The sequence below is a fragment of the Helianthus annuus genome, chromosome 4, assembly GCF_002127325.2.
Source record: "Helianthus annuus cultivar XRQ/B chromosome 4, HanXRQr2.0-SUNRISE, whole genome shotgun sequence".
Lineage (NCBI taxonomy): Eukaryota > Viridiplantae > Streptophyta > Magnoliopsida > Asterales > Asteraceae > Helianthus > Helianthus annuus.
Genome location: NC_035436.2, coordinates 154706359 through 154778447, shown reverse-complemented (window position 1 = coordinate 154778447; position 72089 = coordinate 154706359). Strand labels below are relative to the sequence as shown.

The 72089-nt window shown below is 40.6% G+C and overlaps 1 protein-coding gene and 3 long non-coding RNA genes across 4 annotated transcripts; 1 reads left to right on the top strand and 3 right to left on the bottom strand.

The window, feature by feature from the left end:
• Window positions 1-25727: 25727 nt before the first annotated feature.
• LOC110936976 (probable WRKY transcription factor 21) lies at window positions 25728-28660 on the top strand. The gene is made up of 4 exons (XM_022179383.1): window positions 25728-26113; window positions 26209-27033; window positions 27139-27264; window positions 28069-28660. Exons 2-4 carry the CDS (start codon window positions 26264-26266, stop codon window positions 28211-28213), a joined length of 1041 nt encoding a protein of 346 aa, XP_022035075.1. The 5' UTR covers window positions 25728-26113; window positions 26209-26263; the 3' UTR covers window positions 28214-28660.
• A 799-nt stretch (window positions 28661-29459) lies between these two features.
• LOC110936979 lies at window positions 29460-31060 on the bottom strand. The gene is made up of 3 exons (XR_002590486.2): window positions 30859-31060; window positions 30255-30308; window positions 29460-29733 (listed from the first exon to the last, which is right to left on the bottom strand). It is a non-coding gene; the product is annotated as an uncharacterized LOC110936979 (long non-coding RNA).
• A 5541-nt stretch (window positions 31061-36601) lies between these two features.
• Window positions 36602-38163, bottom strand: LOC110936978. The gene is made up of 3 exons (XR_002590485.2): window positions 37962-38163; window positions 37358-37411; window positions 36602-36836 (listed from the first exon to the last, which is right to left on the bottom strand). It is a non-coding gene; the product is annotated as an uncharacterized LOC110936978 (long non-coding RNA).
• Window positions 38164-43706: 5543 nt separating this feature from the next.
• On the bottom strand, window positions 43707-45218 carry LOC110936977. The gene is made up of 3 exons (XR_002590484.2): window positions 45066-45218; window positions 44463-44516; window positions 43707-43941 (listed from the first exon to the last, which is right to left on the bottom strand). It is a non-coding gene; the product is annotated as an uncharacterized LOC110936977 (long non-coding RNA).
• Window positions 45219-72089: the final 26871 nt, after the last annotated feature.

Below are 72089 nucleotides of genomic sequence, written 5' to 3'. Positions count from 1 at the left end.
AAGAGATTAATCCAAAGCCAGCTGACACTCCAAAGCCCAGCAGCTCAAAGACTACCACCGCTCCCAAAGCTCCTCCAGCATCCAGGACCCGGGCCTCCAGCTCCCGGAAGAGGAAGGAAGCAGATCATCCTACTACTCCCCATGTATTCCCATTTGAGAATCACGGGTTCATGGATTCCAGCAAATTCATGACAGGTTTCCTTAACCAGGTTAGTATTCCGGCCCATATCCTGCATCATATGCTAATTACAAATGTTAGTTTAGGCTGATACCTGTTTACCTACCTTACAGGGCCTTGAACGCCTGGTATTCCTCTACGAGGATGCATGTGGCTTGAATGTCATGTTAGAGAGCAAACTGAAGAAGGCTGAGGCTACCATCGCTGATCAAGCAGCAATCGCCACCGCCAAATCGGAACATTATGAAGCCAAGTACAAGGCCATGACTCAAGACCATCAGTCTACCATCCAGAAGATCACCCAAGAGGCTCAAGCTAAGTCCGTCGCGGCCCAGGTTCAACATGAGCAAGATATGGCTTCGTACCGGGAGAGCCTTAAGAATTCAGTTGTCATCTCCCTCCTCCAGGCCAGGCTAAAAATGGCTTACGAGGCCAGGGCTTTGGGCTTTGAATGTCCTTCATGGAATATCAAAGCCTGGGAGATGAAACTGAAGGATCTTGGTGGCAATCCTGTGGAGCCCCCCTCAAAACATGCTGCAGAGGAACCCGCTAAGGTGACCGAGAAGGTAGAAGATGCTGGTGCTATAAAGGATGCTGGTGGAGATGCTGCTGATGAGGCTGAGATGAATGCTGGAGAGGATACGATGGAAGAGGGAGCTGCCCCCTAAGCGCAGCAATGTGGGCGATGATGGATGTATGTGCCGAGGCCGGAGCCCACTTTTTAATTTCATGGTTGTGGTTGCATAAACAATTTACTTTTCCTGTCTTCGAATAATTTACATTTCCTGCACTAGAACAATGTGATGACCAAAGGTGGATGGGTCCTAGGTTTTAGGACGAAGCCCTTGGTCATCAATTAGTATAACTTGTTTTGAATGTGATAACGGTTGTAGGTGGACAGGTCTTGTTTTGAGATATACCCTGCAACCGTTACACAAGTATGGTAAAAACTAATCGTGCTTTTGGCGGATGGGCCTCGGTTTGAGGTGAAACCAAAAGCACAACTTTTGACTTGTTAATAATATAACTATCTTTTGACTTATTTTCTGTTACCTTGCATTACTTAGTGTAACTCTTAGTTTTGCAAAAAATTTCATACTGTTATCTTATAAAATATCCTGATCAGTATGCTCAGCGATATACTGTAAAAACTTTTTATTAGATAGAACTTCCAAACATCCCTTCAACTTTGTAGAAAGTTTTTGATAAATAATCTATTTTTCGAAAACTAGTTTTCGATAATATTTAAATGATCAAAGTTCCAAACTAACACTAGTTTCAAATACCCTAATCAAATATTCTGAAAAGGACTTTAAGAATATATCAGGATACTTATCCTTTTATAAAGCATAATGTTACTAAAAACTTAGACGATGTTTACAAAGGAAAGATCATACCAGAAATAGGGTATAAACCTATTACCAAACTTCAATCCCTTTGCAATTCTTCCAATGAAGATGTCCCTGTGCAAGGTACTTAGTGCATTAGTTCCAAGCCTCATCCTTTTAGCTTTACACCACCACCTTGGTGGGAATGTCCCCTGTGTACAAATGCCTTCAAATACTTTAGAAATCTTTTGAATGTCAGTTTCCATTGTATAGGCAAATTTTTTCGACCCAAGGGCAAAACCCAAGGATGTACTGGAGATAAATCCCTTGTATCCTGGGGAAAATCCCAAATTTTCATGCGCTACAGGCGGGAGTGTATAAACTCCAAGACTTAGAAAGGTGAAAACCTTTAAACCTTAGAGAGTATGAAAATACCCTTTCGTGAGAGAGGGTGATCAATCCTCATATACCTTTAGGATTCAGGATATAGCCAATAGTAACGAAATTGTCAGCCACTTTTACATGGACTGGTCCCGCCACCTTGAACTATCCCTGAATAACTTGCGCTCCAGGCGGGGTGTTTAAACCCAATTCGGAAGAAAGGTGAATACCTTTAAACCTGTGAAGGGATCAGTATCCCTTAAACGTGAGAGAGGGGGCAATCCTCTAATCTTTAGAGTTATCCTGAGTACATATCCTGGAGCTGTACCCTGAAACATATCTTGCAAAACAATTGTAAACTAAGGTGGGTGTAAGCTTGGCTAACACCCCTCTGATGCTTAAGTCAGTATTGGGTTACAAAGAACAAATTAAACCAAACATATTTAAAAAAGGTAGAATTCATACCATCCTGAGTTAGAAATTAAATTCTAAACTCACGTGAAATAGAGCTTAAGGTGTATAGCATTCCAAGACCTTGGTAGCATATCCCCCTCCATATTCTTGAGTCTGTATGCTCCTTTCCCTGCTTCTGACTCAACTTCGTATGGTCCTTCCCATTTTGGAGCTAACTTGCCATCGGCAGGATTAGTAGTATTCTGAAAAGCCTTTCTTAGCACCCAATCTCCAACCTTAAATCTTCTGGTTCTAATGTTCTTGTTATATGCCCTGGATATTCTCTGTTGATATGCTGCCATCCTTAGCCTTGCCGCATCTCTCTTCTCATCTATAGTGTCGAAATCCTGACTCAAGGCTTCAGGATTCTGCTCAGGATCACTTAGGGTAGATCTTGTAGCGGGTATAGTCATTTCCGTCGGAATCATTGCTTCTGCACCAAATACCAAGGAAAATGGGGTTTGGCCTGTTGCATTCTTTACCGTTGTCCTATCAGCCCATAAAACAAAGGGTAATTCTTCTGCCCATCTTCCTTTTTTGGCTCCAAGCCTTTTCTTTAAGTTATTGACAATTATCTTGTTTGAGGATTCTGCTTGTCCATTCGCTTGAGGATGTACTGGAGTAGATGTTACCATTTTGATTCCCCAACTCTTGCAAAAGTCAGTAGTTCTCTTGCTTATAAACTGAGAACCATTGTCACAGATTATTTCGGCTGGTATTCCGAATCTGGTCAGGATATTCCTCTTCATAAATGGCCAAGGGGAAACAATAGGATATAATGGTTCAGCAGGTTGATGCAGTATGTTACTATGTCTCTGACATGCGTCACATCTTCGAGCATATTCTGCGGCATCTTTCCTCATTGTTGGCCAATAATATCTTGTCCTTAATACTTTTGAGAATAACGACCTGCCCCTAGTATGGTTACCACAATCCCCTTCATGTATATCCTGAAGTACTTCTTTGGCTTCAGGACCCTCCAAGCACCTCAAATACGGTCCTGCAAGAGATTTCTTATATAAAACATTGTTTATAATAGTAAATCGTGATACCTTCATCCTAAATGCCTTAGGATTTTCATCTCTAGGGATATGTCCTTCCTTGAGATATCTCATGATTGGAGTCGTCCAGGATTTAGGATCCTTTTCAGGATACTCCGCTCCAGGATCCTGAATACCTGCTACTTCTTTTCCCTGAGGATTCGTTGCAGGATACAAGATATGTAATATTGGTATTTGGGTCCCTTCAGGTATCCTGATCGATGATCCCAAATTTGCTAAGGCATCCGCTTCAGCATTATCCTCCCTTGGTACCTGTTCAAGTATAAAAACATCGAAATATCCTGCTAATTTTTTGAGAATATCGAGATATTCGATTAATTTCTCACCCTTAACTGCATAGGATCCATTAAAATGGTTAGTAATTAACAAAGAGTCAACATATACTTGCAAATTTTTGATACTCATACTCTTAGCCAATTCTAATCCTGCAATTAAAGCTTCATATTCTGCCTCATTGTTAGTAGCAGGGAATTCACACCTAATAGCCTGGGGTAATATGTCCCCCTGTGGCGATTTTAGTAGTATTCCTAATCCTACTCCTCTTACATTAGATGCACCATCAGTATATAATGTCCAGGATTCTGAGTTTTCTCCTAGTTGTTGCACTTCTAGATCTACTCCATTTTGAATATCACTACTGAAATCAGCCACAAAGTCTGCTAGAGCCTGAGACTTTATTGCATTTCTAGGTTCATATATTAAATCATAGGCACTTAATTTTACTGACCACTTGGCCATCCTGCCCGACATCTCTGGTTTCCTAAGCACATTTTTGACAGGATAATTTGTCTTAACATGTATCCTATGTGTCTCGAAATAATGTCTAAGCTTCGTTGATGCCACGACCAATGCTAGTATTAATTTTTCTAAGTGAGAGTACCTAGTTTCAGCATCTAATAAACTTTTGCTAACATAATAAACAGGATATTGCTGACCTTCAAGGTCTTTTATAAGAACGACACTTACAGCATTCCCCGATACAGCAAGGTATAGGGATAGTGGTTCACCATTTTCAGGCTTCATCAATAGAGGTGCGGTTGAGAGATGTCGTTTCAAATCCTGCAGGGCTGCTTCATGCTTCTCGCCCCATTCAAATTTCTTATTCTTTTTCAGGATATCATAGAATTCTTTACACTTTTCCGAGGATCTTGAAATAAACCTATTCAAGGCTGCCACTCGTCCCGTTAACCGTTGAACATCCTTCATATTCGAGGGTGATTTTATACCCAGGATAGCTTTGATCTGCTCTGGGCTTGCTTCTATCCCCCTTTTTGTCACCATATATCCAAGAAACTTTCCTGCCCCCACTCCGGAATGGCATTTAGCAGGATTTAGCTTCATGTTGTATTGATCCAGGATATCAAATGCTCCCTTGATATCCTGGAGGTGATCCTCAGCCTTTTTAGATTTCACCACCATATCATCGATATATACCTCCATGGTGTCCCCCAGTTTGTCTTTGAACATCATGTTTACCAATCTTTGGTATGTTGCACCTGTATTTTTCAAACCAAAAGGCATAGCCGTATAACAATAAATACCTGTTGGTGTCATGAAGGCAGTATCCTCCTGGTCAGAAGGCTCCATTTGGATCTGTTGAAATCCTGAAGATGCGTCCATGAAAGTTAGCATTTCATGCCCAGCGGTGGCATCTACCATCGAGTCTATATGAGGCAGAGGGAATGGGTCTTTTGGACAAGCTTTGTTCAGGTCCGTGTAGTCTACACAGACTCTCCACTTCCCATTCTTCTTTTGAACCACTACCACATTTGCTAGCCATCTAGGGAATTTGACTTCTCTAATCATTCTGGACTTTAATAATCTTTCAACTTCCTCTTGGATAATTGCATTCCGCTCAGGGGCGAATTTCCTTCTCTTTTGTTGTATAGGCTTGAATGACCTGTCAATTCCAAGCTTGTGTGTAATAATGTCTTTGGATATACCTGTCATGTCCTCATGCTTCCATGCGAATGTTGACATCCTGCATTTCAGAAAGTTAGTTAATTGCTCTTCAATGTCCTGAGGGATATTGGTCCCTACGAGCACCGAGATATCAGGATTATCCTGATCCAGGATAACTCTCTTCACATCCTGCTTCGGATTCTCCACGATATCCTGGGCCCGCATCTTTAATTGCTATGCTGCACTTGGTTTGGTCGAGGATTTCATTGAGGATGAGTAACATTCTTTCGCCTCTTGCTGATCACTGTCGATCTTGACAACTCCCCAAGGGGTAGGGATCTTGATGCATTGGTGATACGTTGATGGTACGGCCTTCATATCGTGAATCCACGGTCTTCCTAGGATGATGTTATAGCAGGATAGAGAATCCATCACACAGAAACGTTGTATCTTGTTGACTCCTTCAACGTATACTGGCAACTTTATCTCTCCCACTGTGTTTCTAGCCTCTCCACTGAACCCAACAAGCACGGTAGACTTTGAAGTGATATCCATTGGAGATACATTCATTCTCTTCAGAGTTTCTAGTTGGATTATGTTGACGGAGCTGCCATTATCAACCAGTATCCTGCGTACAAAATGGTTAGCCACATATAACGTTATTACCAGAGCATCATGGTGAGGATCCTGGACAGTATCCCTGTCATCTGCATCAAAAGTGATCACTTTGTCAGTTGTGAGGGTAGTCATCCTGACAGGTTTGTCTCCCCTCTCAGCCTTAGCTTCTTTTGCATGTCTCTTCGCCGCCGAATACGAAGTCCCACAAATGTCTGATCCTCCCGAAATAAAGTTGATTATCCTGGCATCCGCGGGAGGTGAGGCTGCTCGTTCAGGATCCTTTTCAGTATCCTGTCCTTTATTCTTCTTTCTTCCCAAGAGATCTTTTAGATATCCCTTGCTCAGAAGATAGCTTATTTCCTTCCTCAAGGCAATGCAATCCTCCGTAACATGTCCAAAATCCTCATGGAAGGCACACCATTTGGATTTATCCTTCCAATCAGCTTTTTGTTGATTCTTCCGAGGCCACCTGGCTTTATCTCCCAGACCCTGCATAACATACATTAGTTCAGGTATATTAACAGAAAAACAATATTCGGATAATTCAGGATATTCTTCGGGATCCTCGTCTTCAACAGCATTCACTCTCTTGTTATCATTTCTGCCATATGGCTTGGAGCGGTAGGGTTTGTACGAGGATTTTGACTTCCTGTTAGTTGATTTGTATGTTGAGGATGCATTCATCCTTTCTTGCATTTTCTTGTTGTCCTCCAATCGAATATATCTTAGAGCCCTGTTACGAGCCTCGTCGAGATTCCTGCAGGGATTCATTACAAGATCCTGATAAAACTGAGAGTCCTTTTGCAACCCCATCTTAAAAGCTTGCACAGCCGTTGCAACATCAAGATGTGGGATATCCAAGGATTCTCGACTGAATTTGTTCACATAATCCCTCAAGGATTCCTGAGGTCCTTGAGTTATCCTGTAGAGATCACTGGTTAGTTTTTCAAAACTCCGACTGCAAGAAAATTGACTATTAAATAAATTCACTAAGTGGCAAATGATGTAATCGAATGTGGAGGAACATTTAACAGCCATTTTAAGGCTGATCCTGTCAGAGTAGAACCGAAACCCTTGTACAGGCAAGCTTCCTTGAGATCCGGAGGGATAGGGTTGATCTCCATCCTTTCCCTATACTGAGCAATATGCTCCTCAGGATCCGTGGTTCCGTCGTAAAGCTTCATGTTCGGAGTCTGAAATCTTTTTGGGATTTCAGCATCACATATAGGACGTACGAACCGAGATATCCTGTGGCTATCCTGGGATACTTCAGGAATTGGCTGCACCACCCCAGGTACACTGGATATCATATCCTTTAGCTTCTGAAGCTCCCTGGATAATTCGGACGTTACAGCTGTATCCTGCAAAGATCCAACACTGTTAGTGGCAATAGCATTATTATTATTAGATACGTTACCAGTCGGAGGATTCTGCCCATATCCTGAAGCATATCCTGAGCTCCTCACAGTTGACATCCTAACCGAGGAGGGTATTTCAGGAGTATGATTCTGAGGAAGGCTGGGCACAATATTCCCCCTATTATCCTCAGTATACACAGCTGAACTAAAGTTCAAAGTTCTGGCCTGTAATGGAGTGACGATATCCTCAGCAGGTCTGCTCGAGCCGGATTTCAGGAGCTGTATCTCCCTCAACAGCATCTGGTTTGTTTCCTGTTGCTGCCTCATTTGTTCCTGCACACTCCCAAATAAGGTTAGAATTTCATCATTAGAAGCCAAAATCGGAGCAGGTCCCTGAACATTCCGAGTAGGGATAATGTCCTGAGGTTGCGAAGAAGATTGCATCCTTGGAGGAGGTGGTGGAAGCACCGGACCAGTAGTAGCAGAAGTTGTAGCATACACAGTGGAGGAACTCATGTTTGATCTTGAGGCCATTATGGACAATGTGGCAAAAAGTTTTGAAAATAGAAAACTGATTAGCGATTTGACAAAAATTTTTAGTAAAGAGAGCACCACTTGCCCCACGGTGGGCGCCAAATTGTTTTGGTCAAAAATTACCGAAGCAATTAAGTGATCAAATTAGTTAAGTGAGGTAGTGTGCTAAGAGAATGTGTTCAAAAAAGTGTTAATTGAATTATTTGCAAATACAGTTTCAGGATACGGCTCAGGATATTGGGTCGTATCTGTGATCAAACAATGAGCAGAAAAGTAAAGTAAATGACACGAGATGTACGAGGAAAGCCCTTGATCAATCTAGATCGCCGGCATAAAACCTCGGGAGCTGACAATCGCAGCTGCCTTGTTCTTCTATTGCTTCAAATATCAGGATACAGTGCAGGATGTGGTGCGGATCGACTAAGTGTTACAACGAAATTCGAATACAAGTGTGATGATTGCAATAAGCTAGAGAGCGAAAGTGTACGAGAGTGTTAGTGGAGATTGTATGCCTTAAACTGATCCGCCCCCATCTATTTATAGTAAAGATAAAATAACAAACTATCCTAAACCTCCGGGATCCACCGAATATTCCTTCATCGAACGTTGCAGTCCTGGTCTTTCGGGCTCAACGTCTCTCCTTCAACAAACTCGTCCGAGTCTTGAGGAGAAGAAGTCCTCTTGACCGTTAGCAAGTCTCAGCCTTTAACCTGCACGTGGTTAATTAATAAACCTCAGGATATCGCCCAAGATGTTAGCAATATCCTCTTCCAGCATCCTGGTCACAAATAAACAAACAAAAGCAGGATATTGGTCAGGATATGTATGCTTAGAAAATGAGCCATAACACCGACAACTCAGATTTAAAAAATAATAAAATATTGTTTAAATGCTCCTAAAGACCCGGTCGAACAAGATCTACAGACAACTATGCTCTAAACGCTTGCTCCTGACAAACAACTATTTGTTGGGGGGCTCTAGAGCTTTATTCTAGCCTCGCTTTCCTAGCAAGCAAACATCTTAAACACCTGTCACATACGTTAAAATACAGTCAATACATAAATGTAAAGGTGAGCATACAAGTTTGATAATAGCATACAGAGCTCGAAATAGTTTACGCGTAACCAGCACGTATACAGAGGAAAACGAAGCATGTTAATTATCGACATGGATCTATCGATACCAATGACTGCGGGTTGACTGTCCGAGACAGTTCGCAATACATGATTACCACCGTAATCCATGCAAGTAATTGTCCTTAACAACCCCCGTGTGAACGGATGCTGAGTCCAAACTATAGTACTACGTCGTTAAGGCAGGTAGACAACATTCCACGTGTAAACATAACAACAAGCATTCATTTAGTCACGTAATACATGCGAATCGGTTAGCATTCAAATAGTTTGAGTAGTGTGATCGATTGTGTTTTGATATAAGGAACGTATGTAACACCCAAAAGTGCTAAAAGCAAAAAGGGATCGAATATACTCATAGCGATTGGTTGATGGATTGAAGGGAGCGCTTGAGAGTAGGGTTAGCCTGAATAGTTCGTTATCAAAATGATGAGTAACACGTAGAATGGAAACAAATGATGAAGGGTCGAACAACCTGGTCGATCGAACAGCAGGTTCGATCAGAGGGTTGTTCATTCGGTTAGACAGTCTGTTCGATCGGCCGGTAGGCTCGATCGGCTGGACTGTTCGAGTGGGTTGTTTCCTCCTTTAAGTCGGATGTGTTTGTGTATGATGGTTTGACCTTTTGAAGTTTTCGTTGTAGTATTTGAGAACACTGAAGTGTCCTTACCTTTCAGGTCGATCGATCGAACGGCCTGTTCGATCGGCCGGGTTAACCGATCGGTTAGGAACTTCAAAGTGGTCCTCAGTGGGATGTCACCTGATCGGACAGCATGTTCGATCGGGTGGCACTCCAATACGTTAAACGAGTTGAAAATCGATTAAGGGTTGAAGCATAGTATCTCGTGATCCAAAGAGTAATGTTGACAAACAGCCGTTCGATCGAACAGTACCTCGTTCAATACCATACTTCATGAAATTTGTCAAAGTGTGGGGCCATATGCTAGCCGATCGGCTGACCTGGTCGATCGGCTGACATGTCCGATCGGCTAGGCTGTTCGTTCGAACAGCCTGTCCGATCGGTCAGCATTCTGACCTGGTCGGCCTATTCGTCTAACACTTGGCTGTTCTGATTATTTGACGTTATATTGAGGTAGTTTGACAATGAGCTGAACCACGGAACTTTTGTTCTTACTTGTTCCTCCCATTCGGACAGGAATCACCCAAGTCCGACCGGTGAACTGTTCGGAACGGCAGTTCAACGTTTAACCCGAAATCGGTGAACCTCGTAGATAGGATCCGAATCTTGAACCACTCATCCATTAGACTGATTGGTGAGTTGACTCAAGCTCCGTTCCTACCGGTTTGAAGGCGTTGAGTGTAAAAGAGTTGAAAGAAAGTTGGAAATCCTTCTTTCAATCCTTTACATCATGTAAATGTTTAGATCTGTGATAGATCTTAGCTTATTTATGTGGAAATCGGTTAGATCCAAGTGATTCTTGGTGGAATGAGGCCAAAACATGATGTTCTTGAAGAACACCATGATGACATCATCCTAAAATGCTTAGATCTTGATGATTTCACGGTTAGAAATCAAGATTTGAAAGATAGAAAGGTGTAGGAGTGTGTATTGATCAAGAAAGTACAAGATTTAGGATGAAAACTTACCGGAATCGGAAGAAATCTGAGAAAAGATGAGGAGCACGAGCTTGTCGGTCAGAGAGATTCCAAAAGTGGAAAGAATGACAATGACAACCCTATTTATAGGCTCCAAAAGAGGAAAGGGTTGGCCGATCGGCCAGCGCATTCCGATCGGACAGCCTGCTCGATCGGACAGTCCGTTCGATCAGCTGACAGCCTAATCGATCCACAGCCTGTTTCGAGTGTTCGGTGCGAGGATTTCTGATATTTCGATTTCGATTGAAGACGATATGAGTGCGATAGAGTTTCCTATTCAAATTACTTTTAATCCCAACCCTATATCTATATACAAGCATCTATATCTCGCGTAACCTCTTTTCCACTACTATCATGATTCGATTTCGATTGCATTCGATTGAGTTTCGAGTTTTGATTCGAGTTTCGATTGATTCGATTGAATACCACACAAAACATAAAGTAAGCACACACAGGTAACACATAAGGCACACACACAAGTAATATAACACCAAATTCGCATAATTCGAGTTTCGAGTTTGATGATGGTTCGATCGGTTTGATTACTGATTAGTTAACTTTATCGCATTGTTACTTCCTACTATTCACAGTCGTAAGTCGGTTCGCGTTGATTAAACATTCGATTACTTCGATTTCTTAGATTTAACAACACTTACTACACATAATACAAATAAAACATAAAATAGACTATTTACAGTCAAAGAAGTCAAAGTTGACTCGGACTTTGACTTTGACTTTGACATTCGAAAACACGGGGTCTTACAGCCTCCCCTTGTTTGGAATTTCGTCCCGAAATTAGGCTCGAAGCTGCACATCGCCGTGAATGGTTTTACCAATTTCTCGCTTCAGATCTTCATTCAAACAACTGCGGGTACTTAGCCTTCATGTCGCTTTCGAGTTCCCAAGTGAACTCTGCGCCTCATTTGCCTTCCCATCGGACTTTCACGATAGGGATACGCGAGCGTCTGAGTTGCTTGGTTTGGCGATCCATGATCTCGATAGGCTTTTCCACGAAGTGTAGCGTTTCGTTTACTTGAAGGTCGTCGAGCGGTACAATCAGATCATGATCAGCTAGACACTTTCAGAGGTTCGACACATGGAAAGTTGGGTGGACGTTACAAAGTTCCTCCAGTAGTTCGAGTCTGTAGGCGACTTTTCCGATTCTTTCCAGAATCTTAAAAGGTCCAACATATCGAGGCACTAGTTTACCTTTCTTGCCAAATCTGACCACACCCTTCCAAGGTGAAACCTTTAGGAGTACGTAGTCGCCAACGTCAAATTCAAGGGGCTTGCGTCTTCTATCGGCGTAACTTTTCTGTCTATCCCTGGCTTTCGACAAGTTATCTCGAATCTGGAGGATTTTGTCAGTCGTTTCTTGTAGTAACTCGGGACCGGTTAATTGCGAGTGACCGATCTCGTGCCACACGATAGGCGAACGACATCTTCTTCCATATAAAGCCTCGAATGGTGCCATTTGTATGCTGGCATGATAGCTGTTGTTGTATGAGAATTCGACTAACGGTAGGTATTTGTTCCAACTACCACCGAAGTCTATAACACACGCTCGGAGCATGTCCTCAAGAGTACGGATCGTCCTTTCAGTCTGTCCGTCGGTTTGAGGATGGAATACAGTACTCAGGTTAAGCGACGTACCAAGAGCCGCTTGAAACGTTTCCCACAATCGCGAAGTAAACCGAGCGTCACGGTCCGAAATGATGTCACGAGGCGTACCATGATTACAAATGATCTCGTCGGTGTAGATTCGGGCTAGTCGTTCTACCTTGTAGTCTTCCCGTATTGGTAAAAAGTGGGCTGATTTGGTCAGACGATCAACTATAACCCAAATGCTGTCGTGACCTAATGGCGTAGGCGGAAGTTTGGTTATGAAATCCATAGCTATACTCTCCCACTTCCATATGGGGATTGGAGGTTGTTCGAGTAAGCCAGAAGGTCGTTGATGTTCAGCCTTAACTCTCGCACAAGTCAGGCAACTTCCAACATAGAGGGCGATATCCCGTTTCATACCCGGCCACCAGTACTTGTAACGAAGATCCTGGTACATTTTATCGGCACCGGGATGAATAGAATAGCGGGATTTGTGGGCTTCGTTCATTATAATCTTTCACAAATCGGTCCGCTTAGGAATCCAAATTCGGTTCAGATAATAGAAAATCCCATCTGCTTTTCTTACAAGCTGAGCTCCATCGTGATAGATTCTCTCCTTCTTCAAGGTGCGTTCGTTAAAACAAGCATGCTGGGCTTCGCGGATGAGAGCTTCGAGATTGTGCTGGGCTTGGGTATTGCGAATACTGAACAAATAACTCCGTCTGCTGAGTGCGTCGGCTACAACATTTGCCTTGCCCGGGTGATAACGAATCTCACAGTCGTAATCGTTAAGAAGTTCTACCCATCGGCGTTGACGCATGTTAAGTTCTTTCTGATTAAAGATGTGTTGTAAACTCCTGTGATCGGTGAAGATCGTACAGTTGGTACCATACAGGTAGTGTCACCAAATCTTCAATGCAAAAACAACTGCGCCTAGCTCGAGATCATGGGTTGTATAGTTCTTCTCGTGGATTTTGAGCTGACGAGATACCTAAGGTATAACCTTGTCCCGTTGCATGAGAACACAGCCAAGACTAAGGTTGGAAGCATCATAGTAGACAATGAAATCGTTGTTTCCGTCTGGTAACGCGAGAACAGAAGCATTGTAGAGCTTGCGCTTAAGGGTTTGAAAAGCAGATTCTTGTTCAGTTCCCCCAACAAAAGACCTATCTTTATGAGTAAGAGTGGTAAGCGGCACAACGATCTTAGAGAATCCTTCGATAAATCGTTGATAATAGCCCGCTAATCCAAGAAATGATCGGACTTCAGACGGGTTCTTTGGCGTAATCCAGCTCTTAACTGCTTCAATCTTCGCGGGATCGACATGAATACCCTGACTATTCACGATGTGACCCAGAAACTGAACCTCCTCCAACTAGAATTCGCACTTGGAGAACTTGGCGTAGAGTTGGTTCCCCTGGAGTAACTCGAGAACCAAACGTAGATGTTGCGCGTGTTTGGATTTCGACTTGGAATAAATCAAGACATCGTCGATGAACACGATGACGAAACGGTCAAGATAAGGTTTACACACGCGATTCATCAGATCCATAAAAACCGCGGGCGCGTTGGTTAGACCAAAAGGCATAACAACGAACTCATAGTGGCCGTAGCGAGTGCGAAAGGCGGTTTTGGGTATATCTTCCTCTTGTATGCGTAACTGATGATAGCCTGAACGTAGATCGATCTTCGAGAAACACGATGCACCTTGTAGCTGATCAAACAAATCGTTGATTCGAGGTAGAGGATAGCGGTTCTTGATAGTCAGCTTATTCAATTCGCGATAGTCGATACACATCCTGAACGACCCATCCTTCTTTTTGACAAAGAGGACTGGTGCGCCCCAAGGAGAGGTGCTCGGGCGAATAAAGCTTTTTTCAAGTAACTCCTGGAGTTGGTTTGAGAGTTCCCTCATTTCGGATGGCGCGAGTCAATAAGGGGCTTTGGCAACAGGGTTAGCTCCAGGAATAAGGTCGATACGAAAGTCGATATCACGACTTGGCGGTAATCCGGGAAGATCGTCAGGGAACACCTGAGGAAATTCACGAACCACTGGGACGTCTTTGACTTCGGCCTTCTTTTTCTTTTCCTTCTCCGCTACTACAATGTTGGCCAAGAAAGCGCTGTATTCCTTGCAGAGATACTTGCTAGCTTGGACGCATGACATGAGCTTGAGACCCTTTGAAGCTGTTTCACCATACACACATAATAGGTAACCATTCGCTAGCGAGAATCGAATCATCTTATCAAAACACACAACTTCAGCATGGTTTTCGCGAAGAAAGTCCATGCCTACTATGACGTCGAAACTTCCGAGTTGCATCGGAATGAGGTCGATAGGGAAGATATGATCGTTGAGCTCGAGAGTACAATCACGGAGAACAGAGTTAACGGCAACGGTTCTTCCAGTAGCAACTTCGACTTCGAATGACGAGGGGAGATAAGAGCGCTTACAACTAAGGAGCTTCTCGAACTCAAACAACACAAAGCAGTTATTGGCTCCAGTATCAAACAAACATGATGCACAAATACCATTCACAAGGAACGTACCATTAACCACGTTGTTGTCAGCCTGGGCTTGACGGGCGTTGATGTTAAAGGTTTTGGCACGGCCTGCTTGTTGCTGCTGCTGAGGCTGCTGCTGTTGCTGTTGGGGCTCTTGTTTCACCACCCTGTTTGGGCACATGTTTGCAAAATGGTTAGGGTCACCATATGCAAAGCATACTCGAGCATTGACCGCGGGTGCTTGAGCTGCAGGTTGGCCTTGAGGGGCTGGAAGTAGAGCTTGATGAGCGGCGGCTTGAACTGGGGCTTGACGGGGACCATAGCGACAATTCGCAGTGAAATGCCCATAGAGGTTGCAGTGAGCGCAAAAACGATAGGCGATTCCCACCGGATGATGATATGAGCATGTCGGGCAGAGCGGGTGGGGACCTGTGTAAGCGCGCTTGGCTGGCGGCGCATTGATCACTGGAGCTTGTCGGTGGTGAGACTGCTGTTGAGCCTGTACGGCTTGCAGAGGGGCAGCAGTTGTTGTCACAGCACAGTTCTTGTTGCTGGAGCTGTTGTTGTTGTGCTTCTTCTTTCTTCTTGATGACTTGGAGGGTTGAGCAGTGGTGGTGTCGACGGTCGATGCGGTGGTGGCTTGGTGCAGAGACTTGGTATGCTTATCCCAAAAACCAGACTTCACTCGCTTGTCATTGATCTCAGCGGCAAGCAGGTAAGTCTCCTCAATTGATGATGTCTTGGCAACATGAACAAAAACGGCAACACAGTCGGGTAGAGCTCGAATGTACTTCTTGAAGGCCATGTCTGGCGTCTTGACTTGGTCGGGACAGATGATGCTAAGCTGCTTGAAGCGAGCAGTTAAAGCAGGGTTGTCTCCATCCTTCTGCTTGATGTTCCAAAACTCGTCCTCCAGCTTTTGGTGTTCATGGGGAGGGCAGAATTCGTCCATCATGATAGCTTTCAACTCCTCCCAAGTCAGCTCATAAGCTGCATCATTTTCGCGCTTGTTTCGTTCGGTCGTCCACCAGTCTAGAGCTCGGTACTGGAAGATGCCTGTAGCATTGAGGGTGCGAAGATTCCCAGGACAGCCGCTTTAGCGCAGAGTGACTTCGACCGAATCAAACCATTGAAACATGGCGGTAGGGCCATCTTCTCCAGTGAATTCTTTGGGTCTGCATGCTTTAAACTGTTTAAAGCTGAAACCAGTCTTGTTGGCATCCTTAGGAGCTTCAGTTCGCGACTCCTCGGACGACTTGCTGACGTTCTCATATACCTCGCTTACAGCTTTTGCCACACTCTTGGCAATGATAGCAGCAAGACGCCTGTCTCTCTTCTCTTGGCGAGTAAGATGATGTCGGGATCCAGACGACATTGTCTGCAACAGACATCATCACAGGACTCAACACAACATGATTGAATCTCACCTCACATGTCTACTACTTACTAAGGCTTAGGACCATGTCGAAACATGTATCACATAACACATAAGCATATAACCACAGATTCATGTAATCACAGAAGCACATAAGCACGTAGGCACGTAGAGCACAGAGACACATAAGCACAGAAGCACATACGCATTTAATCACAAAGGCACTAGGTACGTGGTTCCCTATAAGCACATAGAGCATTCTGATTGCCTCAAGATCCTATCATTCAAAGTTCGCGTGTCGTTCGTATATAGTGATCGCGTATAGTATATCGAATAGTATCGCATAATCGTATAGCATGTCGAGTATAGTATAGTGTATATCGTAGCATAGTATTGTCTAATAACGATTTGTTAGCGTATTGAGATAGAAGAGCAATGCGAATCGTGTGTGTCGATCGAAGTGATAGCAGAAATCGAATAAACCTCAAAGTTTTAAACATATAAACAGTTAAACACATATATAACATAAAATCAACGAGTCATCAGAGTCGGCGGCTGCGGGCTCAGAATCGAAAACACATAAAATCGAGAGATAGATTGTCTGCGGCTACTAGACTTGACTACCCAAAGCGATTCGACTATTCACAATAGACATGTCGTCACTTTTAACTTTCGGGCTCGCGTTGCTGCCTCGATTCTTGGGCATTCAACACGTATTCCCTAGGTCATACTCGTGAGTTCAGGTCGTTGGAGTCTGTTGAGGCTTTGGTGAGATGAGTAAAAGTCGGAATAAGTTGCCAAGGTTCGGGTTTCACCCCTGGCTTAGCAATTTCTTCCTTGTTTTAGTAAAATTTGAGGAGATTATTCATCAAAATATGGATTTCACTCCCGATTTGGTATAATTCTCCTCGTTCGTTATCGAAAAAGTAATGAAGAACCCTTCGATAGGTGAATAAAACAGCATTGATCCAGCAATTTAGTCGGGAGTTTACGGTTTTCACACCTGATCCTGACCAAATCGCCTTCTCATCATTGGAAATTCGAGTGTAGCGATAGCGAAGAGTAATAGGATATAGCACATACGCTTGGTCTGTTGGTTCCTAACTATAGTCTAGGTCTCTAAGACAGCGACCCGGACTAGGTCGTGTCTTGCCTAATTCCCTATAGTTATGGCTCTGATACCAATCTGTCACACCCCAACTGATGGCGGAATCATCGGGGCATGGCACTGAGCGAAACAGATTGTCCAGAAGTTTCCATAACAACTATCATCACTATTTAGTTTAAATAACACGTCCCATACCGTGTCCCAAATAATAAAACAAATTATTACAGATAACGACTAGCCAAATATTCTGTTCCGACAACTCAGATTTAAATAATAATCAAATATTGTTCAAATGCTCCTAAAGACCCGGTCGGACAAGATCTACAGACAACTATGCTCTAGACGCTTGCTCCTGACAGAAAACTATTTGTTGGGGGGCTCTAGAGCTTTATTCTAGCCTCGCTTTCCTAGCAAGCAAACATCTTAAACACCTGTCACATACGTTAAAATACAGTCAATACATAAATGTAAAGGTGAGCATACAAGTTTGATAATAGCATATAGAGTTCGAAATAGTTTACGCGTAACCAGCACGTACACAGAGGAAAATGAAGCATGTTAATTATCGACATGGATCTATCGATACCAATGACTGCGGGTTGACTGTCCGAGACAGTTCGCAATACATGATTACCACCGTAATCCATGCAAGTAATTGTCCTTAACAACCCCCGTGTGAACGGGTGCTGAGTCCAAACTATAGTACTACGTCGTTAAGGCAGGTAGACAACATTCCACGTGTAAACATAACAACAAGCATTCATTTAGTCACGTAATACATGCGAATCGATTAGCGTTCAAATAGTTTGAGTAGTGTGATCGATTGTGTTTTGATATAAGTAACGTATGTAACACCCAAAAGTGCTAAAAGCAAAAAGGGATCGAGTATACTCACAGCAATTGGTTGATGGATTGAAGGGAGCGCTTGAGAGTAGGGTTAGCCTGAATAGTTCGTTATCAAAACGATGAGTAACACGTAGAATGGAAACAAATGATGAAGGGTCGAACAGCCTGGTCGATCGAACAACAGGTTCGATCGGACGGGTTGTTCATTCGGTTAGACAGTCTGTTCGGACAGTCTGTTCGATCGGCCGGTAGGCTCGTTCGGCTGGACTGTTCGAGTGGGTTGTATCTTCCTTTGAGTAGGATGTGTTTGTGTATGATGGTTTGAGCTTTTGAAGTTTTCGTTGTAGTATTTGAGAACACTGAAGTGTCCTTACCTTTCAGGTCGATCGATCGAACGACCTGTTCGATCGGCCGGCTTAACCGATCGGTTAGGAACTTCAAAGTGGGTCCTCAGTGGGATGTCACCTGATTGGACAGCATGTTCGATCGGGTGGCACTCCAATACGTTAATCGAGTTGAAAATCGATTAAGGGTTGAAGCATAATATCTCATGATCCAAAGAGTAATGTTGACAATCAGCCGTTCGATCGAACAGTACCTCGTTCAATACAATACTTCATGAAATTTGTCAAAGTGTGGGGCCATATGCTAGCCGATCGGCTGACCTGGTCGATCAGCTGACATGTCCGATCGGCTAGGCTGTTCGTTCGAACAGCCTGTCCGATCGGTCAGCATTCTGACCTGGTCGGCCTGTTCGTCTAACACTTGGCTGTTCTGATTATTTGACGTTATATTGAGGTAGTTTGACAACGAGCTGAACCACGGAACTTTCGTTCTTACTTGTTCCTCCCATTCGGACAGGAATCACCCAAGTCCGGCCGGTGAACTGTTCGGAACGGCAGTTCAACGTTTAACCCGAAATCGGTGAACCTCGTAGATAGGATCCGAATCTTGAACCACTCATCCATTAGAATGATTGGTGAGTTGACTCAAGCTCCGTTCCTACCGGTTTGAAGGCGTTGAGTGTAAAAGAGTTGAAAGAAAGTTGGAAATCCTTCTTTCAATCCTTTACATCATGTAAATGTTTAGATCTGTGATAGATCTTAGCTTATTTATGTGGAAATCGGTTAGATCCAAGTGATTCTTGGTGGAATGAGGCCAAAACATGATGTTCTTGAAGAACACCATGATGACATCATCCTAGAATGCTTAGATCTTGATGATTTCACGGTTAGAAATCAAGATTTGAAAGATAGAAAGGTGTAGGAGTGTGTATTGATCAAGAAAGTACAAGATTTAGGATGAAAACTTACCGGAATCGGAAGAAATCTGAGAAAAGATGAGGAGCACGAGCTGGTCGGTCAGAGAGTTTCCAAAAGTGGAAATAATGACAATGACAACCCTATTTATAGGCTCCAAAAGAGGAAAGGGCTGGCCGATCAGCCAGGCATTCCGATCGGATAGCCTGCTCAATCGGACAGTCCGTTCGATCGGCTGGGCTGTTCGATCGGCTGACAGCCTGATCGATCCACAGCCTGTTTCGAGTGTTCGGTGCGACGATTTCTGATATTTCGATTTCGATTGAAGACGACACGAGTGCGATAGAGTTTCCTATTCAAATTACTTTTAATCCCAACCACTATATCTATATACAAGCATCTATATCTCGCGTAACCTCTTTTCCACTACTATCATGATTCGATTTCGATTGCATTCGATTGAGTTTCGAGTTTCGATTCGAGTTTCGATTGATTCGATTGAATACCACACAAAACATAAAGTAAGCACGCACAGGTAACACATATGGCACAGACACAAGTAATATAACACCAAATTCGCATAATTCGAGTTTCAAGTTCGATGATGGTTCGATCAGTTTGATTACTGATTAGTTAACTTTATCGCATTGTTACTTCCTACTATTCACAGTCGTAAGTCGGTTCGCGTCGATTAAACATTCAATTACTTCGGTTTCTTAGATTTAACAACACTTACTACACATAATACAAATAAAACATAAAATAGACTATTTACAGTCAAAGAAGTCAAAGTTGACTCGGACTTTGACTTTGACATTCGAAAACACGGGGTGTTACATGAACCATTTGAAGCTGGGTTTAGTACAAATGAGAGTAGGAAAATGAAGGAGGTGAGAAAGTTGCGGACGAAGTATGCCACTCATATTCTGTTGTCGCCCTATAACACTTTGAAAGGCAAGATAGATGCCGCCTCATTTAGGGGGACGCGCTGAGTGGGGTAGTGTGGTCTTTTGCTACGATTTTTATGGTGAACATCTATGGTGGTTTTTGTAGTTATATTGGGTACTACAACTTTTGTTTATAAGGAGTCAACTGGCTGGTGATATATGCGTGGTGGTTTTTGTAACTATCCTAGTCCCCACGAATTTTCCTTATTTTAAATTATGGCCATAACCCAAAATACAATATGACCATTCTTGTCTTGTTTGTAATATGTTGGTTGTAACACCCCGTGTTTTCGAATGTCAAAGTCAAAGTCAAAGTCAAAGTCAAAGTCTAAGTCAACTTTGACTTCTTTGGCTGTTAATGTTTCTTTTTGCTTTTTGTATTATGTGGAGTAAGTGTTGTCTAAATGAAATGACCGAATGTTTAATCAATGCGATCGATTTACGACTGTGAATAGTAGGAAGTAACAATGCGATAAAGTTAATCAATCGATAATCAAGTTAATCAAATCAATAATCAAACTCGAACCTCGAATTATGCGAATTTTGGTATTGCTATATGTGTGTGTGTGTGCCTTATGTGTTACTTGTGCATGTTTACTTTATGTTTTGTGTGGTATTCAATCGAATCAATCGAAACTCGAATCGAAACTCGAAAAGCAATCAAACTCAATCGAAAACGACATCGAAACGCGACTTACAGATGATTGTATGTTAGATATAGTGGTTGGGACTGAAAGTAATTTGGCTAGGAACTCTATCGTACTCGTATCATCGTCCATCGAAATCGAAATATCGAAAATCATCGCGAAACACTCGAAAAGGGGTTCCTAATCGAATAGGAATCACTGATCGAATAGGCTAGCCGATCGAACAGGCTGTTCGATCGAGCAGGCCATTCGAACGAAGGTCCTGGCTGATCGGTTGACACTTTCCTCTTTTGGAGCCTATAAATAGCCCTGTCATTGTCACTCTCTCTACTTTTGGAAAGCTCTGACCGAACCAGCCCTTGTTCTTCACCTTTTCTTAGATTTCCCTCAACTCCGGTAAGTTTTCACTCTAATTCTTGTACGTTTTTTTATCATTACACGATTCTACACCTTTCTATCTTTCAAAACTTGATTTCTAACCGTGAAATCACCAAGATCTAAGTGTTCTTGGATGATGTCATCATGGTGTTCTTGAAGAACATCATACTTTGGCCTCATTCAACTGTGAATAGCTTAGATCTGACCGATTTCCACATAAACAAACTAGGATTTGTAAGAATCTTAACATTTTCATGGAAGGATTTCCAACTTTCTTTCAACTCTTTTACACTCAAAACCTTAAAACCGATAGAAACGGAGCTCGAACCAACTAACTAATCATTCTAATAGTCAAGAGGTTCAAGATTCGGATTCTATCTACGAGGTTCACCGATTTCGGGTTAACCGTTAAACTACCGTTCCGAACAATTCACCGGCCGAACTTGGGTGATTCCTGTCCGAACCGGTGAAACAAGTAAGAGCCCACGTTCTATGGTTTAACTCGCCGTCAAAATACCTCAAAATCATATCAAAACAATCCAAAACAGCCAAGTGTTAGACGAAAGGCCGACCAGGTCAGAAATGCTGGCCGAACGGCTAGGCTGTTCGAACAAACAGCCCAGCCGATCGAACATACCAGCCGATCGGCCGGGCCAGCCGATCGGCTAGCACATGGTTCTACACTTTTAAAATTTCATGAAGTATGCTATTGACGAAGTGATGTTCGATCGAATATGCTACTCGATTGGTAAACATTACTCTTCGGATCATAAGATACTATGCTTCAGCACTTAATCGATTTTGCAACTCGTTCGTAGTATGGAGTGCCAGCCGATCGAACAGGCTGTTCGATCGAGTGACATCCTGCTGAGAATTACTTCTGAAGTTCCTAACCGATCGGTTAAGCCGGCCGATCGAACAGGCCGTTCGATCGATCGACCTGAAAGGTAAGAACACTGCAAATACTACAACGAAAACTTCAAAAGTTCAAACCCTCATACACAAACACATCAGAGGAAGAAACAATCCACTCGAATGGCCCAGCCGATCGAGCCTACCGGCCGATCGAACAGGACTGTTAGTCGAACGAACAACCCGTTCGATCGAACCTGCTGTTCGATCGACCAGGCTATTCGATCCATTCACACTTGTTAGCATTCCCGCGTTACTCATTATTGTGCTATCGAACTATTCAGGCTAACCCTACTCTCAGCGCTCCCTTCAATCCGTAACCAATCACTGTGAGTATACTCGAACCCTTTTTGCTTTAGCACTTTTGGGTGTTACATACGTTACTTATCAAAATCACAATCGAACACACTATTCAAACTATTTGAACGCTAACCGATTGCATGTATTACGTGACTAAATGTATGCTTGTTGTTATGTTTACACGTGGAATGTTGTCTACCTGCCTTAGCAACGTAGTACTATAGTTTGGACTCAGCACCCGTTCACACGGGGGTTGTTAAGGACAATTACTTGCATGGATTACGGTGGTAATCATGTATTGCGAACTGTCTCGGACAGCAACCCGCAGTCGTTGGTATCGATAGGTCCATGTCGATAATTAACATGCATCATTTCCCTCTGTGTACGTGCTGGTTATGCGTAAACTATTCGAACTCTATATGCTATTATTAAACTTGTATGCTCACCTTTACATTTTATGTATTGACTTTATTTTAACGTATGTGACAGGTGTTTAAGATATTTGCTTGCTAGGGAAGTGAAGCTAGAATAAAACTTTAGAGGCCCCCAACAAATAGTTGTCTGTCAGGAACAAGCAACTAGGGCATAGTTGTCTGTAGATCTTGTCAGGCTGGGTCTTAGAAGCATTGAACAATATTTATTTACGTTAAATATGAGTTGTCGGAACAGAATTTCTTGTTTGGATGTTATCTGTAATAATATATTTGTTTATTCGGGATACGGTATGGGACGTATCTTTAACTGAATTATATAGATAGTTGTTATGGAAACTTCTGGACAATCTGTTTTGCTCAGTGCCATGCCCCGATGATTCCGCCATCGGTTGGGGTGTGACATTGGTGTCTGGATGTTAAACAATTATGGTGGAAAATGTATTTGGTTACCAATTATCAGTTATCAAATTGGCCAACACAATGTTAACACATGTGTTATTAGTTAACATGTTTTATTCATTACCAATTGTAAGCAAGTAGTATATGAGCATTGGGTGGTCAACATATTGTTTCAATTGTAACTTGTGATACTCATTAACAAGTGTAACGTGTGTTACACAGGATGAAGTAGAAAACAAGGTACATACCTTTACTGTTACTTCAAAACAATAAGCAACTGTAACATGTGTTACACATCTTACGTAAGTATATGCAGTTCATGGTTGAACATGTAAGTAACATGTGTTACATACGATGTAGTAAATAAAAACAAGGCACATATATACAAACCTTAACATGTTATTTCAATTGGAACATGTGATACTCATTAAAACATGTTAAATAAGTGTATGCAAAACATGTCAACATGTCATTTCAATTGTAACATGTGACACTCATTACACATGTTATGTAAGTGTATGCTGTTTGTCAACATGTTATGTGATAGTTATTAACACATGTTACTTACGTGTGTAAACAAGGCGCATCTATACGTGTCCTAGTATTATATGAGCTACAAATGTTACATGAGTATAGAGTGCGTAACATGTATACGTATGTAATAACATACGTATACATGTAACATGAGTATATGCACCACAAGGCATATGCATGTTACATGTGTGTATGAAACACACTTGGTATATATAAAACACTTAGGATATGTAACGTGCATACATCCAAACATGCTAGTACATGTGATTTGTAACACAAGTTACAAAAGTATATGCAACACATGGGAATCATTGTCATGTAATATAATCGAAGTAACCGCATAAAAGCAGTGTTTAACACAAGTAGTACATGATGATTTCATTGGTTACCAAATTGGTTACGGGGGTGCACCCTTTTCAAAAAACAAAATTTGGTCCTTAAACATAAAAAGTGGTAAAGGTAGCATATAAAAGTGGTACCATATACAGGAATATACGCATCTAGTAAAACAAGTTAAGGGCAACCATACCATTGTCAAATTACAACCAAAATACATGTTAAAACACGAGTGGGATATTGTTTATGTTTCACATGAAACGTACATACTTTAAACTAAATAACGAATAACATACTGAGCATCACCAAATCAACTTGCAAAAAGTAGCTTACCTAAACAAAAACAAGTATTGGATAATGCGTGTTACACACGTAACAGTTTTGCTGCTGCATCGAGGTGCAAAGTCCAAAATACTGTTACACGTACATAACACGTGTCAAAAATTTGGTGGCTGGTCAGCGATTGTCGTCAGCTAGCAAATGCAGTACAAAAAAAATATAGAACAACATCGCTGCTAGTGTCGATACCGGTGTTCATTTTTTATCGTTTTCGGCAATATAAAACACGTGCTGATTTGAGTGCATGTATCGTACCAGTACTGTAACGAACCGAACCGAAACTGTTCGAACGCCACGATAACGTATCGCCAGAATGCACATGAATGTAACCTAGCTTTTTTTATATATATTAGTCACCTTACAACTTGTGATGAATAGTAATTTAAGTTATATATATTATTTTTTAAAGATTTTGTTTATTATTTAATTTGATTATTTCTCGTTTCATAATGGATACAATATCGTTATCATAATGGATCGAATCAAAACCGACCATACAATATCAATTCACTACCGGTTTTGATAAATGAACATTGGTACCGGTACCATGACGATTTAGACCGATCACTACCGTTCGAACAACGGTGCCTCTGGCAATCTCGGTGTTCGTTTTTATCTTTCGGTCGATATAAAACATCTTGTTGATTTCTATACCTAGTCCATATATTACACTGGTATCGTAACGAATCGAACCAGTACTGATCGAATGTCCACGATAACGTAGCGTAGCAACTCACGGAAAGTAAGTGTATATAAAAACTATAAATGATAAAGCTGAACATGTATTCAAAATTATTATAATCTTACATAATTAATCGCAATTAATTTAAGCTACAAATATAAATCAACCATTAAAATATTCCAACACTTATGTAAATGCTATTTTACTTCAATTCTTTATTTATTCTTTTTTTTAACGGCAAGGAACGATGTATCAATTATCGTGACATCGAACGTTATAGCCAAAATCGACTATTCGACCGCCGCCAACTTCATCTGCCCAAAGACACGACAGTAGAGAGAGTGAAAGTCAAATTTAAGTCGTAATAAGAAACATCAAGTTTTTCCCCATAAATCCCACCGATACCTCATTTCATTGGCAATTCTTTATTTATTCTAATCTAATACTAATATTAATACATTACATTATTCTCTCCAATCCCCTGGTGGGACCCACTTTTGAAATATGTGACACAGACGGCAGTTTTCTCCCCTGACCTCCTCTTCTTGCTCTACTTGTTCTTTATTTACTCTCTCTCTCATCCGGATTTTATTACAGCAGTTCCTCTCTCTCTCTAGAAAACTGAGGAATTTTAAATATAATAACATGCCATTTTTCTTTCTTTTGGGTGTGTGAATTCTCTCTACGTGAAGCAACAAAAGTCTTCTCTTTCACACCTCTTTCTCTCAATCCCACTACCCCATATGGTGATTTAAAGAATCTTGTTCTAGGGTTTTTACAACCCTCTTCTAAAAGCTCCCAACTTTCCCCAAATTATAACGTTTTTCATCTTGATTTCTTCAGTTAACTTGTTTTTTACCCTTGTTTCCATCTGGGTTTTCTTCCTTTTCATAATCTTTCTAACAGTTTCCCCTTAATTTACTCATAATCACACCAAAAACAAGGTAACCATTTTCAAGATTTTGTTCAATAACATATTCTTTCTGTTCAAGTTTTAGTTTTTATTTATGGGTTTTTTTTGTTTAATGTTGTGATATAGGTTTCTTGGATTTTTGGAGGTGGGTTTTTGTTAATTTTTAGTTTTGAGTGAAGATATGGAGGAAGTTGAAGCTGCTAATAGAGCTGCCGTTGAAAGTTGCCATAAAATTCTTACTCTTTTGGGTAAACCACAAGATCAAACTCAGTACAAAAACTTAATGGTTCAAACAGGGGATGCAGTAGTTAAGTTCAAGAAAGTTGTAACTTTACTTGATAATGGTGTAGGTCATGCTAGGGTTAAAATGGTCAAAAAAATTTCACCCCCTATTTCACAAAGCATGCTTCAAGACAACTCCACCACATTCATCCACCACCAGCCACCAAAACCTTTACAGCTTTTGTTAGATTCTCATCCAGTTAAAGAAACTGGATCAAATGTTGTTAATGTTAAGAACACTTTATCTTTAGGGAACAACAGTAACAACCTTAACCTTCAGCCTTCACTAGAACTAAGCTCAAATGGGAAGCATAATCTTCACATTCCCCAAAATACCCCTCACCCTAACTCTAATTACCATTTCCTTCAACAGCAGAAACTCAAACAGCAAGCTGAGATGATGTATAGGCGTAGTAGTAGTAGTGGGATTAGTTTGAATTTTGATAGCTCAACTTGCACCCCTACAATTTCTTCAAATAGGTCTTTTATGTCTTCTTTAAGTATTGAAGGGAGTGTGGCTAGTTTGGATGGGGGTTCGTTTCGGTTAATCGGTTCGTCTCATTCCGCTGATCAAGGTGCGTACCAGCACAAAAGGCGGTGTTCGGTTAGGGGTGATGATGGGAGTGTGAAATGTGGGAGTTCTGGTAGATGCCATTGCTCCAAAAAGAGGTTAATAACTTAATATCATCATACATTTCATAACTATGAAATTATATACTTTTTTTTTATAATAACTAAGATACTAATTTGTTTATATTTATTTTGTTTGATCAGAAAACATAGGATTAAGAGGTCAATCAAAGTGCCTGCAATTAGTAACAAGCTTGCGGATATCCCTCCGGATGAGTATTCTTGGAGGAAATACGGTCAGAAGCCTATCAAGGGTTCGCCACATCCGAGGTACCTTTGTTTTGCTTCATATGTAGTAAAGTATTGTGAATTAGGAACCTTAATATAATGTTTTATTTTATGGCATGTGATGATCATTGATCAACATGTTTTTGTTTACATTTCGTGTTTGGGATGTAATAAGTGTGGAAACTTTCGTTTTCGGACAACGGGATTAAAGTGGTAGCACGCGTTGACCGCATAGCAACTAATTTTCAATATATGTGTTCCTCTTAAATTAGTTTTAAGATGGTAGATCCATGGGTTCTTTATGTGGTGGAGCTTGAAAAGTTCTTTAAATTAGGGGTGAGCAAAAGGAAAAACCCGACCCTACCCGACCCGACCCGACCCGAGAACCGATCAAACATAAAATACAGAACGGGTTCACTACCCTAAATATGGGGTCGGTTCCGGTCCAGAGGTCCAAGTCGGGTTTCACCATGAAAAGAACCGAGAGCCGACCCGACCCGATTTTATATGAAAAATCGGAACCGATCTAAATACCTAGGTACTTGGGTTCGGGCCGGGTTGGGTATATTTTCGGTTCGGTTCTCTGTTATTTTCGGTCTGGACCTAAACTTGCTCACCCCTACTTTAAATTAATGATTTATACTGTAAATTTAGAACCTTTATTAACTATAAATACTGAAGGGGGTCCGTGACTTGGTAAGCCCCACAACGATCTTTATGTCTAAAACCGTAAACTATGAGCTTCTTACGATTCTTACTATTATTGAAATGGGATTTTGTGTTGTCTTATGAGGCCATATGTAATTTTCAGTTCGTTAATTTAAAAGAAAATGTGTTTGTGTGCAGGGGGTATTATAAGTGTAGCAGCATGAGGGGTTGTCCAGCAAGAAAACATGTGGAGAGATGTTTGGAAGATTCGACAATGCTCATAGTCACCTATGAAGGTGAACATAACCACCCAAGGTTACCTTCGCAATCCGCAAACACTTAAAATACCTTAACTAGAAGTTTAGTCCCTTGTTACCTGTTCTGTTGTCTGTTTCTTTGATCGGGCCGGGCCGGGTCGGGTCGGATTGGGTTGGGTTGGTTGCTCTCGTATATATTTTTAACGGGGTTTTCGGGTATATTTGGAGCTAAAACTATGGCTAAGTTTGATCAGAACGTTCTGCGGTCGTGGGGTTCGTTTAATCTTTATGAATGTTTTTTTATTTATTTTTATTTTGTTTCATTTTGTTTCAAGTTTAGTGTAGGGTTTCTTTTATGGTAATTGGGTATGTAATTGGTTGAAGAAAGTCACTCACCATTGTTAAAATGTTGGATTAATTTGAAGGATGATGCAAGTTGGTGTATTTGAATTGTTAGTCCAGTTGACTATATTAATTTGTGGTGACAATAGTGTATGATTCTGCCATATATAGCAAGTTTTGTTGGGGGGCAATTGAAGTTATTGAATTGTTGGTTATCATTTATTGTTGAATGAGAAATCAATTATGGGTGCTCCATTTAGTCAACAAAAATGTTCTTTCCATAATGACATCAAAGTGTTGATTTTGACTTTTATGTCACGTTCTTGGAATCTTGACTTTTATGTCACATCATTGGTGTCTACTTATTGGATACTAGTAATGGGGATCACGAATTGGTACGGGTACCGAAAAATCTTGATACCGAAGATCGAATATCGGTATCCATTTTTGGCGTTTTTTGAGATTGGTATTTTTGGTTCAATGGTACAGGATCGGTACAGTGTGGTATTTACCCACTCTTTACCTTGGAATACGCTACTACCATATCAAGCAATTTTGGTATTGCTATTGGTACCTTTTTTGCGATTTTTGGGATTGCTACTTTCGGCACCGGTAGGGTATCCAGCTTAGTTAGTAGGGAACTTGTGGAGTGACTAGAGCTCGGCTCGCTTGATCTATGAGTGAGAGTTCGACTTAGTACTATTTTTTTTTTTAATTCGGCTCATTTATTATTTATTAATTATTTTATACACATATAGTTATTTTTATATATTTAGAATTGTAGTTTTTTTTATATTATAGAATATATATCATTTAGTAATTTTTGTATATATAATAAGTATTATATGTTCAAGAGAATGATTCGGAGTTCTTGCAGAGGACATAATTTTTGTAACGCCCACTTTTTCACATTCGAAAATAATAGTAACCACATACTAATTTTTAACAAAAAATGGGCATGACCCGTTCGTACTATATGCAATTCCCTGCTTTTAACAATCACCATTCAAACTAAAATTCTATGACACGTTTCAAAAGACATATAAGTTGTAACCATACAAGATTCCATCAAAAGTGTTTTGTCCGAACTACCAAAAATAAGATTTAAAATCCTAATTTACTTACGAAACATCTTAGACATAAACTTAACATTTACATTATGAAAGTGTTTTGACCCATTTACAAAGACGACTAAACCGGAAGCGCATAAAGGGCGATGTGGTGTGTTCGATCCAAGCTCGCCATTATCAAGAGTGAGATTCACCTACATCCATAACACAAACTTACAAGTTAGTTCGGTTAAAAACATATTACTAATACAATTTGCTTTTCTTCATTATTTGACCCGTTACGGGGTCATTATATTTTTACATCTTTTCATTCAAATTTCTCATATGACAATTCCGTTTAATGGATATAGCACCATCTTAGTTTCCATCATCATAAATCATTTTATTTTGTCCGACCCGTTCTCACGGATCATACTTATTCTTACTTTTCAATTTTCCTTGCTTCACTAGTTCGACTTACAAAAAGTCATCGCTAGTTGTCTTAACTTCATAACATATTCATCTTACTTGACCCGTAGTTACATCACCATGAACACCTCATTCTCATATTTTAGACCCATTTATGCGGGTCGTCAATAGACTTTTCCCTTTTTCTACTAACAATTCGCATTAAGACATTTTACTATAAATTTCCACATAAAACATCGAACAATTATTTACAAGAGAACTAACACAAAATCTACATTCTTCATGAGCGAAGTTCATATGAACTTACCTTTGTTTTGCGTTGCTTGCGAACCGGTTAGGCTTGTACCTTCCTCCTTCACGCCTACAATTTCGCATTCAACTTTCTTTCAATTTCATATCTTTAATTCATATTTACATTAGCATAGTAAGCTAACAACTCATCATTTCACATATTCATATCAATTACCATCATATGTGCACAAATCATCTTTACCACATAAACAAACAATACTTAGGCATTTCATCAAACACGTGGTGTGCGTAACACTAGCACTACATAAAGTACAACTTATCTCATGCATAATCTTCAACTAATTCATATCAAGTTCATCAATTTCTAACTAATTTCATATGACATTCATTCATCATCAAACCTTATTTAACAATCACTTGTTGTAAGTAATTTCATACATAATTATCACCTTAATTTGCACATGATTCATCACTACATTTCATAATGTTCCTATTTCAAGTGAGTTTTCACTTTTAACCATCAATTAGGCCAAATTCAAACATATTATAACATCTACACATTCATATCAACTAATGTTCATGTTTAATTTTACAATACATTCACGGATTACACATAACCCACTTAATCAAACATCACCAAAACACAAATTTCAACTTACTTGATGTCAAGAACACTTAGGTGATCTTAGTTCTTAACTCATGCATAAGATTTCAGCCCTATTGCCCTTCAATTTGATGATTTCTTGCTAGGTTTTGAGGAGAAGGGTTTCTCCCTGGTCTCTCTCTCGATCGTACCCCCACACACATACACTGACCTCTTTTTTTTATCAAATGGTTTTAATATATATGTTTTCATTTTCTGCCCTCTATCTTTTATAGCATGTCCAACCTCTCATTTCTCATACTAACTTGGTTATCTTTCTTTCGGTTAACTTTAATTATATAGATACGTCTTAAACTTGGTATTTATATCTTTAGGATTAGGTGTAAACGTGAACAAAATCCCAAGAGTGAACTGCGTGAACTGATCTGGGCCCTTGATTTTTATGATCTTGAGATTAAAGTGAGTGGCATGATGGTAATTATTTGGTTAATTTTTTCCATTTAATTATACAAAAAGGGTATATGTGTAATTTCAATCTTAAATTGATTGCATAAATCTCTCATAAATCAAGTAATCAATTATCCTTTTAAATTGATTGCATAAATCTCTCACAAATCAAATCAAGGATTAGGAAAGATGTAACTTAATTCAATTATTAAAATAATTATTTGTTTAAATGCGATGTACACATGTGTATTCTAATTTTGCTCTCTTTTTAATGCGATGTACACATGTGTATATCGTCTGTTTTTTTGTGATATCTCAGAATTTTTTTGGTATTGAATGTTGATGTACACCTGTGAATTACTGTACACATATGTACGATGCTGAGTATACATGTGTACTGTTCTATTTATATCCAAGTACACATGTCTATACCGTTGAAACATGAAGGTTACGTGGATCTTAAAAATCAAAATTTGAATTCTTGTGATGAAATCTGAAATAAAAATTAAAATTGAAATCTGATGATTTGTTGTTTGTTTTGATAATTATCTTATTAATAAATAAACATAATGTGGATAATGAATTTAAATTAGGAAAGATGTAACTTAATTCAATTATTAAAATAATGATTTAAATCTAATTTTTTATATAAGTACAATCCTACCCTTAACAACTAAAAAGGAAATCAAGGGTCTATATCTGTTCACGCAGTTCACTCTTGGGAGGTTGTTCACGCTGGAACCCTACCCTATATCTTTAACCTTGCTTATGGTATAAATCTTTATTTACCATTTTTTTAATCATCAAAGCATCAAAAATTATAATGTTATGTTATGACATACGAAATTTGGGGTTTTACAAGTCTACCCTCCTTAAAGAAGGTTTCGTCCCCGAAACCTAAATACATACTTTCTGACAGGTCTACACGTATCCCTTTATAATTACATACCTCGAACTTCGACAACATGTTTTCATTCGATCATCCATCATGTTGAATCGGTCATTACTACTTTAAAACTTGTCTAATACACATAATAAATCAATCTTTCATGATTCAATGCTATCCTATTACGTTATTCCATGATCATCGTTTATTTATTCAAGCTGATTCCTTAAAACTTATCTGTCAAGTTAATCATTCTCGCGTACCTCTAACATTTACTTAGGGAAATGATTTTCATAATATACGTACTTGTTCATTCCTAGACATTTACATAAAATCATAAGTCATACATCATTTTGATAGTTGCCAACTATTTAGCTTCAACATACCTCCCATTCTTCTTGGGCCGATATCGAGCAAAATTTCTTTCATGGTGTTTGCTTGATAATTCTTTTCATACTTTTCTTGCGAGACCTACGTGTGATCTCTACCCGAGACCAATATTTCTTTCATTGATGATTTATCATATCTACATGGTTAACTGTAATTTAATGCATACATTTATACTTGTCGGGTGTATACCAACTTGCTCTAACTTCTCTACCGACTACCCCTTGATTACAAGGGCCAACATAAGGCTTTAATCACGCTATCAATATGAGCGAGTAATCAATACTTACATTTGTGTATCTCATATTACACTCGAAGTGTCATACGCAACTATACTTGTCATCACATTCCATAGCTGTCGTACATACGTCATTCCTTCTAGCAATTGTAATGCTAAGGCAATTACCTAACAAGCTCTTACATACACTTAAATCGTTCCAAAAGATTTGCTAATGCATCCTAATTATAATCTCCATATAAGACACGTATGTACAGACTTATGTACATACTCACTCCTACTCATGATTACTTACAAGTTTCAGCTATTGAAATGTAATTAAAACTATACATGCTGGCCCACATACTTAATTCATTTCCCCGCATACTCACTTAAACACCCCATTCTTACTCACGCTTCATAAACGTTTTTTTTTTGTAACTTTCGGGTACGTTTCGAATCTTAAAAAAAATGAGTTCCATACTCGCCCGTAACTTATCAAGCCATTTGGTAGGGCTGAAGTACATTATAGATGCTTATCGGGGCTTGGGATGGGTTCACGAGGTCCGAAATCAAAGAAAAATGCAGGAATGCATAACTTTACATTTTGTACTTGACCTCCACCGTAAGCTACAGTGGCTGCCGTAGCCTACGGTGGCCCTTAAAGTGGCTACGGTGAGAAGGGACTGGCCTACGGTGAAAGAAAAGTTTCAGCGCCCACTGTAGCCTACGGTGGGAACCGTAAGCTACGGTGGTGCCCATATCAGCTTTCCATTTTAATACCAAAACTCTCATAACTTGTTCGTTTTGCATCCGTTTCACTTGAAACTTGTTTCTAATTGTCCGTAAAACATTTCTCTACATAAGTGACTAAAGATCCTTAACCTGGGTCTTTATTCTTTACGAATTTCATTATTGTTACATTACCTTTGCGCATTTATTCGACCCGTTTTATTTCAATAACTCACCTTCGTCTTAGAATTCTACCTTCGTCTAACAAGGTCAATACTTATCTTAATACTCTCATTCATTACACAACCTTACATGATTTCTCCACATTCATAAACATGAAAATTCTATATACATACTAAGAAGTGAATCGAAATCACTTACCTTTAGCGTCCATGTTCATTTTTCTTCCTCGTTGTTACCTCTTGACCCGTTAGCCATCCGTGTTTGAGTAAATCGCCAAGATTTCCATCCTTACATATCATTACACTCATTACACGGTTAGCATGTGTGGGCATACACACAAACAATCATTTTTCTTTTTCATGCATACATTACTTGACTTTAGTTAGTCAATTGCAACATATATAAAACATATACTAATAACCGCTTCATTCCAAATCTACATAACCTAATGATCATCATTCACAACACATCAATCATCTAATACATAGCACATTAACTTTGTATCTCAACATATGTGTCTAAGAGTCAATGCATGATGATCACACATTGTTGACTTTAAAAGTCAACTGCCCTATCCATGTACTTTCGAATTATGTACATAAATCCATCTTAAAACGGTAGACCATATTAATAACATTGTATGCATTTCATACTCATACTACATGACATACACATCTACAAGGCCACCTAGTTATATCTACATATCCACACACGATCCGTTCCGTCTACACTAGCATTCTCCTACTTAAGACCAATATCATTTGAGTTTACTCTCTGTTTTTTTTTAAATTTTCATACGTTCCATATCTACTCTTAAGTCGAAGTTGATACGATCAACAATCCATACATATTTATTACATCACTCAAGCGTATAGCACGAATTTCTAAAACTTAATTCTACCCAATCACACATTAACCACATTCATACATGGATTTTACCAAGAGTATGTTCCTCATGATATTTTTCTATCAAACATCTTACTCCTACATTCTTTACATACTCCGCTATTATTTGAAGACAAATTCGCATATTATTGTCGTTTGTATTTCCTTCGTCCGTCATCTACATTAAGCATTTTCTACATTCATTACTTCATATACTTTCCATGTCATCTCAAGTTACATTCATGCATTCATACTCACATTTCAATAACTTTCATTTCAATTGTACATCATCATCAACATCGGTCACGATAGGCCATATCATGCATGCCTTTCGTTCATAAGGGAATAGAATCACTCATCCTTCTTACTTACTTTCTCGCACTATCCGCTACTCGGAACATATTTTGTTAACAATTTCTTCGTTTTCATTAGCCATCTACTATATCATTCGAGATCATTATTAAAATTTATTCTTTGGTCATGTTCACTTCATTCTAGCATTTTAAATTTTTATACTTTCCTTTCTTTTCTTTCATGCTAGGTGTTAATGGTCCTTTATAACCACACCACCTCTCATCATAGGGTTGATAAACTCAACTAGAACTTCATTCACAACTTTCCAATCATATATGTTCTTACTTCGAAACATTTCGATATGACCCGGTTGACATTTAGAGGATCTCAATTATCATAGGTTGCATTTTCGGAAGCTTAACGAAACTATTGGATTTGCCTTAAGAAATATTCTACAACATGGTTTAGGAAATATGTTAATATGCTTAACATATTTCAATGACTTTCATTCTCTTACTTATTACACATTCGTTAATTTCACACACTTTTCACTTCGTTACATGTTACTTCATGTCATCATGCTTACATCTTATTGACCTTTGTCCTTTTAATTATGGTTATTATGCTTTTATTTCATAATTCGGGTGTTAATGGCCACTTCATGGTCACACCGCATACCTTTCATCATCCTCGGTGTTAATGACCACTTCGTGACCACACCGCATACCATTCATCATCCTCGGTGTTAACGGCCACTTCATGACCACGCCGCATACCATTCATCATTCTCGGTGTTAACGGCCATTTCGTGACCACACCGCATACCATTCATTATTCTCGGTGTTAACGGTCACATAGTGACCACACCACATACCTTTCGTCATCATAGGGCATCATCTTTACCATCATCATTGGTATTATCATTAGTTGTTAAGATATGCATGCTTTCCTATTATGAGAATTTAAAATTTCTTAAGGTTCCCTTTTACATTCGTGTACCATACTTTTCATTGATTCGTAATCATGCACCAAATTTAGTCCAAATGATCCCTTTCTATATTATACTACTTCCTAGAAGTTTATTGAGACCTTTAGACGCGCTTTATGGCATTCAGAGCTCGGAATACATCAAACAAGACAAACAAAATAAATCAGGAAAATAAGTCCAGGGAGTGGCGTCGGCGACGGCCCTCCCTGGCGTCGGCGACGCATGCTCAAAGTGGCGTCGGGCCACAAGACGCGTAGACAGCGTATTTGGGCGTCGAGTTTTTCTGAATCACCCATGGGGCGTCGGCGACGGCCCAACTGGGCCTCGGCGACGCTAAGCCGTCAGCCAAAACGCTGCTGTGCTTGATTTTTTTTACCCATTCCGACCCGTTCCCGAGTACCGTAACACCCGAACTTTCCCCGGGGCTTCCACAATTACCATTTCCAGGCATACCCATACCAAAACTCCACATCCCTTCCCTTAACCATTTCTGATAAAATGAAACTTAGAAATCATAATACTAAATTCGTACCTTAACCACGTCTTGGAGCGAACACACACCATATCTTGAGCTTTCGGTTTGAGTCTGAGCACCCTATCCCGTGCCCGAATCCCTCAAACCTCGGCTCTGATACCAACTTGTAACGCCCACTTTTTCACATTCGAAAATAATAGTAACCACATACTAATTTTTAACAAAAAATGGGCATGACCCGTTCGTACTATATGCAATTCCCTGCTTTTAACAATCACCATTCAAACTAAAATTCTATGACACGTTTCAAAAGACATATAAGTTGTAACCATACAAGATTCCATCAAAAGTGTTTTGTCCGAACTACCAAAAATAAGATTTAAAATCCTAATTTACTTACGAAACATCTTAGACATAAACTTAACATTTACATTATGAAAGTGTTTTGACCCATTTACAAAGACGACTAAACCGGAAGCGCATAAAGGGCGATGTGGTGTGTTCGATCCAAGCTCGCCATTATCAAGAGTGAGATTCACCTACATCCATAACACAAACTTACAAGTTAGTTCGGTTAAAAACATATTACTAATACAATTTGCTTTTCTTCATTATTTGACCCGTTACGGGGTCATTATATTTTTACATCTTTTCATTCAAATTTCTCATATGACAATTCCGTTTAATGGATATAGCACCATCTTAGTTTCCATCATCATAAATCATTTTATTTTGTCCGACCCGTTCTCACGGATCATACTTATTCTTACTTTTCAATTTTCCTTGCTTCACTAGTTCGACTTACAAAAAGTCATCGCTAGTTGTCTTAACTTCATAACATATTCATCTTACTTGACCCGTAGTTACATCACCATGAACACCTCATTCTCATATTTTAGACCCATTTATGCGGGTCGTCAATAGACTTTTCCCTTTTTCTACTAACAATTCGCATTAAGACATTTTACTATAAATTTCCGCATAAAACATCGAACAATTATTTACAAGAGAACTAACACAAAATCTACATTCTTCATGAGCGAAGTTCATATGAACTTACCTTTGTTTTGCGTTGCTTGCGAACCGGTTAGGCTTGTACCTTCCTCCTTCACGCCTACAATTTCGCATTCAACTTTCTTTCAATTTCATATCTTTAATTCATATTTACATTAGCATAGTAAGCTAACAACTCATCATTTCACATATTCATATCAATTACCATCATATGTGCACAAATCATCTTTACCACATAAACAAACAATACTTAGGCATTTCATCAAACACGTGGTGTGCGTAACACTAGCACTACATAAAGTACAACTTATCTCATGCATAATCTTCAACTAATTCATATCAAGTTCATCAATTTCTAACTAATTTCATATGACATTCATTCATCATCAAACCTTATTTAACAATCACTTGTTGTAAGTAATTTCATACATAATTATCACCTTAATTTGCACATGATTCATCACTACATTTCATAATGTTCCTATTTCAAGTGAGTTTTCACTTTTAACCATCAATTAGGCCAAATTCAAACATATTATAACATCTACACATTCATATCAACTAATGTTCATGTTTAATTTTACAATACATTCACGGATTACACATAACCCACTTAATCAAACATCACCAAAACACAAATTTCAACTTACTTGATGTCAAGAACACTTAGGTGATCTTAGTTCTTAACTCATGCATAAGATTTCAGCCCTATTGCCCTTCAATTTGATGATTTCTTGCTAGGTTTTGAGGAGAAGGGTTTCTCCCTGGTCTCTCTCTCGATCGTACCCCCACACACATACACTGACCTCTTTTTTTTATCAAATGGTTTTAATATATATGTTTTCATTTTCTGCCCTCTATCTTTTATAGCATGTCCAACCTCTCATTTCTCATACTAACTTGGTTATCTTTCTTTCGGTTAACTTTAATTATATAGATACGTCTTAAACTTGGTATTTATATCTTTAGGATTAGGTGTAAACGTGAACAAAATCCCAAGAGTGAACTGCGTGAACTGATCTGGGCCCTTGATTTTTATGATCTTGAGATTAAAGTGAGTGGCATGATGGTAATTATTTGGTTAATTTTTTCCATTTAATTATACAAAAAGGGTATATGTGTAATTTCAATCTTAAATTGATTGCATAAATCTCTCATAAATCAAGTAATCAATTATCCTTTTAAATTGATTGCATAAATCTCTCACAAATCAAATCAAGGATTAGGAAAGATGTAACTTAATTCAATTATTAAAATAATTATTTGTTTAAATGCGATGTACACATGTGTATTCTAATTTTGCTCTCTTTTTAATGCGATGTACACATGTGTATATCGTCTGTTTTTTTGTGATATCTCAGAATTTTTTTGGTATTGAATGTTGATGTACACCTGTGAATTACTGTACACATATGTACGATGCTGAGTATACATGTGTACTGTTCTATTTATATCCAAGTACACATGTCTATACCGTTGAAACATGAAGGTTACGTGGATCTTAAAAATCAAAATTTGAATTCTTGTGATGAAATCTGAAATAAAAATTAAAATTGAAATCTGATGATTTGTTGTTTGTTTTGATAATTATCTTATTAATAAATAAACATAATGTGGATAATGAATTTAAATTAGGAAAGATGTAACTTAATTCAATTATTAAAATAATGATTTAAATCTAATTTTTTATATAAGTACAATCCTACCCTTAACAACTAAAAAGGAAATCAAGGGTCTATATCTGTTCACGCAGTTCACTCTTGGGAGGTTGTTCACGCTGGAACCCTACCCTATATCTTTAACCTTGCTTATGGTATAAATCTTTATTTACCATTTTTTTAATCATCAAAGCATCAAAAATTATAATGTTATGTTATGACATACGAAATTTGGGGTTTTACAAGTCTACCCTCCTTAAAGAAGGTTTCGTCCCCGAAACCTAAATACATACTTTCTGACAGGTCTACGCGTATCCCTTTATAATTACATACCTCGAACTTCGACAACATGTTTTCATTCGATCATCCATCATGTTGAATCGGTCATTACTACTTTAAAACTTGTCTAATACACATAATAAATCAATCTTTCATGATTCAATGCTATCCTATTACGTTATTCCATGATCATCGTTTATTTATTCAAGCTGATTCCTTAAAACTTATCTGTCAAGTTAATCATTCTCGCGTACCTCTAACATTTACTTAGGGAAATGATTTTCATAATATACGTACTTGTTCATTCCTAGACATTTACATAAAATCATAAGTCATACATCATTTTGATAGTTGCCAACTATTTAGCTTCAACATACCTCCCATTCTTCTTGGGCCGATATCGAGCAAAATTTCTTTCATGGTGTTTGCTTGATAATTCTTTTCATACTTTTCTTGCGACACCTACGTGTGATCTCTACCCGAGACCAATATTTCTTTCATTGATGATTTATCATATCTACATGGTTAACTGTAATTTAATGCATACATTTATACTTGTCGGGTGTATACCAACTTGCTCTAACTTCTCTACCGACTACCCCTTGATTACAAGGGCCAACATAAGGCTTTAATCACGCTATCAATATGAGCGAGTAATCAATACTTACATTTGTGTATCTCATATTACACTCGAAGTGTCATACGCAACTATACTTGTCATCACATTCCATAGCTGTCGTACATACGTCATTCCTTCTAGCAATTGTAATGCTAAGGCAATTACCTAACAAGCTCTTACATACACTTAAATCGTTCCAAAAGATTTGCTAATGCATCCTAATTATAATCTCCATATAAGACACGTATGTACAGACTTATGTACATACTCACTCCTACTCATGATTACTTACAAGTTTCAGCTATTGAAATGTAATTAAAACTATACATGCTGGCCCACATACTTAATTCATTTCCCCGCATACTCACTTAAACACCCCATTCTTACTCACGCTTCATAAACGTTTTTTTTTTGTAACTTTCGGGTACGTTTCGAATCTTAAAAAAAATGAGTTCCATACTCGCCCGTAACTTATCAAGCCATTTGGTAGGGCTGAAGTACATTATAGATGCTTATCGGGGCTTGGGATGGGTTCACGAGGTCCGAAATCAAAGAAAAATGCAGGAATGCATAACTTTACATTTTGTACTTGACCTCCACCGTAAGCTACAGTGGCTGCCGTAGCCTACGGTGGCCCTTAAAGTGGCTACGGTGAGAAGGGACTGGCCTACGGTGAAAGAAAAGTTTCAGCGCCCACTGTAGCCTACGGTGGGAACCGTAAGCTACGGTGGTGCCCATATCAGCTTTCCATTTTAATACCAAAACTCTCATAACTTGTTCGTTTTGCATCCGTTTCACTTGAAACTTGTTTCTAATTGTCCGTAAAACATTTCTCTACATAAGTGACTAAAGATCCTTAACCTGGGTCTTTATTCTTTACGAATTTCATTATTGTTACATTACCTTTGCGCATTTATTCGACCCGTTTTATTTCAATAACTCACCTTCGTCTTAGAATTCTACCTTCGTCTAACAAGGTCAATACTTATCTTAATACTCTCATTCATTACACAACCTTACATGATTTCTCCACATTCATAAACATGAAAATTCTATATACATACTAAGAAGTGAATCGAAATCACTTACCTTTAGCGTCCATGTTCATTTTTCTTCCTCGTTGTTACCTCTTGACCCGTTAGCCATCCGTGTTTGAGTAAATCGCCAAGATTTCCATCCTTACATATCATTACACTCATTACACGGTTAGCATGTGTGGGCATACACACAAACAATCATTTTTCTTTTTCATGCATACATTACTTGACTTTAGTTAGTCAATTGCAACATATATAAAACATATACTAATAACCGCTTCATTCCAAATCTACATAACCTAATGATCATCATTCACAACACATCAATCATCTAATACATAGCACATTAACTTTGTATCTCAACATATGTGTCTAAGAGTCAATGCATGATGATCACACATTGTTGACTTTAAAAGTCAACTGCCCTATCCATGTACTTTCGAATTATGTACATAAATCCATCTTAAAACGGTAGACCATATTAATAACATTGTATGCATTTCATACTCATACTACATGACATACACATCTACAAGGCCACCTAGTTATATCTACATATCCACACACGATCCGTTCCGTCTACACTAGCATTCTCCTACTTAAGACCAATATCATTTGAGTTTACTCTCTGTTTTTTTTTTTAAATTTTCATACGTTCCATATCTACTCTTAAGTCGAAGTTGATACGATCAACAATCCATACATATTTATTACATCACTCAAGCGTATAGCACGGATTTCTAAAACTTAATTCTACCCAATCACACATTAACCACATTCATACATGGATTTTACCAAGAGTATGTTCCTCATGATATTTTTCTATCAAACATCTTACTCCTACATTCTTTACATACTCCGCTATTATTTGAAGACAAATTCGCATATTATTGTCGTTTGTATTTCCTTCGTCCGTCATCTACATTAAGCATTTTCTACATTCATTACTTCATATACTTTCCATGTCATCTCAAGTTACATTCATGCATTCATACTCACATTTCAATAACTTTCATTTCAATTGTACATCATCATCAACATCGGTCACGATAGGCCATATCATGCATGCCTTTCGTTCATAAGGGAATAGAATCACTCATCCTTCTTACTTACTTTCTCGCACTATCCGCTACTCGGAACATATTTTGTTAACAATTTCTTCGTTTTCATTAGCCATCTACTATATCATTCGAGATCATTATTAAAATTTATTCTTTGGTCATGTTCACTTCATTCTAGCATTTTAAATTTTTATACTTTCCTTTCTTTTCTTTCATGCTAGGTGTTAATGGTCCTTTATAACCACACCACCTCTCATCATAGGGTTGATAAACTCAACTAGAACTTCATTCACAACTTTCCAATCATATATGTTCTTACTTCGAAACATTTCGATATGACCCGGTTGACATTTAGAGGATCTCAATTATCATAGGTTGCATTTTCGGAAGCTTAACGAAACTATTGGATTTGCCTTAAGAAATATTCTACAACATGGTTTAGGAAATATGTTAATATGCTTAACATATTTCAATGACTTTCATTCTCTTACTTATTACACATTCGTTAATTTCACACACTTTTCACTTCGTTACATGTTACTTCATGTCATCATGCTTACATCTTATTGACCTTTGTCCTTTTAATTATGGTTATTATGCTTTTATTTCATAATTCGGGTGTTAATGGCCACTTCATGGTCACACCGCATACCTTTCATCATCCTCGGTGTTAACGACCACTTCGTGACCACACCGCATACCATTCATCATCCTCGGTGTTAACGGCCACTTCATGACCACGCCGCATACCATTCATCATTCTCGGTGTTAACGGCCATTTCGTGACCACACCGCATACCATTCATTATTCTCGGTGTTAACGGTCACATAGTGACCACACCACATACCTTTCGTCATCATAGGGCATCATCTTTACCATCATCATTGGTATTATCATTAGTTGTTAAGATATGCATGCTTTCCTATTATGAGAATTTAAAATTTCTTAAGGTTCCCTTTTACATTCGTGTACCATACTTTTCATTGATTCGTAATCATGCACCAAATTTAGTCCAAATGATCCCTTTCTATATTATACTACTTCCTAGAAGTTTATTGAGACCTTTAGACGCGCTTTATGGCATTCAGAGCTCGGAATACATCAAACAAGACAAACAAAATAAATCAGGAAAATAAGTCCAGGGAGTGGCGTCGGCGACGGCCCTCCCTGGCGTCGGCGACGCATGCTCAAAGTGGCGTCGGGCCACAAGACGCGTAGACAGCGTATTTGGGCGTCGAGTTTTTCTGAATCACCCATGGGGCGTCGGCGACGGCCCAACTGGGCCTCGGCGACGCTAAGCCGTCAGCCAAAACGCTGCTGTGCTTGATTTTTTTTACCCATTCCGACCCGTTCCCGAGTACCGTAACACCCGAACTTTCCCCGGGGCTTCCACAATTACCATTTCCAGGCATACCCATACCAAAACTCCACATCCCTTCCCTTAACCATTTCTGATAAAATGAAACTTAGAAATCATAATACTAAATTCGTACCTTAACCACGTCTTGGAGCGAACACACACCATATCTTGAGCTTTCGGTTTGAGTCTGAGCACCCTATCCCGTGCCCGAATCCCTCAAACCTCGGCTCTGATACCAACTTGTAACGCCCACTTTTTCACATTCGAAAATAATAGTAACCACATACTAATTTTTAACAAAAAATGGGCATGACCCGTTCGTACTATATGCAATTCCCTGCTTTTAACAATCACCATTCAAACTAAAATTCTATGACACGTTTCAAAAGACATATAAGTTGTAACCATACAAGATTCCATCAAAAGTGTTTTGTCCGAACTACCAAAAATAAGATTTAAAATCCTAATTTACTTACGAAACATCTTAGACATAAACTTAACATTTACATTATGAAAGTGTTTTGACCCATTTACAAAGACGACTAAACCGGAAGCGCATAAAGGGCGATGTGGTGTGTTCGATCCAAGCTCGCCATTATCAAGAGTGAGATTCACCTACATCCATAACACAAACTTACAAGTTAGTTCGGTTAAAAACATATTACTAATACAATTTGCTTTTCTTCATTATTTGACCCGTTACGGGGTCATTATATTTTTACATCTTTTCATTCAAATTTCTCATATGACAATTCCGTTTAATGGATATAGCACCATCTTAGTTTCCATCATCATAAATCATTTTATTTTGTCCGACCCGTTCTCACGGATCATACTTATTCTTACTTTTCAATTTTCCTTGCTTCACTAGTTCGACTTACAAAAAGTCATCGCTAGTTGTCTTAACTTCATAACATATTCATCTTACTTGACCCGTAGTTACATCACCATGAACACCTCATTCTCATATTTTAGACCCATTTATGCGGGTCGTCAATAGACTTTTCCCTTTTTCTACTAACAATTCGCATTAAGACATTTTACTATAAATTTCCGCATAAAACATCGAACAATTATTTACAAGAGAACTAACACAAAATCTACATTCTTCATGAGCGAAGTTCATATGAACTTACCTTTGTTTTGCGTTGCTTGCGAACCGGTTAGGCTTGTACCTTCCTCCTTCACGCCTACAATTTCGCATTCAACTTTCTTTCAATTTCATATCTTTAATTCATATTTACATTAGCATAGTAAGCTAACAACTCATCATTTCACATATTCATATCAATTACCATCATATGTGCACAAATCATCTTTACCACATAAACAAACAATACTTAGGCATTTCATCAAACACGTGGTGTGCGTAACACTAGCACTACATAAAGTACAACTATCTCATGCATAATCTTCAACTAATTCATATCAAGTTCATCAATTTCTAACTAATTTCATATGACATTCATTCATCATCAAACCTTATTTAACAATCACTTGTTGTAAGTAATTTCATACATAATTATCACCTTAATTTGCACATGATTCATCACTAAATTTCATAATGTTCCTATTTCAAGTGAGTTTTCACTTTTAACCATCAATTAGGCCAAATTCAAACATATTATAACATCTACACATTCATATCAACTAATGTTCATGTTTAATTTTACAATACATTCACGGATTACACATAACCCACTTAATCAAACATCACCAAAACACAAATTTCAACTTACTTGATGTCAAGAACACTTAGGTGATCTTAGTTCTTAACTCATGCATAAGATTTCAGCCCTATTGCCCTTCAATTTGATGATTTCTTGCTAGGTTTTGAGGAGAAGGGTTTCTCCCTGGTCTCTCTCTCGATCGCACCTCCACACACATACACTGACCTCTTTTTTTTTATCAAATGGTTTTAATATATATATTTTCATTTTTAGCCCTCTATCTTTTATAGCATGTCCAACCTCTCATTTCTCATACTAACTTGGTTATCTTTCTTTCGGTTAACTTTAATTATATAGATACGTCTTAAACTTAGTATTTATATCTTTAACCTTGCTTATGGTATAAATCTTTATTTACCATTTTTTTTTATCATCAAAGCATCAAAAATTATAATGTTATGTTATGACATACGAAATTTGGGGTTTTATAATTTTAGTAACTCCAATCGATTAGGCGTATTGTGCCGGTTCTTTTGAGTAATATATCTGGAAATGCCCCTAGAACCATATAAGAAGTTTTCTCCTCGTACGGCTCGATAGGCACTTGAACCCGCTTGGATCACATCTAGACAAATAGAAGCAGGTCGACGAGCAATGACACGAAATGCACGTCGGAAGGTAATCAAAAAAGAAAGAAGAGGCGTTCTATTTTATTTCAAATAAATATTACAATAATAGCTCATTTAGACTCCAGTCGGCGACTGGTTTAAGCGAGCCAATCTCGAGTAGTTTACGAGTGTCTTGACTTGTTTACACTCAAACGTGTTATATATTAATTGCTTTTGTTTCATGTAAACTTTATTGACAATAAAGTAAAATTTGTTTCATAATCATACACGTAACACGTTCAATACAAAATGAATTAAAGTACAGAATCACATAGTTAGTGTAACTTGTGATTTATAGATATGGTTGAGAGACGTTGTGACTTGTGAGGCAAGCATGTGTTTAGGTAACCACGTATTACACTTAAAATAACATATATAAATATAAATTATCATAATTTTGTGTTTACAATTTGGGATATTGGATTTAAATGACCTTAACTTTCATCAATTAAGCTGATAACACTTTCAATTCTCGATTTGTATCACAACACTCCCAACTTTCAACTTATTTGTCGATAACACTCCAAAACTAACCCAACACTAACTCAGTTTGATGACATCAGCTACCACATCACCAAACTAGTGTCACATCAGCTGCCACGTCATCGAAAAAGTCACTTCAGCTCCCACGTCATTAATAAAGCCAAGTCAGATGACACCTCGGCTGCCACATTCTTAAAAAAATCCACGTCAGATGCCATGTCAACACACAAGTGCCACATCAGCAAAAGAACTTAGGCTAGGGTTCATTTAGTTTCGGAGTGCTATCGGACAATAAGTTGAAAGTTGTAAGTGGTGTGGTACAAATCGAAAGTTGAGAGTGCTATCAGTCAATTGATGAAAGAAATGGTTATTTAAATCTGATATCCCTTACAATTTTGATATCAAACTGATCTATTTAAAATTTCATATCATACTAATTTACGCTGCGAATGAATTGAAATTTTTTTTTATATACTACATCTCTTTGGACTAGTAATTTTTTTTTTTTAAATTTATTATCATATCAAGTTGTATAATTTCATATCGTACTGATTTTTGCTGCGAATGAATTGTACTTTTTTATTTACTACATCTCTTTGGACGAGTAATTTTTTTTTCAAAAATATTATCATATCAAGTTGTATTAAGGTATATAAATAAGTTATACTGGTTTGCATTGTTAATTAAACTGCCCATCAGAGCCATCGTTAGCCATTGGTCGTTAAGGCGTATTCTCAAAATACCTATATCTACTGCTGTGGCAATAGGAGCGTGATTTGGTAATACGCCAAATATGATTTTGTTTCTATGGTTTCTTTAGGCTCTAAGAAAGAGTAAACAGTGAAATAATTTTGGGTCAAAACAAGTTTAGCTGGTGACGTGTGCTATATCGTTTCTAAAAAAAAGGGCTAACTCATACACCCACTTTATCATACTCCTGAATCTACATGTTTTGTCTACCGTGGAACTGGAACCCTCATACCTTTGAAAGAGACGCTTTTCGAACAAATTGGCGGCCCTTTGATGCATTCTCATATTGGTATGTCACAAGTGAAATTCACTTAAGCTTATGAAACATTATCATACAACTAAAAATAGTGGAAAGTAGTAACATTTATCGTTAAAAAAAAGTGTATTTTTTACCTGCACCAACATCGAGTCTAACAAAACAGGGCTCAATCGGGTCAACCTGCACTAACATCAAGTCTACCAAAACAAGGATCAATCGGGTCACGTTTTATTAAATTATTAATTTGGTTAAAGTAAAATAGTTGTGGGCTGAAAAATAATATTTTTAGAAAAATAAGTATCAGGTTGTTAGAACTCTAACCACTAAGCCAAAGTTTCCATTTTCTTATTTTCAGCCACAAGTTTGAAATGCTATAAAAAAAGTACTTGAATCTTACTTATCTTTGATTTTAAACACATTCGGTATTATGAATTTAGGGGTGAGTATGGGTTGACTATGGCAAAAACCAAACTTATAAGACCATGAGTAGTGGATGGTGGGTGTGGGTGTGGACTGGCCGCCATGCCATATCGAAAGAAACCTGCCACATTGATCCACGCCCTCCCCTTCCCCCTTTCAATTCTGGTTACAACCACGCCTTCCCCTTCACGCCCACCAGCACAGTGTTCTCGCACCCTATTACGTAAGCTAGCTATCATATCAGATTTCCACTTGTATTTCAAACACACTTGTTTTCTCTCGAACGTTACGTCCAAAAAGATCTTACAGATTTTGTTGCTTCAGAAGTCTTGTATCGCAGCAACAGCAACAAAATAAATCCAACCATGGTTCTTTGAATCGATACCAACAACAAATTAAATGATGAATTCCAGCATTAGTTGCAGTGACCAGTGGTTGTCGATAACGCTTGTCGGATCGATGGCGAAACAGTCACTATGTGACGTCGATCTAATAAAAATCCCTTTCTTGTTACTACCATTTGTTGGTATCATCGTCATCGGAAACCCAGGACCATTCGGAACGGACGGTGTTGTGACCGCACACACAATTGTTTTCAAACAACCCACAATAATCACAGTGCATCATCATGAATCGAACAAAACTAACTTGTGAATGATAATGAAAACTAACCGAATACAAACTTGTAACGAACTTGCACTTGAATAACAATAACTTGTAATTACACTGTTGAAACAATGGTTAACACAAAGGATAACCAAGAGGGTCGTTTCACTTATGGGGTTCAACCTCTTCTCTTGCTCGTATCAAAGGCCTGAGATCTGCAAAACAGTAAACACCGTTAGTCTCGTTAAGAGGGGAAAAGGGGGTTTTCCCTCTTAACCAGACTCCGGCGTGAGAATAAGTACTGCTCTGAGATGAATAAAACAGTGTGTGTATAGAGTGAGTAAAGAGAGCCAAGATCCTTAACCTGAATGATGAAGGGTCCTATTTATAGCCGGATGGTGAAGAAGGAGGAAGCAGCTGTGCCAGCTGTGGGTGTGCGCCAGTCGTCCGACCAAGGGGAATATCCTCTTGGTCTGCTCTGTCGCGAAGGGTGTAGTGGTACACGTGGCGTCCTTCTATTTGCTTACGCTGGATACCTCGTACTGGTTGCGTCAGACTTGCTCCCTGGATCGTCGCAGGCTTATGTGGCCTTCTCTTAATGGTGACACGTGTTGTCCTTTATGTTGGGCAAAGCATCTTTGATGCCAGCTATGAACCGCCTAGATGTCTTCTGGAAGCTTCTAGAAGGTCCTGGTGACATGGGTGCCTTGTGTGCACAAAAAGTGGTGTGGTCCCTGCCATGTAGGCAGGGAATTGGGACCATACCTCTTCAAGTCCCCCCAGTCCAGTGTGCCTTCTAGTTGAGTTGATCGTCTAGGAGGGATTCTGGACTTATGAGAGTTGTGGCTTCTATGCATCGCGTTGAAGTTGGTGAATATAAAGTGAGCCAAGTGGACGCGTGCCGTCTGGTTATTGGCTCTCTGCAAAAGTGAGCCAAATGGACGCATGCCGCATGGGTTTTGGCCCTTTGAAAAAAGTGAGCCAAATGGACGCATGGGTTTTGGCCCTTTGAAAAAAGTGAGCCAAATGGACGCATGCCGCATGGGTTTTGGCCCTTTGAAAAAAGTGAGCCAAATGGACGCATGCCGCATGGGTTTTGGCCCTTTGAAAAAAGTGAGCCAAATGGACGCATGCCGCATGGGTTTTGGCCTTTTGAAAAAAGTGAGCCAAATGGACGCATGCCGCATGGGTTTTGGCCCTTTGAAAAAAGTGAGCCAAATGGACGCATGCCGCATGGGTTTTGGCCCTTTGAAAAAAGTGAGCCAAATGGACGCATGCCGCATGGGTTTTGGCCCTTTGAAAAAAGTGAGCCAAATGGACGCATGCCGCATGGGTTTTGGCCCTTTGAAAAAAGTGAGCCAAATGGACGCATGCCGCATGGGTTTTGGCCTTTTGAAAAAAGTGAGCCAAATGGACGCATGCCGCATGGGTTTTGGCCCTTTGAAAAAAGTGAGCCAAATGGACGCATGCCGCATGGGTTTTGGCCCTTTGAAAAAAGTGAGCCAAATGGACGCATGCCGCATGGGTTTTGGCTCTCTTGTGCTTTATTCTGTTGGAAGTTTGGTGGTTATGGGGAAGCGTTTGGTGTGACCGTCTGACGTCCCTGTCTTTTCGGAGGCGAACAGTTGCTTTTGCAGTGACTTTCTGTCACGTCAGCAGACCCTGTCGCCCATGCTTCCCGAAAAATGAGCCGACGTCTTCTCTCTCCTGTGACGTGTCAGTCATCTATTGGGCGCTTTTTCTGTTCCCTGACGGTCCACTACCCATCGCATTAAATGCGATGGGTATAAATATGGGGCGGTTATCTCTTTCTTCCTTCACTTTCAAATTCTAAGTGTAATTTCTCTCTACCTTCTTCCCCTTTGTTCTATCTTTCACCTTTTTTCAAGTCGTCTTCTTCTTGATTTTTATCATGGCTGATAAGAATTCTACTCAAAAGAAAAGGAAACATAAGAGTAGAGCGCCTCCTGGTCCTGACCAGGCCCTGATTAACTGGAAAGAGGATGAATTCCAGAACCTCGTTAGAGGACATAACTTTCGACCTGAGTGGGGGGCTCGATATCCTCCGTCTGGATCTACTGCACTGGATGCCCCCCCGGTTTTATCACTTTATACGCTGCTTTTTTCCGGGAAGGCAATTTTAGGTTGCCCATTACTAAGTTTGTTGCCGACGTTCTGAGAGGTTATGGTCTTCATATTTCTCAAATAAATGCTATTGGGCTCCCCCGGATTACTCACTTCGAGTTTGTTTGCCGGTCTTATCGAGTTGAACCGACGTTTCCAATGTTCAACACTTTTTATAGCGTGACATATTCTAGTGGTTTTTATTCCTTTCAAGCTAGGACGGGGGTTGTCCCGGTGTGTTCTGCTCCAATAAAGGGTATTCATGACTGGAAGCAGAAGTTTTTCTACATTCGTCGCGGCGTGATTCCGTCGGAGATGACGTACAGGCAGGTGGCTCAAGGGATCCCGAGGGTGGATCCATTGGAGGATTTTGCTGCCCAAGAATGGTACGGGAGGATAACCGCCAAGGCAACTGCCATTTCTCAGCTGGATGAAATGGCCTTGGTTGGTGCTGGGATGAGCATGTTATGGGTGCCTAAGCATCCTTTGGGTCAGCCTGTGTACAGTCATCGGGGCAAATGTATGATTCCTCTCTTATGTTGTTGGTTGTTTATTTCCTTTTAGGCTTTGTCATGTATCTTTAGTTTTGTCGTCTTTCTGCAGTTGGTTACAGCTTGTTGAATGCTTTGGATCCCAAGGCAGCGGGTGCTATGGTTGAAGCCATCCAGGCTGATGGTAACCCAACATGGCTAGATCAAATACGAGATCGCTTCTTACACCCTACCGATCAAAGTTTGAGTCGATATGCTGCTGAAGTTCTTGGTGAGGATGTTTGGGATGACTTTGTTAACTCTGATCAAGAGGATGTCATCGTTGTTTCCAGTGGGAGTTCTGGTTGGGGTGGCGAAGATCTAACGTCTCGTTCCGCGCGTGCAGGTACCGTGCCTGGTGGCGATGCTGAACCGGTACATGAGGTTGTTGGAGACGATGATGATGCGGAAGCGTCTATTGATCCGTCTGCTCAGTTGGAGACGAGGAAGAAAGCTCGGACTGATAGGTCTGGAAGGAGCGGAGAGGGAGTTGAGGGTGGAGCTGCCGGATCTTCTCGTAAGCGACCCTCCATTCTTTCTTATCTCGATTATGTAGTAGTGTCTGATACGTTGTCTGGCTTAGGCCCTGGGGAGGTGCGCCAAGAGTCGGATCCTGATGATAGGGCTACTTTAACCGAGCATATGAAGAAGAAATCTTTGGATGATCATAAACGTCATCTTGATGAGCAAGCTGCTGCCCTTCTCGCGGCCAAGAGGGCTAAGCTTCAGAAAGAGGCCCCTCCGGCACCTTCAGAGTCTGAGGTTGACTTGGGTGTATTCAGTGGTGGTCGAGGAAACTTGTTGGAGGAGATATATGCTGCTTCTGCTCCTCGCCCTGGTGAGTTATTATTGACAGTATTTTTGTCTTGTTTCTTCTTTTGCGTTTGTTGATTGTTGCTTTGTTGCAGTGCTTAAAACGAGTAAGAAACTTCGACCAGTGGATATCTCTCAAATTACTCCACCTACTTCTCCTCCGTCGAGGACTGTTGGTTTGACTCCTCCACGAGACGATGTTGAGGTGAATGTGGAGGGTGGTGAAACTGGAGGTGGAGGTGGTGCTGAAGGTGGTGGTGATGTTGGGGGTAATGAGACTGCGGGTAATGTTGCGGCGGGTGACAAGGGTAAGGGAATTGAACTTGATGTGGAGTCTAGTGAGACTACTCCGCCGCAGAACATTTATACCAAGCGTCCACCTGGTGATGGAGCCGCGTCTGGCACTGTGCGATCTTCGCACTTTGAACGTGTGCCTGAGGATTCGTGGGATAACCCGGCATGTGATGATATGCCTCATGCTCCCCGTTGGAATCTTGTGCAGGGTTCTCGCATGGATGATGTAGACAACTGTCATCAGTTTTTCTCTTTGGCTCTACCGCCCGCTGAGAGGATGTTTCAGAAAACCCGTAACCGCTTTGCTCTTATGGATGATCATGTTAGGGCTGGGGTCAACTTTTTTGCCACTTCTCAAGAAATCCTTCGTGAATGGCGGTTTATGGGGGAGGAGACTCTTGAGTTTGAAGCGTCTAAGAAGGCTTTCTCTGAGGAAAGAGAAAAGTTTAACGCGGAGAAGAAAGGGCTGCAATGGAGGGTTGCGGAAGCTGAGCGAAAGCTCGAAGAACAGAAAAAGTTGAATGAGCAGAAACAAAAAGATTGGGAATCTGCCTGCGCGCGCACGAACTCAGAGATGCAATCTCAGCGCGATGCTATTGTTCGTTTATCCAGTGAGAAGACGGCCTTGGCTGATGAGGCTAATCAGGTGCGGCTTGCTGCAGAGAAAAAGGAGAAAGAGTATATTGCTCGGATTGACAAGCTAGAACTACTTGCGCAAGAAAAAGCGTCTGAATGTGAGACTGTTCAGCGTCTTCTTGATGAGAAGACGGCGGAGTGTCGTGCCTCTGAACTCCTTGCTGAGGAAACTGCAGCTGATACTAGGTGGTTGTTATCTCGTGGTGTTCCCCTGGTAACTTTTCTTCTCTTTTGTTTTTCGTTTTTGTTTTTTGCGTGTTCTTCCTTGTCATTTTATTTACTCCCTGTGTTTCGTGTAGCTTGCTGATCGTATCGTACATTCGTCGGAACTTGCCAACTATATGTTTGAGTTGGGCGTGGCCGGTTATAACAGCGGACGCAAGTTTGGGTATGCTGAGGGTAGATTAGCTGCTGCCAACAACGATAAGGATTACAAGTTTGAGTTGTATAAGGCTGATTGTGATGGTGCGTATGCTGAGAAGCGTCGAGCATTTGCGATGCTTGACTTTGCTGTTGTGAAGGCTGCTGGCAAATTGGCCCTCAAAGCTGATGGAGTTGCTTTGTTGAAGAAAGCATTGGGAGATGACGGCGCTGGAGGTGCAGGTGGTGCTGGTCCCAGCCGTCCTTAAGTGGAAGTTTCCGGCCTGTGTGCCGCGTATAGCCTTGTATGGGCTTGTAATGGTGTTTTAAGACAGTTTTATTTTTCGCACATGCGGTGCTATGTATGTTGACGAATGTTGCTACTTTAATTATGTTTATGCAAATTTTGAAATCGTCATAATATGTGCATGTTTTAATTACTTTGATTAGGTGTCACGAATGAATGATGGCGCTGACAGGTGATGTTGTGTTACTACAACGTTTTTATTCTGTCGTTTAAGTATGCGTGCTTGCATGTGACATACGAAGTGATCGAGTTGCAGGTTATTGTGTGAGCTCAGCCGGGATTCCAGCCTTGGGAGCGTTACAATGTTTAGTTGCCTTGCTATCGATATTTTCGTGTTTATGTGGGCACGAAGTTATGTTTTTTGGCGTTTTTGTAGGCTTTGATTGTGTTTTTTGACCCGGCTGTGCACTTGGCTGTGACGAGCCTTGGAGGTCTACAACGTTTCCTATGGTCGAGCCATTGATGTTTTCGTGTACGCCCGAAGTGATAAATGCAGTTGTGACAAAAAATTTGCATGAAGTAAATATAGCCAAACACTTCTTGTATTAGGTAAATGTGTCGGCGATTCGCCCTATACGATTACATGTTTATATGTAGCATTTTCGTAACTGTTGGGCATTCCAGGTTCGTGGAACCTCTTTGTCGTTCATGGTGCGTAGCTTGTATGCTCCCTTGCCGAGGACCGCATCGATGATGTACGGGCCTTCCCATTTGGGAGCCAGTTTTCCCGGTTTTTCTGCGTTGGACGCTTCATTGTCCCTTAAGACATAATCGCCTGGGTTGAAGGTGCAGATCCGGACTCGGGAGTTGTAATATTTTTCAAGCTTTGTCTTGTATTTGGCTTCGTTGATTGCTGCCATCTCTCTCCGTTCTTCTAGGAGGTCCAGGTCGATCCTCCTTTCTTCTTCGTTATTGATCAGATTCATGGAGAGCATTCTCGGAGATGGAAGCCCGATTTCTGCTGGAATCACTGCCTCGGACCCATAGACCAAGCTGAACGGTGTTTCTCCATTGCTTGTCTTGGGCATTGTTCTATGGGCCCATAATATGCTTGGTAGCTCGTCGACCCATCCTCGTCTTTTTTCACCGAGTCTTGCTTTGATGCCATCAACGATGCTCTTATTGACTGCTTCAACTTGACCATTCCCTTGCGGGTGTGCGACCGACGAGAAGGTGTGTTCAATGTTTAGTTCCTTGAACCATCGTTCGAGGTCATCTGCTGCAAAATTTGTACCATTGTCGGTGATGATTCGGAGTGGCAGGCCGAAACGGCATATGATTTGTTCCCAGATAAATCGTTTAACGACTGCCGATGTGGTTGACGCAAGTGCTTTTGCTTCTACCCACTTGGTGAAGTAATCGACCGCGACGATGATGAACTTGACTGCCCCCGGAGCTTCTGGGAAGGGGCCCACCATGTCTATGCCCCATTGCTGAAAGGGCCATGCGGTTGTTACTGGCACTAACTCGTTTTTTGGACGCATGGTTTTTGGTGCATGCCGTTGGCAGCCGCTGCATTTCCTTAATTCTTTCACGGCATCGAGGTGCATTCCGGGCCAGTAGTAACCGGCGTTCATTACTTTAGCCACTACCATGCGCGGCCCGGCGTGGATGCCGCAGATGCCCTCATGTACTTCCCGGATCAGATAATTTGCGTCGTCGGCGTCAACACATCTCAGCAGAGGGCCGAGATATGACTTTCGGTACAATATCCCGTCCGTCATTTGATAATGTTCTGATTTATACTGGATTTTCCGCGCCTCGGCTTTATTTTCTGGGAGTATCCCGGACTGTAAGTACATGATGATGGGTGTCATCCATGACGTGGTTCCTGTTTGGATGACGCTGACTTCTCGGAGTGGAACAGACGGGTTGCTTAAAACTTCTATGCGTACGTCTTTGGCTAGGTGCTGAAAACTTGTTGACGCAAGCTTGCTTAAGGCGTCTGCCGGCTTGTTTTCGCTGCGGTTTATGTGGTGCACCTTGTAAGAATAGAAAGTTTGCAGCAACGTCTTTGCTTGGTTGAGATAGAGTGCCATTATGTCGCCCTTGGCTTCGTATTGACCGTTGATTTGGCCCGCCACTAGCATGGAGTCCACATGTGCCTCAATATGTCGGACTCCCATTTTGATTGCTAAGCGCAATCCGGCCAGAAAGGCTTCATACTCTGCTTCGTTATTTGTGCTCTTGAAGTCTAGACGTATGGCGTAAGTGAACTCGTTTTTGTCGGGGCTCACTAGCCGTAGCCCCGCGCCTGCCCCATCTTCGTTGGACGCGCCGTCAGTATACATCATCCATGGTTCTTCGGTTTGTTTTTTCTCCGCTTTCTCCATCGCCTTACACTCTCTGTCTTTGTCATCGGGGACTTCCGTCATGAAGTCTGCCAAAACTTGGCCTTTTATCGACGGTCGTGGTCTGAAGACTACGTTGTGTCCGCCTAGCTCTATCGCCCATTTGGCCAACCTTCCTGATATTTCCGGCCTTGCTAGGATATTCCCAATATTGTAATTTGTTAACACGTGGATGACGTGATTGGCGAAATATCGGCGCAGCCTTCTTGACGCGTGAATCAGTGCAAGGACAAGCTTTTCCATGATTGCGTATCTTGTTTCTGGGTCGGTTAAGGTTCTGGACACATAATACACAGGTGTTTGGACACCTTGTCGATCGACCAGCAATACGGCACCGACGGCCCTGTCGGAAGCTGAGAGGTACAAAACCAAAGGTTCTCCTTTGTTTGGTGCGGTTAGAGTTGGCAGCTTGATGAGACAGTCTTTCATCTCGCGGAACGCAGTTTCTGCTTCCGGAGTCCATTGGAATTGGGTTTTCTTCATGCAGTTTCGCAAGGTCTTGATGAATGGGAAAGATTTTGCCGCGTGGTTAGCTAGGAATCGATTGAGGGCTGCCAATCGTCCTGCGAGCTTTTGCATATCTTTGATGCTTGCTGGTGAAGGCATCTTCTCTATGGCCTGGACCTTTTCTGGGTTCACCTTAAAACCATCTTTGGTGACTATGAAGCCCAGAAACTTTCCTTCCTCCATTCCAAATGAGCACTTTGCTGGATTCAGTTTGATGCTCACGCTGCGCAGCGTGTTGAAGGTTTTCTGAATGTTTACCAGCATCGCGCTCTCCTCCCTGCTCATGATTACCAGATCGTCCATGTATACCTCGATGTATTTACCGATGGCGTCACTAAATGTTTCGTTCATCAACCGTTGATACGTAGCACCTGCATTCTTTAAGCTGAACGGCATCTTGGTGTAGCAGTATAGCCCCGTTGGCGTGCGGAATGCGGTTTTATCCTCGTCTTGAACAGCCATGTGGACCTGGTGGTATCCCTTGTAGCAATCCAGAAAACATTTCCACCGGAACGTTGCCAAAGAATCTATTTTCTCGTCTATGTCTGGCAACGCATAGCAGTCACGGGGGCATGCTTTGTTCAGATCCTTGTAGTCGACGCACATTCGCCAACTACCATTCGGTTTCTTTACCATAACTGGGCTTGCCACCCACGTTTGGTACCGGACTTCCCTGATGATTCCTGCGTTTAGCAGTTCTAACACTTGTTCTTTCATTGCATCATGTTTGATGTCCCCCAGGTGTCGTTTGGCATGCACTACTGGCTTCGCATCTTCTGAGACGTTTAGCCGGTGTTCCGCTATATGCCGTGGAACACCAACCATATCGGCCGGTGTCCAGGCGAACACGTCCATGTTGTCATGCAGTAATTTCTTTAGCGCCGCACGCGTTAGGTCAGACATTGCGGGTCCCAGAGTGACCGTTTGTTCTGGGTATGCGCTATTCAATACCCATTTTTCTGCCTCTCTGCGCGGTGCGGGCTTGCTTGCTTTTGCCGGCCTGATTTCGTCTGTTGCTAACACTTCTTTGCTTGCGTATATCAACGCAACGCCTGTTTCGGTTGGAAAGCCTATGGCAGAATGTGGTGCGGAACAGATCATACTGAAATCTCCTTGGGATTCTCGTCCTAAGAGGATGTCGTGCCTTGAATGTGCCGGTAGCACCATGAATGTGACTTCTTCAGTTCTTGAATTTCTCCCATCAGAAAGTAATACTGGAAAAGATATTTGTCCTAGGGGAAAGACGGCCTCGTTGCAGAATCCAGTTAATGGGTAGTCAACTGGTTCCAGGCGCGCCTTATCCTCTTGGTCGAATTGATTGAAACACTGTTCATATATGATGTCTGCGGTGCTTCCGGGATCAATAAAGATGTAATCTGTTTGGTAGTGGCCGATCACCCCTGGAATGACTATTGGCCGCTTTTCTCTTGGACCTCCCCTGACAATTGGGAACACTACTTGCTTCTCGCGCCACGAATCATCCTGTGCGCGTTTGTTGTAGTTTTTTCTTGGTCGCCGTGGCCCTCCTTGCACCATATGAGTTTCTAGCTTTCTGAGCTTTTTGTTGTCTGGACCTTCATCTCTTCGTTGTATCTGGCGGTAATCGCGCTTTCCTCCTTTGACTAAGTGACCGAGCTTTCCGTCTCTTAGAGCTCTTTCGATTTCTTGTTTTAAGCTGAAGCAATCATCGGTCAAGTGGCCCGTGTCTTTGTGGAATTCACAGAAGAGATTTGGGTCCTGACCCCTTTTGTTGCGCATCTGCAAGGGTGGTTTGAATTGATGGTTCTCTGTAGCTAAGACTTCAGAAGGTGTTTTGGTTAGTGGAGTCCACTGATTTTCTCTATTTTCGCGCTTTACTTCTTTTCGATGGGCTATCTGATTGATCGTATGGCGTGCGTCGTCCCGTGGGGGGCTTCTTTCTCTGTTCCCAGAGGCCCTCCAGGGTTGATTTCTGCCCCTTCTGTTGTTTCGATCATGATGGTTGTGTGCGCGCTGACGGTGATCGTCACCGGTCAGTTGCCTATCCGTCTGCGCAATGGTCTTGGCCGCTTCAATGAAGGTTTCCCAGTCTTTGGGTCCTCCATCTCGCCCTTTGATTCTTTTAACCAGATCATCGCACTTGACTGCTCGCATGAAGTGTGCACGCATCATTTTTTCTGGTATGTCTCCGATCTCTAGACATTCTTTGTTATACCTTGTAATGAAATCTTCTACGCTTTCATAATCTTTTCTCCATATGTTCAGACAATCGCCTGGATCTCTTGCTTGTCTTCGTTGCTGAGAGAAGTGTGCCAAGAACTTCTCTCGGAAGTCGACCCATGATTTGATTTTGCCAGCCGGTAAGTTGTCGAACCAAATGCGCGCCGCGCCAACGAATGTCTGAGCGAACAGGTGGCACCATGTTGGTAGGTTCCATCCGCCTGTTGCTCCCGCACCTTTAAACACCTGGAGGTGATCGTCTGGGTCCGTCAACCCATTGTATTTACCTACGTTGTGTGGTAACTTTGTTTTGTCGATGGCTGCGCATGCGATTTCTGGAATGAATTTTGAATTTTCAGCCATGTCCTCAGGACGATAGCTCAAGGTGAAGTCATGCTCTGCTTTGGGGTTGTACCCCGCGCGCTTGGTTGGTTTGTAAGCCTCGTGTTCTGGAGGAAGTCTGCTAAACACTGTGGATTCTGCCTTGTACGTTGGGTCGTCTTCCTCCTCCTCCCATTCTGTATTCATGTTGCGTGCGCCCAAACGGGTTTGGATCGGCCTTCGTTGTTGATTGGAAGTTTGGACGAAGTTGCTCTCTGTTTCTGCATGGGTATCGCGCGTGTCTTGTATGCTGGGTTTTCTGACCTGTTGCACTGGTTCTCTTTCTGGTCGTAGGTTCCACGTGTTTGTCTGCTGAGCCGTGTGTGTGCTCAGAGACCTTGGTTGTGGAGTTACGAACGCTGATTGGTTAGCCTGTGCTTGGAGCAAGGCTTGTTGTGCGCTGAGCTGCGTATAAACGAGGTTTATAGACGCCATCTGTTCGGCATACCAGGAAGCCAGAGTTTTTCCTTCGGGTAGCCCTAAAAGTGCAGAATAGTTGAGTTGTGCTTGTTCCGATGGCACCGAAGGGCCTGGCCCATGGTTTACAGTCTGCATCGGCGGTGGGGTTTGATGTAACATCCCCGTTGGAGGTTGGAGAGCAGCCCCGTTTGTGGTTTGAGTAATGATTCTTGTTGGTGTTTGGAAAATGGGTCCAGTTGTGGTCTGGCTAGCAGCCCTGGACGCACTTCCAAAAATGGCCGGAAACTCGTTGTTCAGCTGACCTTCTTGGATGGTCTCGTTCCTTTGACCGCGTTGGACGTGTGCCGTGTCCGAAACGAGTTCAAAAGAAGAGATTTCTCCGTCAGCTGGGTGTGAATGATTTTGGTCTGCCATTTTCACGAGTGTTTTCTAAAAGAGAAAAAGAGGTGAGAGTGGTCTTGCAAAAAAGCGGATGGCGCCAATGTTGAAACAATGGTTAACACAAAGGATAACCAAGAGGGTCATTTCACTTATGGGGTTCAACCTCTTCTCTTGCTCGTATCAAAGGCCTGAGATCTGCAAAACAGTAAACACCGTTAGTCTCGTTAAGAGGGGAAAAGGGGGTTTTCCCTCTTAACCAGGCTCCGGCGTGAGAATAAGTACTGCTCTGAGATGAATAAAACAGTGTGTGTATAGAGTGAGTAAAGAGAGCCAAGATCCTTAACCTGAATGATGAAGGGTCCTATTTATAGCCGGATGGTGAAGAAGGAGGAAGCAGCTGTGCCAGCTGTGGGTGTGCGCCAGCCGTCCGACCAAGGGGAATATCCTCTTGGTCTGCTCTGTCGCGAAGGGTGTAGTGGTACACGTGGCGTCCTTCTATTTGCTTACGCTGGATACCTCGTACTGGTTGCGTCAGACTTGCTCCCTGGATCGTCGCAGGCTTATGTGGCCTTCTCTTAATGGTGACACGTGTTGTCCTTTATGTTGGGCAAAGCATCTTTGATGCCAGCTATGAACCGCCTAGATGTCTTCTGGAAGCTTCTAGAAGGTCCTGGTGACATGGGTGCCTTGTGTGCACAAAAAGTGGTGTGGTCCCTGCCATGTAGGCAGGGAATTGGGACCATACCTCTTCATACACAAACTTGAACAACTAATCGAACCGTGGAACAATGGGGATTTGCAGCCGGTTTTTTATACGTGTGAACAGGCACGTCTTCCACAGTCGCGACGTTTCAAACTAAGGGATATGTCGATCCCTTGATAACCGCTTCAGCAGTTAGTAAATGTGGACGTGCCGGTTCAAAAAACATCGGCCCATACCCGCATGTTCTAATCGATACATAACCTACTGGACTTAATGTTTTGTTCGACCCATTACACATGGCCTACGGCCCAAACACATAAAAACATAAACACTATTGTTTTGACCCATAATAAACTAAAACAATAAATAAACGTTACCGGCCCGAAAGCCGTTTCTTGTACTCGGATGGACTTGATTAACATCGTTCTTCATTCACCGCCCTAAGCAAGAACATCCGAGTCTCCGGCCGCGATTACTCCTTGCGATTGTTGGTGACCTCGATCGTGACCACCACGTCGTCGTCGCTTGATTCGTCGAGCCAACCGCAATTGTTACTTGAATTTCCAGCCATGCCATCTTCCTTTCTTTCACGCTCCTTCTTCATGTAGTCGAAATACCACTCGACTAATTCCAAATAATAGATGTAGGCGCCTTTTACCTCGTAAGCATCATCCGGTTCGTAACCGTACTTGGCCGCAATCACGTCCCACATATTTTTCTCCATCACTTCTTTGAACCCACCGTTGTGCTTCACTATGCGGTGTAACAGTATGAGACTAAGGTCTCGGCCATCGATTAATTCTGGCGGCATTGCTTTCTCACATACAATCCCGAGAAAATCCGTAATGAACCAAACCAAGACTTCTTCGAACGGTGCATCGAAGAACCATTGGTGTTTCTTTATTTCCTCGTGCAATGTAATAAGATCCCCCGGTTCCACACAACTTTCCATAATCATGTTTCTTTCAATGACGTCCTCCTCGAGTTGAGAGAGAATTAACGCCCGTTCCCGAAGCGTTTCTCTTGATTGACGCGGGTTATCTTTCTCGCCTTCAATGTAAATCAACAGTGCCTTTTTCGCTTTCTTGGAATACACAACTTCTTTCTTTCTAGCCTTTGAGTGTTCACCGTACACTTTCTTCTTGTTTTTCGCTTTCTCGAAATCCCTTTCATAATAATCACCCAAACACTCTTGGAATTCTTTCTTTTCCTTCTTGTAGCCATTATCAACGCCGTAGAACGCATTAAGATAATCTTGTTCCAAGTCGACTTCCGACTTGTCTTCGTAGATGTCGAACCCTTTCGACCGACAACCAAACATTTTCTTTAAAACACACGTTTCTCCCATGGTGACCGTTTCTATCCCTTGAAACAAGAGTTGTTCTAGACTTAGAACATTCTTGTCTAGACTTGGTGCATAACTTACGCATGGGATCGTCTTGTCTTTGCCGTCCACCGACACTCTCACTTCTCCTATTCCATGCACAAACGAAAAGTCTTTCCTACTTTCGTTTTTCACAACCCCGAAGTGTCTCTTGAAACACTTACACATATTCCGGTTTCCCGTCATATGTGTTTTGAACATGGGATCAACAACCCATATTGAATCCCATTTGCCCCCGCAAGTATCTTTCACAATATAATCACTTTCAATTGGTAACGGTGATAACTTGATGTACTTACTTGGGCAAATCGATGCGATATGGCCGAATTCCTTTTTGAAACACCGAACCCCCGGTTTCCTCGGCCTACCCACTGGTGCATTTGATTTCTTACCGGACTTCTTCACGAAACCCTTTTGAAACACTTTCTTTGGAAACTTCTTCGTTGGTGATTTCCCGGTTCGCATGGTTGGCTTCCCCTGCGCGTACTCATCCTCTTCTGCCGCCCGGCCGCACTTTCCACTACGAACAATATCATCCTCACCATAATCGGTTTCCACCGATTTTCCTTTGTTTCCACAAACCCGGTTCCCATCTTGATCACAACTCCTTCCGCTTCCTGTTAAACCTTTGGCTCTGATACCAATGTTGGTATCATCGTCATCGGAAACCCAGGACCATTCGGAACGGACGGTGTTGTGACCGCACACACAATTGTTTTCAAACAACCCACAATAATCACAGTGCATCATCATGAATCGAACAAAACTAACTTGTGAATGATAATGAAAACTAACCGAATACAAACTTGTAACGAACTTGAACTTGAATAACAATAACTTGTAATTACACAAACTTGAAGAACTAATCGAACCGTGGAACAATGGGGATTTGCAGCCGGTTTTTTATACGTGTGAACAGGCACGTCTTCCACAGTCGCGACGTTTCAAACTAAGGGATATGTCGATCCCTTGATAACCGCTTCGGCAGTTAGTAAATGTGGACGTGCCGGTTCAAAAAACATCGGCCCATACCCGCATGTTCTAATCGATACATAACCTACTGGACTTAATGTTTTGTTCGACCCATTACACATGGCCTACGGCCCAAACACATAAAAACATAAACACTATTGTTTTGACCCATAATAAACTAAAACAATAAATAAACGTTACCGGCCCGAAAGCCGTTTCTTGTACTCGGATGGACTTGATTAACATCGTTCTTCACCATTCAAAGATTATCAACCTTATTTCTTGTTGACATTATACTTTTGTTCAGAGGTCACAACATAATGGCTACCTTAAAAATTAAACAGGTTTTATCTTACATGTGTATGATGATTGATACTCCGACACCACAACTTACATGGTCTCGGTCCTGGCATGATTCATGATGTGACATTTGTATAATTGTATCATGTTTCATCTCTTTGTTTTTCTCCGAAATCTTTAAACATGACTTGTAAATTTCTAATTCTGCTTGGTTACCTTTTCATTCATCTTTGTCTCATAGAACTTCTTCACATTTACATATCATTCATTGTGACATCTGCAGACCTACTCCTACCATTTATAGCACTATTTCATAACATTTCTTGATGATTTTAGTCGGTTCACCTCAATGCTTCCTTTACATCACCATTTCGAAGCTATTGACCCTTTTGTTCGAGAATTTGTTATCTTGTACCATAAATGTGATGGTGCTCCTAAGCTAACCCGAGGCCCTATGGACCAGTTGCATTCTAATATGAGTTTTACGTATTCATTGTCTGTTCATACAGACCCACAACTAAATGAGATGGCTGAGTGAAAAACCGTCATCTCATCAATATCTAACATGCAATCAGATACATCACAAGTTTATGATAACAAACTATAGGATGTCGCACATTCATGAGCAAATCAATGACAACAAACCAATTAATAAACACAAGTTTATAAAAACAAACTATAAGATGTTGCACATTCATGAGCAAATCATTGAAAACAAACCAATGAACAAAGATTCATTGTGTAAAACCGGCCATACGCATATTCAAAGTAGCAAAACAAAATATAAACATGGTCAAAGGTTAAAAAAACGAAGAACTAGAATAGTCAACCCCGATTAGCAATGCTTACACGCCAAATGAACGTTAGATCTTCGATCTCCTAGCTTCATTGCCTTCATTCTTGTTAAACTTGTTCGAAACAACCTCCAAAAGTCACCACATTCGCTCCCCGTGTGAGATTAAATATATAAATGTAATATTTAATCTTGTAGCCTATATAATCATTTATATTATATTAGATCAAAATATATTTATTAACCTATTAATAATTAGTTGGTAATTGTTGATGGACCATATTACCCTTATTAACTAATTGGGTTTCCTCTTGGGTGTATAAATAAGGGGCTTATTAGAGAGTTAAAGGGTTACACACATTACACAATCAAACCCTCATAACATCATCAAATTCGTGACTCTCTCCCCATAACCGAAACCTCCCTATTTCGGTTTCATCACCATCATAACTTACACCCTAAGGAGGAACCAGATCATCCTGACAATCATGTCGAACTCAATGGCTGCATCTCTGACTGGATTCTCTGCTGGCCTGTCTGCTGTAACAGGTATTATTCATGTTTTCCATTACATTTAAACAGAACTGATCCAACATGTGGTATCAGAGCATATGTTGATAAACCAGTTCTGTTTTCGTATCCATTATTCTTGGATCAAAATCTGGAAAACGGAAGTTTTTTTAAGCCTTAAAATCAAAAACTGTTTTCGGGTTGTTTGTGACCGAAATCCCTGTTTTCGGAAACTGTTAATTGATAAACCGACTCGAAATTATAAAGATTAAACTTATTATCACGAAATCCCTTACAAAACCATTAAAATCAGGTTTCGGATTTCCAGATTATGTTCTTATTTTGTTAGGGTTCATCATAATGTTCTAAGAAAACTCGAAAATTCCCTAAGATTTGGAATATAATTTAGATTAGTGGGTGTTTTTCCTGTTTTTGATCTTATTTTTTATCTAATAAAATTCCGAAAACTGTTAAAGAGATATCAGTTATTATTTTCGAAATATTTTGATAAGTTTAGATCAGCATTAAAACAGGAAACATTATCCCACAATCCCTTAAATTTCGAGTTTTCAGTTATTATCACAAAACAGCTGTTAACGAGGTTGCTACTCGCAACCATGAGGTTACTACTCGAGACCATGGGGTTGCGACTCGCAACCATAACGTGATTTATCGCAACCATGAGGTTGCTACTCGCAACCATAAGGTTGCGACTCGCAACCATAACGTGATTTATCGCAACCATGAGGTTGCTACTCGCAACCATGAGATTGCGACTCGCAACCATAACGTGATTAGTCGAAACTAAGGTTGCGACTCGCAACCATAACGTGATTAGTCGAGACTAAGGTTGCGACTCGAAACCATAACAGCACAACTCGAGACTAAGATTGCGACTCGAGACTAAGGTTGCGACTCGAGACCATGACTCGAAATCTCAAAACTTAAGCTGTTTAAAAGTGAACTAAAAATACTTGGTTTTGTCAATACTTAATTCATTAATCAGAATCAGATAATTTTTTTTACAAAACCAAAATAGCTTAACTTGGATGAGCTTCTGATGTATTAATTCTGGCCAAAGCTGATTTAATACATCTATTTATTGTTCAAGTATTATAAAAGGCTATGTTAAGTATGCATTACAAACCTGAAATGTCTTAATTCTGGCCAAAGCTGATTTAATTCATTTATGTTTAGCATGCTTGACAAGTGCATAACTAAAGTGATTGTCTCATTTCTGGCCAAAGCTGATTTGTCACGATTGCTTTGCACACATACTTAAATGATTACACTTCTGGCCAAAGCTGATTTGTCTTCGTTTAAGTAGAATTTTTACTAAGTCTATTATTTTGATGTTAGTAATAGACATTATCACAGCTTCATAATTAAAATGGTCATTATTTATGTCTGCCTTAGTGTAACAAGCCCATTAGATCACATTAGGTTTTCTTCTTTTGTATCATAACTTGCTCATCTTATTTCCACTATCAGCACCCAATTGCGGGATTCCACCTTTGACTGGTGATAACTTTGCTGAATGGAAGGATGCTCTCATGCTTACGCTTGGGCTGCTGGACTTTGATTATGCCCTAAGAGAGAATAAGCCAGCGGACCTTACTGCCACCAGTACTGCTGCTGAGCAGATAGTCCATGACAAATGGACTAGGTGTAACCGCATGTCTCTCATGTTCATGAAGCAGTCTATTCATAACTCAATCAGAGGAGCCATTCCTGATTCTGAAAATGCTAAAACCTATCTGGCTTCTGTGGAGGATCAATTCAAGGGAACATCAAAAGCACACGCTAGCACTCTTATCCTCAAGCTGGTGACAACTAAGTATGATGGGAGGAGCGGCATTCGCGAACACATCATGATGATGCATGATATGGCCAATAAGCTGAAGGGCCTAGAGATGGAAATCAGTGATGGTTTTCTCGTTCACTTCATCATCACTTCGCTTCCTTCGTCCTATGAAGCTTTCAAGATCAATTACAACACTCAGAAGGACAAATGGACGATGAGTGAGCTGATCGCTATGTGCGTGCAGGAGGAAGAGCGTATGAAGATGGATCGCACAACTGATGTTGCTAACTTCACCACTTCCAGCTCAAAGAAAAGGAAGAACTCTTATCATAGAAAGGATGCTTCTAAGGTTCAAAAGCCAAATCCAAATCCTAATACAAGTGCACCTTCCAGCTCTAAGAACTCCTTAGGCAAACCCTATTGCAAGTTCTGTAAGAAAACAGGACATAAGCAAAAGGAATGCCCTGACTTTAAGGAGTGGCTGGCTAAGAAAGGTAACGATTTTTTCATGATACTTGAGTCCTTTAATTTAAATGTTCCTGCTAATTCTTGGTGGTTTGATTCTGGTTCTATGGTTCATGTAACCAATTCACTTCAGGGATTCCTTACAATCCGGAAGCTGGGAAGAAACCAAAGAACACTTAAAGTTGGGGATGATCGGGAATTAGAAGTGAAGGCCATAGGAACATTACAATTATTTTTGAAAACTGGTTTATGTATTAAACTTTATGATACCTTATATGTTCCTGAGGTAACTCGGAACCTTGTATCAGGACCAAAGTTAGACATGGACGGTTTTGTCGTTTCTCATGGTCATCGCAAACTCTCTATTCTCTATGATTCCGTTGTTTATGGTACTGGCATTCTGGATGGTGGTCTCTATAGATTAGAACTAGATGATAATTTTTCCAAATCTTTGTTGTCATATAATATTAATGAATCACTCACAAAGATGGAAAAGAAACAAATTCGAGACTTAGAGACTTCATCTATGTTGTGGCATCAACGTTTAGGCCACATCTCAAGAGAACGATTAAATCGTCTCGTAAAGGATGAAGTCTTACCTCCTCTCGATTTCACCGATTTTGGAACATGTGTCAAATGTCTTAAAGGCAAAATGACATCAGCGAATAAGAAAGGTGCCACTAGGAGCTCTAATTTATTAGAACTCATTCACACTGACATTAGTGGTCCCTATCAAATCGCTGGCATCACAGGACATACTTCATTTATCACTTTCATTGATGATTATTCTCGTTACATGTACTTGTATCTTATAAAGGAAAAGTCTGAATCTCTTACAACTTTTAAAGATTATAAAGCTGAAGTTGAAAAGCAATTAGATCGTCAGATTAAAGTTGTGAGATCAGACAGAGGCGGTGAATATTATGGAAGACATACTGATGTGGGTCAAGCTCCTGGTCCATTTTATGAGTTTTGTAAGGGCCAGGGGATTGTGAACCAATACACCATGCCTGGTACACCTCAGCAGAATGGTGTCGCTGAACGAAGAAATCGTACCCTTATGAACATGGTGCGCAGTATGTTAGCCAACACTAATTTACCATTATTCCTCTGGACTGAAGCGTTAAAAGCAGCTGTTCATATACTCAATAGAGTTCCTTCTAAGTCTGTCCCTAAAACTCCTTATGAACTTTGGACAGGAAGGAAACCGAGTCTTAAATATATGAAAGTATGGGGCTGCATTGCTGAAGCAAAATTATATAATCCTTTCCTAAGGAAACTTGACCCTAAAACGGTTACCTGCTTCTTTATCGGGTATCCTGATCATTCAAAGGGTTATCGTTTCTATTGTCCTTCCCATGTCACCCGTATTGTTGAAACCAAGCGTGCTGCGTTCCTGGAGGATTTCAAGGTCAGTGGGAGCAGTACTAACCCTTACGAAGAATTGCAAGAAGTACAAGACGCGGGGGGGAGAGACTCGTCGCTTACCATTACTCCGTTTACTCCTCTTGTACCACATGCAACTGCACCTGAAGCCACTGCACAAACTCCAACTCCACAACCAGAACCCATTATACCTCATAACGAAGGCACATCAAACGCTCAAAACCAAGACAACGCTCAACCCGAAAATCAGCTCAGGAGGTCATCTAGGCAAAAACGGCCTACTAATTGGGATGATTATATTACCTACCTGACTGAAATGGATGCTGGAAAGCTCAATGATCCTATCTCTTATAATGAAGCCATTAGCAGTGATCAGTCTTCTGAATGGAACAAAGCAATGATTGATGAGCTTGAATCCATGAAGAAAAATGACGTTTGGGATTTGGTAGAATTACCCAACGGTGTAAAACCTGTAGGTTGTAAATGGGTGTTCAAAACAAAACTAGATCCGAATGGGAACGTTGAACGCTACAAAGCGAGATTGGTTGCAAAGGGCTACACTCAGAAAGAGGGAATTGATTATCAAGAGACGTTTTCACCTGTCTCTCGTAAAGATTCATTAAGGATCGTTATGGCCCTAGTAGCTCATTTTGATTTAGAGCTGCATCAGATGGACGTCAAAACTGCTTTCCTTAACGGAGACTTAGACGAAGATGTTTACATGAAACAACCTGAAGGCTTCAAACCTGAAGGTCAGGAGCATCTAGTCTGTAAGTTGAAGAAATCCATTTATGGGTTAAAACAAGCATCACGTCAATGGTATCTCAAGTTTGATGAAGTCATGAAGAGGCAAGGTTTTATGAAGAATCAAGTGGATCAATGCACCTACCTCAAGATGAGTGGGAGTAACTTTACTATACTTGTCCTTTACGTAGATGACATTCTATTGGCAAGTAATAGTTTAGACATGTTGCATGAGTCGAAGCGGTTACTCTCGCATAACTTCGACATGAAGGATCTCGGAGATGCTTCTTACGTCATTGGCATCGAAATTCACCGAGATAGACACAAAGGGATCTTAGGATTGTCTCAAAAGACTTACATAGATCGTGTCCTTACACGTTACAACATGCAACAGTGCAAACCCTCCGTCGCTCCAGTAGTTAAGGGAGATGTTTTCGGTTCATTCCAGTGTCCGACAACAGAGGTTGAAAAGGAGCAAATGAGCCAGATACCTTACGCGTCAGTAGTCGGGAGCCTGATGTATGCTCAAGTCTGTACTCGCCCAGATATCGCTTATATTGCTGGAATGCTAGGCCGTTATCAGACTAATCCTGGCCTAGATCACTGGAAAGCAGCTAAGAAGGTCCTCAGATATCTGCAAGGGACGAAAGACTATAAACTGACTTATAGAAGAAGTGATCACTTAGAAGTGGTAGGTTATTCTGATTCTGACTTTGCCAAATGCAAAGATGACAAGAAATCCACTTCGGGCTACATCTTTATGTTAGCAGACGGACCTATCTCGTGGAAGAGTCATAAACAACAGTTAACTACAACTTCCACAATGATGGCAGAATACATTGCTATTTACAATGCAACCTGTCATGGAATGTTGCTTAGAAATCTGATCACTGGACTCAAAATTGTTAATTCCATTTCTAGACCATTGAAGCTTTATTGTGATAATTCAGCTGCCGTTAGTTTCTCGAACAGTAACAGTTCGACTGGAGCTGGTTTATATCTCGATACAAAGTACTTGTTCGTACGTGAACGTGTTGAGGAAAATAATCTTTGTATTGAGTATATTAGTACTAAAGATATGCTAGCGGATCCGATGACTAAAGGTCTCCCACCTAAAGTTTTCGAAGAACATGTATCGAATATGGGACTTACTAAAGACCTTGTTTAATGGCATATTGTACTAGCTTATGTTTTAATTAATAAAATTTCCTCAGTTTGATTTTGTATGTCTCTAACATATGTTCTGCCGGTGTAATGACATATAGACAAATATAAATACAAATCAGACGCTAAAGGGCTTATACATATTTTGATCGTAACTATTAGGTTTTAAATTGAGGCTATAGTATGACTAATGGGGGTCCTGAGTCGAATGATGATTCAACGGCTGTATTTCTCTGCTATAGTTCTTGGTTTAAAGCTAAAATGAGTGTTAACTCCTGGCCAGGCTTACCTAATACTCATGATAAATGATTACTTGGCTAAGTGGGAGAATGTGAGATTAAATATATAAATGTAATATTTAATCTTGTAGCCTATATAATCATTTATATTATATTAGATCAAAATATATTTATTAACCTATTAATAATTAGTTGGTAATTGTTGATGGACCATATTACCCTTATTAACTAATTGGGTTTCCTCTTGGGTGTATAAATAAGGGGCTTATTAGAGAGTTAAAGGGTTACACACATTACACAATCAAACCCTCATAACATCATCAAATTCGTGACTCTCTCCCCATAACCGAAACCTCCCTATTTCGGTTTCATCACCATCATAACTTACACCCTAAGGAGGAACCAGATCATCCTGACAATCATGTCGAACTCAATGGCTGCATCTCTGACTGGATTCTCTGCTGGCCTGTCTGCTGTAACAGGTATTATTCATGTTTTCCATTACATTTAAACAGAACTGATCCAACACCCCGGTGATCCTTGGGTTTAATGCAACCATCCAGATCTATTTATACGTACATTTTAGGGTTTCCCGACTCAAGTATGGATCGTACGACCATAACTGAGTACGAGCTGTACCGAGTATTGATGGGCCAAAATTCGTGAGTATGAGTCATATCACTCTCAAATTTTATATTCTTCTTCTGTTTTCCATCTCTATTTTCCCAATCCATCATTTTTCTTCCTTTTCCAATCAACAAGCTGCGGCCTCGGAAAAATCACTTACATTCTCAATTTTCCCTTAAGGCGTTGGAAAAATCACTGTTCATATGGACAACATTTTACTTTATGAAACACAATTGGAAAATTACATTATTTAGTTTTGATGAGGTTCGTGATTGCTTATGCTATAGTAACTATTCTCTGTTTCTTTCGATATATATTAATAGACGCTGGTTGGCTGATATGTGCAAAACCTAACATATATTTTATACCAAAGCCAGTGGCGGATAGGGGTGTTCAAAAAACTCGTGGCTCGCAGCTCGCTCGAAAAAAGCTTGAAGAAAGCTCGGCTCGAAATTGGCTCGGTTGTTAACGAGCCAGCTCGGCTCGGCTCGGTTTGTAAACAAGCCGAGCTCGAGCTTGGTCTGGCTCGGCTCGTGAGCTCGTGAGCTGGCTCGATAAGGTTTACATGCTTCATTTTTTTTTTGTCCCACGTCGCTTAGAAAACAAAAACTAAGAGAGTATTCCCCCTATAAAAGAAGGTAAAGACAATTTACAAAGTGAATTAACTATTTATACTTGCATAATTAGCCATATGGTTAAATTAAATGGCAATTATGGCCCTTAATCTATGAAGAAATTTATTTTAAGGGCTTTCTAAGTAGTAAATTTTACGATTTTTTGTTAGTTCGAGCTAGATCGAGCCGAGCCGAGCTAGCTCGGATTCTAATCGAGTCGAGCTCGAGCCTCAAATCTCAGCTCGATTTGAAATTCGAGCTCGAGCCGAGCTAGCTCGAATCGAGTTCGAGCCGAGCTCGAGCTGGGTGTAGCTCGGCTCGACCAAAGCGAATTTTTACGATTTTCTTGTATTAGTTTTGGAAATAAGTCGTTTATTTGTTTACTTTTGATTTTCACAGTAAAAAAATGCATAAACCGACAAAAAGAGCAAATTCAGACGAAAATGCAAGACTTTTGCAAGAAATCAGAAGAGTCACATGCCCATGTGCTCTAGCCACATGCCCTCGTGCTCCACTCCCTCAAAAGAGGCAAGGTCTTTGACACGGGGTTGTGCCTGATCAAGCATGCCCCATGTCACCCTTGCAACAGAGCAAGACAATTTATGCCACCACACACAGGTCGTGCCTCCTTCGCACGCCCTGTGTCACTATTTAGTAGACAAGACAAAATAGGCCACCACACAGTGCTTCCTTGGCACGCCCTCATGGCTTATCCTCAAAATATTTGCATATCTAAGGACAATGGAACCCACAAAGTTGAATTGGGAGGTTCCTCGTCTCGTACGAGTCGTGCCTCATCTCATACGAACTTTTATCTGAAAAGAAAAAATGAACCCAAAATACCCTTCACACGGGTCGTGCCTCCCCCCCCCCCTTTAGCTTATAAATTGAGTGATTGG

Bases quoted from the DNA above. Each gene is read 5' to 3' on its own strand.
- LOC110936976 (XM_022179383.1), top strand. From the start codon at position 26,264: ATGGAGGAAGTTGAAGCTGCTAATAGAGCTGCCGTTGAAAGTTGCCAT. The intron at 27,034-27,138 runs GTTAATAACTTA...TTGTTTGATCAG, and splicing joins TGCCATTGCTCCAAAAAGAG to AAAACATAGGATTAAGAGGT. The intron at 27,265-28,068 runs GTACCTTTGTTT...GTTTGTGTGCAG, and splicing joins AAGGGTTCGCCACATCCGAG to GGGGTATTATAAGTGTAGCA.